Raw genomic sequence first — 72089 nt, forward strand, 5'->3', positions numbered from 1 at the left:
GAATACACGCAAAATGTGAAAAATTGACATGCCTCCTTTAATTGCAAAAATACGCCATAATGCCTTGATCAAAATGAAAAATTGTGGACACTATTTTTGTAGAAAATTGTTTCAGCTAAAACATATCAAATTTTGAAAGAAAATCGATCAATATTTACAGAGATACAATAAATTTTCCCAAAATTATGCTGACGTCATAATATGCAAATTAAAATGTTGAGTTTGGAGGCCATTATGATGACGTCATGAGTTAATTGAGGGTCAAATGAGACATGAAATCTTATCTCCGACTTATAATCTATCTAAATATGAAAAAATATTAAGAGTTTCTATCTATTCTGAAGAGTTACAAAGATTTTTGTATAGGCATGTTTTTGCTCATGTATTGTGGATAAAGATAACGCAGGTCCGCGCGCGCTGTCAACTTTGACGGACGCTCATTGCGTTATTAAAGGGTTAACAAGTTATCAAAATGCTTGGAAAAATGTACCAAATATGATGATAGAGAAATTTCGGCGATTCTATGTTGCAAAACGCTAGTACGCGCAAAAAACGCGCGCGCATGCGCGTGAGCATAATTTTTTGTCAAATGCTCCATATGACCTGAAACGTATGCAAAAAAAATTTGGGATGATTTAGAGCATTTTTAATTTTTGCGCGCGCGTAAACGCGCGGACGAACGCGCACGCGCGCATTTGCGCACGGTTATTGACTTGAAATTGACCGGACGGATATTGATCTTAATCGTGATAATTATGAATGAGAAATACTTTTCCGTTATGAAGATATGATCATTAGTTGATTTTCACAAAATGGCGCCTGGATGACGTCACGATAATTTTGAGTCTTTGAAAAGTCACGCAGTTCTAAGTTAGACTAAGATCTATCATCGTTGAAAAATTCATGACAATGGCTTTATTCAGTCTTGAGATATCCTGCGAACAAAATCGAGGAAGAATAATAGGAATAATAATAAAAATCTTGACGAAATCAAAAGGTGATACGTTGACTTCGTTACGTATCACCTAATAAAGAAAAATCTTGACGAAATCAAAAGGTGATACGTAGACTTCGTTACGTATCACCTAATAAAGAAAAATCTTGACGAAATCAAAAGGTGATACGTTGACTTCGTTACGTATCACCTAATAATAATAAAGAAAAATCTTGACGAAATCAAAAGGTGATACGTTGACTTCGTTACGTATCACCTAATAATAATAAAGAAAAATCTTGACGAAATCAAAAGGTGATACGTAGACTTCGTTACGTATCACCTAACTAGACTTTAATTCGTCACTTTGACGAATTAGGTGATACGTATGCTAATGATTTACATAATGAAGAATGCATTTTCGCGATGTCATATTGTTATATAAAATGCTTCTCTCATTATGATCTATCCATATGCCAAGTTTCTACTGTTTAGCCTTGATCGATATGGATGTATGGAAGATATATTGAGACAATTTGACCATTGACCCTAATTAACATAAGGCCTACACACACACATTACATATTCCGTGGTAAGAATGAAGTTAGCGAAGGAAAATGGAGGCAATGACAAACGAGAGCGACAGAGAGAGAGAGAGAGACAGAATATGGCCGGGTTCAAATTAAGTTTCCTTTAAATCAGACCCAGTACTGAGAAGCTTTTCATGTGCCATGTTTTCGTTATTTGATGGCTTTTGACGCTACATAGAAATGCCGTCTTTTGTCACCAAATATTGTTCAAATAGCATTGTAGAGAAGATGATCAACTACTAACGCAAAGTCGTTAGCCATGAGAATGTCAATTTCTATCTCGTTCTGCTAAATAATCCGAACAATAGAATCAACCAAGTAGAATCAAATGTTAATTGAATTTATCATGAGTTCTGAAATTTCAATTTGTTACTGCACGTCATAATAGTATTAAAAAGCAGCAATGGCGAACGATTGTCGCTAAAATCCAGAAATTGTTGCTTAGGTTGAATAAATTTCCATGAGACATCAAGCTACATAAAACTATGATCGACAAACATGATATTGTTTTGAAAACAGTCTGAAAACATTGGAGCTAGAATGAATAAGAAATAATGTGGTCATGTAAACAAGTGCATTATGTCCATGTTATTCCCCAGTTCCAAATCATGATTGTATTCCCTATTTATTTCTCCTATATAATTTATTTCAATTTAAAATAGAAATTCTAATGTTCCTTCTTTTGGCTTGATAATATTTCAGCAACGAATTGTCAGTTTTGGTAGACATATTGGATGTATCGTAGCAATAAATTCTTGGCACATGACGTATTGTGTATACGATAATAATGATGAGAAGAAGAAGCATACAAATAACTATAAGAATAATAACAATAACACATAATTACTATAGTAATGATTATAATTACGATATTTACTATAATAATTAATATAACAATGATAATAATAATTATTATGATACTGCTGCTATTACTACTACAACTACAACTACTATAAAGAGGTAAATGGAGAAGAAGGGGTAGGAGAAGAATCATTTCAGCGATATTAGTGAGTATATTCTCAATGACTGAGGCATACACATACATATTACATATTCCGTGGTAAGAATGAAGTAAGCGAGGGGAAATGAAGGCAATGACAAACGAGAGCGAGAGAGAGAGAGAGACAGACAGAATATGGCCGGGTTCAAATTAAGTGTTCTTTAAATTATTAGACCCAGTACTGAGGATCTTTTTATCTGCCATGTTTTTGTTATTTGATGGCCTTTGAAGCTACATAGAAATGCCGTCTTTTGTCACCAAATATTGTTCAAATAGCATTGTAGAGACGATGAACAACTACGAACGCAAAGTCGTTAGCCATGAGAATGTCAATTTCTATCAACCAAGTAGAATCAACTATTTTTTTCTTTTGTCACCAAATATTGTTCAAATAGCATTGTAGAGACGATAAACAACTACGAACGCAAAGTCGTTAGCCATGAGAATGTCAATTTCTATCTCGTTCTGCTAAATAATCCGAACAATAGAATCAACCAAGTAGAATCAAATGTTAATTGAATTTATCATGAGTTCTGAAATTTCAATTTGTTTCTGCACGTCATAATAGTATTAAAGAGCAGCAATGGCGAACGATTGTCGCTAAAATTTAAAAAATTGTTGCTTAGATTGATTAAATTACCATGAGACATCAAGCTACATAGAACTATGATCGACAAACATGATATTGTTTTGAAAACAGTCTGAAACATTGGAGGTAGAATGAATAAGAGATAATGTGGTCATGTAAACAAGTGCATTATGTCCATGTTAATCCCCTAGTTCCAAAATCATGATTGTATTCTCTATTTATTTCTCCTATATAATTTATTTCAATTTAAAATAGAAATTCTAATGTTCCTTCTTTTGGCTTGATAATATTTCAGCAACGAATTTACAGTTTTGGTAGACATCTTGGATGTATCGTAGCAATAAATTATTGGCACATGACGTATTGTGTATACGATAATAATGATGAGAAGAAGAAGCATACAAATAACTATAAGAATAATAACAATAACACATAATTACTATAATAATGATTATAATTACGATATTTACTATGATAATCAATATAACAATGATAATAATAATGATTATTATGATACTGCTGCTATTACTACTACTACTACAACTACTAAGAAGAAGTAAATGAAGAAAAAGCGGTAGGAGAAGAATCATTTCAGCGATATTAGTGAGTATATTCTCAATGATTGAGGCATACACGTGCATAAACATTACATATTCCGTGGTAAGAATGAAGTAAGCGAGGAAAATTAAGGCAATGACAAACGAGAGCGAGAGAGAGAGAGAGAATATGGCCGGGTTCAAATTAAGTTTTCTTTAGATCAGACCCAGTACTGAGGATCTTTTCATGTGCCATGTTTTTGTTATTTGATGGCCTTTGAAGCTACATAGAAATGCCGTCTTTTGTCACCAAATATTGTTCAAATAGCATTGTAGAGACGATGAACAACAACGAACGCAAAGTCGTTAGCCATGAAAATGTCAATTTCTATCTCGTTCTGCTAAATAATCCGTACAATAGAATCAACCAAGTAGAATCAACTGTTAAACGAATTTATCATGAGTTCTGAAATTTCAATTTGTTACTGCACGTCATAATAGTATTAAAGAGCAGCAATGGCGAACGATTGTCGCTAAAATTCAAAAATTGTTGCTTAGATTGATTAAATTACCATGAGACATCAAGCTACATAGAACTATGATCGACAAACATGATATTGTTTTGAAAACAGTCTGAAAACATTGGAGGTAGAATAAATAAGAGTTAATGTGGTCATGTAAGCAAGTGCATAATGTCCATGTTAATCCCCTAGTTCCAAAATCATGATTGTATTCTCTATTTATTTCAATTTAAAATAGAAGTTCTAATGTTCCTTCTTTTGGCTTGATAATATTTCACCAACGAATTGACATTTTTGGTAGACATCTTGGATGTATCATACACCCACAACAAAAAGTGAGTCATTTGACACATTTAAGCATAATTTTCGTGAGTCAGGTGTAAATTGACTCATTAGTAACAACCAATGAGTCTCTATTGACTCATTTATATTTCACCAGTGTGTCAATCATGAGCTGACGCATTTGCAAAATGCTTTGACTGACTCACATGGTCGTAAAAAATGATTCAAGATCGACATAAGAGCATTTTAGAAGAAAAAAGTGAGTCAACTTGAAAGTGAGGCTGTATGCATGCGCGCGCATGCTTTCGTGACGTCATCCAAAATGCGCATTCTCGAGCCATATTTGAATTCCCGATCGACGACGCGACGTCGCCATCTTATATCTTGGATTCAGAAGAGTTTTGACTCCAGCTAGTGAAAAATTGGTACGCATAATTATTCATATGGTTTTAAACGATGATTTTTATGACTGGATTCGTGGGCTGAATCTTCTGATTATTATACAAATGATGCATGCGTTCATTTTACGATATCCGCACTCGAGTTGATGAGGCTGTGTGTAACTTAACTATCACTATGAACATGACTGACAATGAGAGCGGACAAAATATACAGTTCCTCAGGTAGACAAAGGAACATCCCTTACTGCTATTATGTAAAAATGTGTAGAACAGGTGTCACATGCATATTCACCTTTTTACATAATAGCTGTGAAGGGATGTTCCTTTGTCTACCTGAGGAACTGTATATTTTGTCCGCTCTCATTGTCAGTCATGTTCATAGTGTATAGATTCTACTGTATCGCACGAAGCCGTGTCGAATGAAAACATGCATGATCTTGCATCATTGTTTTATACAACGAAACTCCTAGATCCTTGTTATTTGATGTAAAACGAATTAATTCAAGATTGTTTCGTGACAGTATGGGTGACAAATAAATCTCAAGTTAAGGCTTAATTTAGTGCGTACAAAGTAGATTTTTCAGATTCGGGTAGCGGGACCACCGATTGCATCGCTAAAATGTGATATTTTGGGATATATTTTCCATTGCAAATGTGGACAGTGACTCTGGCATGGTATGGTATGTGTGTGATGAGTAGGGGGGTCTATGTCATGATGCACCCACAACAAAAAGTGAGTCGCCCTTACTCAAATTGATGAGTCACTGGTTTGTCCGTACAGCGAAACACTTGAAGGATCATGTGAGTCACTATGACTCGATACAAATGAGTCTCTTAGATAAATAAGACTCATTTGTATCGAGTCATAGTGACTCACATGGTCCTTCAAGTGTTTCGCTGTACGGACAAACCAGTGACTCATCAATTTGAGTAAGGGTGACTCACTTTTTGTTGTGGGTGTTGCAATAAATTCTCGGCACATGACGTATTGTGTATACGATAATTATGATCAGAAGAAAAAGCATACAAATAACTATAAGAATGATAATAAAAAATAAGCTTTATAATAATGATTATAATTACGATATTTACTATAATTATAAATATAACAATGATTATTATGATACTGCTGCTATTACTACTCCAACTTCTACTACTAGGAAGTAGAAGATGAAGAAGAACGGGGAGGAGGAGAATTGTTTCAGCGAAATTAGTGGATATATTCTCTATATAATTATGATTGAGGCATACACTCAAATTTAAATTATAATCAAACAGGCATCTGAAGTTTTTAGATGCTTACTATTTGCTTCATGTTGTTGAGAATCGCCCCCGGCTGGATCGCACCCTGCTTCCCTGAATCAACAAACAAACTTTGAGAAAAGAGTTTGTCTCCCTTTAATTCAAAGTCGTTTGACAAACTTTTGACCATTGAATATTACCCGTATTCATTCAGGCTTATTGTTTATCGTGTATTTTGTAGAAAGATACAAACCCTCGGGTAATTTAAATAACGTTGGAAATGTGGAATTGAATTGGGGCCTTGAGCAAAGAATACACGTTAAGATGACCAAAAGTGCGAGGTAGTTTCCACTGCCCGTGGGATCATAAATATGTAATCTAAATCGTTTGCCTGTAGGTCTGGAGTATCAAAGGTCGATAAATTTAAGATCAGACCTGCGAAGGGTCATTTTATCCAATTTTGATCTGACAAATTTAAAGCATAAAAAAAATCAAAAGCAGTAAGAGAAAAGACATCTCCAAATCTCCAGCGGTAAGACAATTAATGACGAGCACAATTGAAGACCAATCTAAGACGCGTTTATATTGACGGCAGACTTCTGTGGGAAGTTTAAAATTGTACTGCGATCATTTGAGTTCGATCGTCATCACAAGTGCATGTAAAAACTGAAGTTTGATTTGGACTCGTCGTCTTTGACCACAAATTTCGTCATGATCCCGTCAACAAAATGGAAAATAAATGTCACAAGTAATTAAAAAAATTACCTCAGCAACAACACAATAAATTTTTTTGTGAAATTCGAATAAAGATGAACGATATATGGTCCAACGTGCATTGTCATTAATTACTTAATCAATTAAAATTAAAAGTTTTGACTTGAACGAGCAATATGATGATATCGGAAAACCCGATAAGCCAAAAAGATGTATGGAATAATATATACAACTCATACTTAATCCACTTATTAAAAGAAATTGGATTATCCGGGCACTTATAGAAATTATGACCTATTAAACATAGGCATGTTTTTGTTTTAAAAATGCAAATGTGCGCGCGCGCGTGTTGTTATCTTTGACGCCCGCTTATTCCATCATCATGTCTCAAAATTGACTGAAATTTACAGGTATTGTTGAGGAAAGTATCAGAAATCCAAAAAATGCAAAAAAAGGAATTTCTCTGTTCCACGTACGTTATGCGCGCAAATATGCGCGCACCGACCCGCACGCGCGGAAATTTTTGAAACGCTTAAAATTGTCTGAAACGTATAGAAAATTACTTGGTTTGGGGTTTTAAGCACTTTAAATGTTTATTTCTTATTGAAAAAATGAGGGTTGATTTAGATAGCATATAGTCTCAGCTACAACATACTCAAAAATCAACAAAATCCAAGCCGAAATAACGGCGATATTGCTTGCAAAAGACAGGAATACCAAAACATCTCCCATAGCGATAACACGTAAACGGGAAATGGAATTCTGAAGTCCTACTTTGCAAGTGAAATATGAGCATGATCCCGGCATATGATCGAAAAAATAAAGTGCACGCTGGAGATAGCCTTTTGTCTCAGCTACAACATACCCGAAGCTCAGCAAAAACAAAGCTAAAACAACGAAGATATTGCTCGCGAAAGAGGGAAATGTAGAATCCAGTTTTGAGAAATAGTCATGTGCCATAGACAATACACGCAAAATGTGAAAAATTGACATGCCTCCTTTAATCCCCAAAATACACCATGATACTTTTGTCAAAAATAAAAATTGTGAATACTGCATTTGTAGAAAATTGTTTCAGCTAGAACAAAATTTAAAAGAAAATTGATCGATATTTATAGAGATAAAATTAATGTTCCAAAAATATGCTGACGTCATAATATGCAAATTGAAATTTTGAGTTTGGAGGCCATTATGATGACGTCATGAGTTAATTGAGGATCAAATGAGACATGAAATCATATTTCCATTTCATAATATATCTAAATATGAACAAAGATTGGAATTTTTTATCTATTCTGAAGAGTAACAATGAATTTTATATAGGCATGTTTTTGCCCATGTATTGTGGATAAAGATAACGCAAATCCGCGCGTGCTGTCAACTTTGACGGACGCTCATTGCGTAAATAAAAGGTGAACAAGTTATCAAAATGCTTGGAAAAATGTGCCAAATATGATGATAGAGAAATTTCGGCGATTCTATGTTGCAAAACGCTAGTACGCTCAAAAAACGCGCGCGCATGTGCGTGAGCATAATTTTTTGTCAAATGCTCCATATGGCCTAAAACGTATGCAAAAAAAATTTGGGATGATTTAGAGCATTTTAATTTTTTGCGCGCGCGTAAACGCGCGGACCAACGCGCATGCACGCATTTGCGTACGTTAAATGACTTGAAATTGAGCGGACGGATATTAATCTTAATCGTGATAATTATGAATGAGAAATACTTTTCCGTTATGAAGATATGATCATAAGTTGATTTTCACAAAATGGCGCCTGGATGACGTCACGATGACTTTATTTCATTTCATCTGGAACCTTGCCAGTTTCTGAGTAAGTCAAGCTTAATATATATATATATATATATGACAGTGGATGTGACATACATGAAGCGCTATCTTTAATTAATTCCACTTGAATGTTATCGAGAGCACAAGCCTATTTGCCATCAGGTAACACAACTTGAATTTAATTTCAATTCCAGTTTATTGGCTTGTAAAATATAGATGGCTCTATATTCTACCCCCCCCCAAAAAAAAAAAAAAAAAAAAAAAAAAAAATGCTACATTTTCATTGGCAAATTAATTTGCTATATACTGTCCTATATTTACACAAAAGTCATTGTATTCATTAACAATATCATATGCAGATGTAAGCAGGACATTTTCTCCCCGAACCTTTGTAATATGTCTATCGGCCACCTAAGCACTATACTCGGTGATCTGTTTTTTTTCAGCTAACGATTCATTGATAACGGCTCATGTCGTAATAGTAATGACTTATTTGCATTTCTGAGTACAGTGGTCAGTACATTTCTGTACTTGTTGTGTTTATCAACAATATCTTGACGATGTTTTGATTTATTAACTTTTGAATACATTGTATATTTTACACAAATAAATGTCATGATCCCTCGAGATATCCGTGTTTTTGATAGCAGCTTTCTTCTTTCCCAACTGCTTAGTAACCAATAGTGCATGTTTATTATTAATGGTTATATGATTATTATAACTTATAGGTGGAAGACGAAAAGGGCATTTAACAAACCGGGAACTAGACTAACTAATTATTAGACTAAATGAACGAAAGAGAGCTATCCGTATTTGTACAGGATCACATTATTTGGCTCACACTGACCCCTTATTCTCTAAACTTAGAACACGAATTTTTTTTTAAAAATTTGAATACTATTCAAGTAGCAGTTATATTTTTCAAATATATTAATAAACAACTTCCACCATTCTTTGATAGCATGTTTAGTTTCAATTGTTCTGTTCATTCCTACCCCACTCGCATATCTAGAAATTTCCACCTGACTATAAACCCCAAATTATTAATAACGCACAAAGCCATTAGACATTGTGGTCCGGATATTTGGAATAATTTTCCAGACAACATCAAATCTTGTTCAACCCTCTATTCCTTGAAAGCCACTCTGAAAAGAAAAATAATACGATCATATGTGCCAAACGCTTTAAATTAGTATAATAGCTTTGTCTGAAACCATGATTTAATATTCCGTTTACTCAACTACCATCTGCTGCACTCACACCTGGAATTGCATTGCACCCCACTTGATCACTAGGTTTTACCAAGAGATTTTTGTTGCTAAATATATAAAAAAAAATTTCACGAGGCCGCCATCCATTTCCAGCCTAATCGCTCCCGATGGCGGTCTTCTGCGTTATGAAATGTATCTCTTTAGCTAAATGAAAAATATATACAAATATCTGTTATATTTGTTTGTATGCTTTGTATTATGGTTTGTTTATAATATTATTAGACATGATTTGCTATGTATATAATACTTATGTAAACATTTATAACCCTGTATTTGTTATTCGAACGCAGAAATAAAATCAATCAAACAAACAAACAACCAAACACACTATAGATCAAATAGGTAGCAGATTAATTAGACCAAATGGAAAAAAAATCACTATATAATTAGCCTAAATGGTCACTAGACCAAATGATAAGTAGACGAAATGATTATTAGACCATAGTAGACAAGCTGGGTGAAAACCATATGGGAAAAGACTAATTGGGTAGGGGACGAACTGTAATAGACCAAATGACTATAAACCACGTGTTATTATTTTCTCCTTCTTTATCTTCCTATAATGATTATTGGTATTATAATCATTATTTTGTATACCTATTCTTATCATTGTTGCTGTTGTTAATTGTATGATTATTGTTACTATTATCATATCAATATCGTAGTTACATTTATTTATATAATAATACTCAGTTTTTATATAGCGCAAATTACAATTAAGTGCTGTGGAAATAGAAAAAATTCAAGAAGTGAGTACAGAAGAAAGGAAATGATAAGAACATAATAGCATGATGAATATCCAAACTGAAACTACATGTACATGTAAAATACATTGTATTGTATAAAGAATGGTACACAATTACATTTGAAAAAGGTAAGACTTTAACAGAGGCTTGAATATATCAAGAGAAGAATATTCTTTGATATTAATAGGAAGTTTGTTCCATAGTTGAGGGACTGCATATTGAAATGCTCTATGCCCATATGATATTGTAGATACCGTAAGGGGGACAAACAACTGTCTTGAACTAGAACGAAGCTGCCTAATTCGATGATACTCATTGAGAAGCTGTTGTAAGTAGAGAGGAGCCAATTGATGCTGACATTTGAATTCTATTACAAGAAGTTTAAATATTAATCTATCTTTAACTGGAAGCCAATTTAAATTACGAAGTATGAGGGAAACTGATTCTCGTGAATGTGTTCTAGTAATGAGCCTGGCAGCAGAATTTTGTATTTGCTGCAGTCTACAATCAGTGTATCAGGCAGACCGTACAATAAACCATTACAGCTATCAATATGGCTAATTACAAAAGCGTGGACAAGTCTTTCTGTTGTATCCTGATCAAGGTAACGCCTTATTTTTCCTATCTTGTGTAGCCCATAAGCAGCATTACGGCATATTTTGCTTACGTGAATTGACATTGCTAATTGATTATCTATCACAACCCCAAGGTTTCGAGCACACTTTGCTGGCTGAAGTCTTATGTTATTGTTATTATTATGAATTATTATTATTATTATTAATATTATTTTCATCATCATCATCTTTTTTCTCTTTTCCTCATACGAGGCATTATATCACTTAATATTATTTTAACAATATTTCATATAATAGAGTTTGACTACAATATATAAACTAAATCAACAGACTGATAGAATAAAAAAGGGAAGACAAAAGAAAAGTGGACGAGAAAGACCAAGGCATCAATATAAATTCGTTAAAGGCTTTTTAAACTAAGAAAGATTCATCTTGATATTACTTATTACCTTTTCTCATCATCATCATCATTACTATCATGATCATTCCACATTTTATCCTTAATATCACCATTCTTACTGTAATTGATACTGTGACCATAAAGTAACATACTCTTACCTTCTGAATGACACTCCTTTAGATTCAATGCGATTAGCAACACCACCATGGCGATAGCCAGTATTTCTCTTGAGCGATGACCCGACATGGCGTCACAGATATGCTGCCTGCTATCCCGTAAATCGAAAGTAAAATTGTATAGTGTTGTCGGGCTCAGAAAATGAGATCACTTTCAAAGTTTCGAAGAAAGAAAGAAAATATCAATCAGTATTCACAGAGCGCACCAATATACGAAGGATGAGAGTTTCCAAATCAGTTATCGCAAGGCTTCACACTACTGTTTGTAATGAATATAATGTTCAAAGGTTTGATCAAAATCGAACAATATTTTTTGTATTTCTATTTTGATTTCTTCTTTTCATCTGTTACCGTGTGTCATAATTGAAGTTGAACAAAGTTAGAGGATGCACAGCTTCGAATGATACGTATGTAGATGTAAGAGCTACCGTAGGCTATAAGAGAATAATTTTGCTGGCTGGTGTGCTAATCATAGATCCTTGGGATCATCACCCTAGAATCGCGTTGTGTAATCCCAGTTGCACCCATCTTTCTTCCTCATTTATCCAACAAATAAAACTATGTAATAATTCTCGTTCCGAACCTCTTTTTACAGTGATAACGAGTAATTTATGATAGTACTTGCAGCCTTGATTTGGTCACGCTGTGCGAAGACTCCGTGAAAATCCGATACATACTTTTACTTGCAGACTGGCAGACCAAGTAAACTGCTGTCAAGTTGTGAAAGTTTGTCCACTAGAGAATTACAAGATTGCAAGTTAAGATGAATGGAATGTGCGAAAGGTTGTAAGCTTGATATCTGTGATTCACCTTCATACGGCCGTGTGTGGGAGAATGGGAGGGTCACGTCTCAATACGACGTCACGTTCAGGTAAGTACTCGGAATCGCATGCAGCACGTCCATGTATTTGTATAGTGCATTTTGGAAGAAAAAAAGAAGCAATGCCGCAGTTATGATTGATGAGGAAACTGAAGCGACTAACGCAGTTCAATTACAAACTACTTGTGTGCGACATTGCTTGCATGATTGAAGGAGGTACATGAGAAATATCACCGACTGGTTGTATGCAATGCTTTTTGAAGCAATAACCACATGAGAGGAAAAAAGGTTTGTGCATTCCCCCTAACAGCCCCCCGCCCCCCCCCCCCCCCACACCCGGAGATTTCTTTAAAAAGGGGGTGTTTTTGTTTTTCTCTCGATCGTCTCTTTAGACTCCTGAGAAATTATTCCGAATTTAGGGGGGTACATTGAGCATTTTTTCATGATTTAGGAGGGTCTCCAAGGCAGGAAAAGCCCGCGAAAGGGGGGTTCGGAAATGTTGGCAGTCCTCAGATAGGGGGGGGGGTGCTTTCAAAACGAGGGAACAAGCATATGCGTAACCTAAATAACACTGAGTGGGGGGGGGGCGGGGCAGCCCCTCGGGCCCCGTTGCATTAAACTTACCATTCATGGTACCTTTGCCATTAATGGTAACTTCCAGGGAAACCTTCATTTGAGTGGGTGTTGAGTGATATTGCTTTTTATAATTAATATTGAGGGAAATTTAACATCAGTGGTATGATAAATGCAACAGGGCCTGGTCTAGTAATAAAAAGGCCTGCATGAACGGGAAGAGCAACTGATAACTGTAAATTACCAAACCTAATGTATTGACTCTATATACGGTACAGTATATACATAAATATGTACCAGGGCTCACGTACCAGCTTGCGACACATACATCAGCAGACCGCTGTTCTCCTCACGCTTTGGTTTCGCGTACGCATATTGCTGCACGTATACTGAATATATTTCATAGCAATAGCGCGTCTTCTCAGCCTCAATCAAATGAAGTCAACCGCCAGCTGTACGATCCGACTACGAGTCGATTTTGGAAGGATTTGCAATATCATATGATGCAAACATTGAAACATGTACGATCTTAATGCCCGAAGATCTAAAAAAAATTATAAAAAAAAAATTAAAAAAAAAAAAAATCAGAATCAAAATTTTAAAGAGATTTCATGCTTCCTTGGAAAAGGAAAAGCTAAATCGGCTCAGAATCGTAGTGATATCAGAGCAGTAGTGCGATTGTCCACGATTTGAAGCCGCTTCAGCTTTTATTCTGATTTCAAAAGTTCAAAGCACGAAATTTCCGGACGTTACCCCCCCCCCCCCCACTCATTGTTATTTAGGGCACGCATATGCTCGTACCCTCTTTTTGAAAGCACCCCCTATCTGAGGACTGCCAACATTTCCGAACCCCCCTTTCGCGGACTTTTCGCGGGCTTTTCCTGCCTTGGAGACCCCCTTAATCAGGAAAAATGCTCAATTTCCCCCCCTAAATTCGGAATAATTTCTCAGGAGTCCAAAGAGATGAGAGAAAAAAAAGATAAACACCCCCTTTTTAAAGAAATCTCCGGGTGAAAAGTCAAATACCCCCCCTTTTTTTGTTTACAATTCTCGGGCCGGACTTTGCCGCATGAAAAGTACCCCTTTACCGGACATTTTGGCAACACGCATGCAGTCATTCCGACCTCTGAGTGGGGGGGGGGGGGGGGGGAACCGGGAAGTTACTATTCTTGTCATTACTTAGAAGCTAAATCAGGAAGATGATGTTTGTTATTAAAGATTCCCTTTGTAATTCAATTTCCATTTCTTCGAAATGTGGATGGCAGGACGATAGTGTATAGTGTGAGGTGGGTTTCAGTTGCATTACATCTGACTGAGAATATACACTCTATAAATTGGATTATTGTACCATGATATATATGTAGCAATTGTGTTTAATTTATGTGTAGATTGTAGACATTACATTGTTTCCTCGAGAAGGAAAATATGTTACAATTGTTGCAAGAACATTGCTTACAAGCTGTATTTCAGATCGTTCCTCGGTTTTATTCTGAGTATAAGATTAATTGCTCAAGAAGTTGGAGGGATGTCCTTTAGTAAACGCACCACCTCTTGTGGCACAGTATGAAACGCAGAAACTGGAGGAATGAACAACATTCATGAATTTAGATCCCATCCTCTTATTAATGCATATTATTTTCTACCACGCAAGTTCTACAGTAGATTTTCACTTTCAAACGTTTACTTTTCGTTGTACATTACAATAAATCTCATCGTTTAGACTTGTAAATGTACATAGCTTTGTCAATATGTCTATGATACGTATCTTGTATTTTAATGTTTCCCTTGAGTGAAATATAAACTGAACTGCACCAAATATGTTAAAGGTAATACAAAGTTTTGAGAAATTTTGAAAATCGAGTGGATAGTGATTCTTTACAATTTTGATATATTTGGATGCCCCTGTGGATGTATTATAAGCACTAGAAACTTTAGCTCCTGAAACACTTCTGCTTTTGACTAAAATTGAATATAAAAAATTACCGGTGCTCCCGGTAAATTTGATGAATTTCAAATAGCGCCTACGGCCGTACAATGGTAGCCATATTGCTCCGATTGTCTCATTTTCGCTCGCGTGAACATTGCCAGCACAAACCACTGACCTCTACCTCCTGAACGGATCATCGCAGAATGATCGCACATTCCCATTCACTAGACGTTACGTACTAAAAGGCTGTATTGTCTGACCGTTCATGAATATTCATGTTCTTGCTAAACTCGGCAAAATGTTTGCTTTTACTAAATGGAAAAATTACGGTGGGGGGTTGGATGAAATGGACAAAATGAAATAGGCAGAAGTGATCTATGATAATTCATGCGTTTTATGTTTCGTGTGCTCGACCTATAATCTTCAAATCGCTTGGTAAACTGAGTCCAAAGTTAGACTTGTTTCACATGTGTATTATAGGCAATGGCGAGCTTGCAACCTATTTTGAAAAATTACGGTGGGTGAACTTTCAAAAGTCAATGAGACATGAGGGCTCAAATGAAAGAGCTAGTGATAACGTACGTCGGGTGGATGTGCTTTTCGTTTAAACAAAAAATGAATTTTTAACGATTTTGAAGAAAAAAAACGTCCATAGGCTAACATGTTAGGCTGCTGACGCTGACCATGCTCTGACGATAGGGGGCGTCGTGAAATGAGACTAAACGGAGCCATATGTGCGACCATGAAAATCTCAGAATATGTAGTTGTGCTATATAGTTTCCAAACGGGAATGGCTAATTGGTCGATTTTAGTCAAGAAACATTATGTTTGATAGCTCAATTGATAGCTTGACCTTGAGAGGGAGCTATACAACATAAAGAGTGTATTGTTTACAATTGTATAACTTTAGACTCGATTTCAACCACGACAACGATCACTGAATATTGTAGGATCGCATATGCTTCCAATATGTTCATTTGAACCAAATTCATGACCCCATACCAAAACTTTGTATTACCTTTAACATCAGAACGAGCTTGCCCACGCACGCCCGTTCAGCTTGATGAAACCAATGGTCGTGGTCACGTGACCGACGACGACGGCATGCCGTTGACTTGACTTATTCATATCAGAGCACATGAATTGTTCCTTTGAACTTTGGAATGCCCGGTGTCACGTTCACGGTGGTAGCACGTGCATGAAAACAACTAAATTCAATAAGTCTTACCGGGTCTGGCAGCTACAATGGCAAAACAGAATAAAAGATAGGAAACAAGTTCAACAATAGTGTTGATTCACTGCACTAGTTGGCCAGGAGGGATTAGACCTAACTGCATGCTGCGAGGTCACAGATAGGATATTATGGACTTTTAGATTTACACGACGAGAACGTGGACCTCTACGTGTGGCATTCTTTTAAGGCAATGTGACGTCCTATTAAGGCACTGGCAGTGCCCGGTAGTGCCTTAAAAGGACGACACATTGCCTTTAAAGGATGTTACACGTAGAGGTCCACGTTTTCGTGTAAATCTAAAAATCCCTATTATCTCATCAAATCAGCTCTCAATTAACATAAAAAAGGGGACCATGGTGGACCAACGGTCACCGCTTAGGCTTTGTTTGCTATAAAGTAGCTATATGTAATACCTATTTTTGTATTCGTTAAACATTTTTTTCTTTTAATTTTTGGCTCGGTCGCAAAGGGCAATACAACATTTTTGTTAAGCCTTATCTTAAAGGGATCGTTTAACAATGTTAAATCTGAGATACACGGCTCTACGTGTTATCAGTGTCTGTGAGTTGGTGTAATATTGAAGCCCTAAAAAATCCCGCTTCAAAATGATCAAGAAGTGCCTCAAAAAAGTAAAAATCTTTGAGTGACCGGTTTTACCATACCCGTTTTTCCCAATAGACTGTAGTGTTATGAAAACCGTCAGGCGAACGGTTTTCAAAATTTGTAATTCCAATCATAAATATCTTGATAATCAGACAGGCGATCGGCTTGTAAAAGTCATGGAGTTCCTGACTGACCTAAAGGTTTATAATTATCATTGCATCATGAGCTAAATCCACAATTTTATTTCAGAATCTGAGACAAAGTTACCGGATCCCTTTAAAGTTGAGAAATCGTAGATTTATTATTGGGGCGGAATGGTCGAACCTGCCATTCCTGTCATTATTCAATTACTTTTATCCATTTTGTTTTTTTCAAAAAGATATATACTTTTGTAATATGCTAACAAATGGAGGAATATCTCACTTCAGTCCCTGTAAATCTGAACCTCGGCGTTTAACAAACCGCAATTATACTCGAAAGTTCGATGCCTGTTTGCGGACTCTTCCCACCGAGGTGAAAAAAGGTGTATTCATACACCATCCCATGAAGTATAAAGAGACACATTTCTGATTAAATGTGTTGTCAAGCACGAACCTGCTTTGTTCAAAATCGTTCGAAGCTGAGGCGCATAAAACGCCCGCTTTTGAGGTTTATAAAAAAAGACGAAACACGTTCAATTTATTTTTCTTCTAACGACTGTTCTCTTAAATCAGTGGCGGATCAGTGGCGCCCCCCCCCCCCTGGGAAAAAATGTGTATTTTTACTTTTTTTAACGTTAATTTGACCTTTTTTTGGAGATGCCCCTCCCCCCCCCCCCCCCCCCTGGCGCTCAAGGGGGGGGGTGCAATTTTTCCAATTTTCCAGGGCAAAAAAAAAAAAATATTAGTGCTTACACTAAATTTCAAATTGATTTCGAATTTGGGCCCCCACCCCTAAAAAATACTGGATCCGCGCCTGTCTGAACTAATATGATTTCATCCATGTTAGATAAACACAATTATTCCAAATATCATAGTCCTGCCATTTGTTAATATTAGATATACAAAATCCGTTCACGAAAGTCTCGGTCACAGCCATCAAAATAACTAATTATAAACATAATCAAATATGCTAATTAGTACTTTTATCGGTTGATGATGGGATATAGCACACGACAAACACCCATACTTCAAATCATGTCTAACCGTCTCCTTTAAAGGTACTATGTCCCATTTGCAAGCCAAAAAGATGAAAGGTTAAATTCCAACGGCATTTGAAAAATAATACTAATTTAGAACTTCCATATAACAAAAAAAAAAGGGGGGGGGGCTTGAACATGTCTTTAAGTGGAAAAATAACGACTATTAGTTGTCGAATCGACCTAAGAGCTATAGAGCCAGTAAGTAATAGTCTGACTTTTCAGACCATTGTATTGAATGGTCGTACGTTTTATGCTGCGCAAAGATTCAATCAGTTAAATTTTGGCCATTACAAGAAGTAGGTTATTGATGTAGACAAACCCTTTACAGCCAATTGTATGTATGTTACTACCAGAGGAAAAAAAAAGGCCAGTCAGTCACTCAATAGTGTCTGACAGTGAAGTCTAGCAAGTAAACAGGTTTCCTTGCATAACTTGAATATTAGGACACTGCTTACGTTTAAATTTCACAGATAGGACATATATGACATATTCATAATTCCTGCAAAGCTCTACAGAATTTGATGTTTGCTGCAAAAGGGACATAATATCTTTAAAACAACTTTTTAAACAGTAGTCAGAGTTTCCATGAGTTACTAGCGACGCGCACTCTGAAACAAAGAATCACAAAAGAGTCGATTTCTCGGCTTAACATATAATTGACAATGATCTTTTTGAATCTTTCTCTAATTTGTTTTATGTTCTAAAAGCTCTATCAATTATAAACAAAATCACATACAAAACGAAATACCGCTTATATGTTTAACTAGAAATGTAGAATAGTATGACAAACTTCTTATACAGGAAATTTTACATTTATAGTTCTTGGGTAAGTCCATAGGATAACTACAATGTTTTGATAACAGTGATCAAAATTTGAATGACCAAATTCCCCATTCTGGTAATTGTCAGTCAGAGACTTATTGATGTTCAAATAGCTGTGCTCACTCGCGCATGAATCGTGTGATTCCAGTTGCATATCTTCTTGAAGAGGTATCATATAATCTAGTATTAATATACCAATGTAAAACATAGTTAACATGATTAAACATTAAACCATTTCCCCCATTAATTCAATTCAAGCCTTCAACTTCCTCTGAACTTGCACAAACACTTTGGCAATACCGAGGGTCAATGTACAAAATAATATTTCAATATACTGAAAGGCATACAATCTAAATGTGTGTGGGCGGTTGAATATGGGCCTGTGGTATGTATGTGCGTGCGACCTGGAATGCATATAAAAACAATATTGGAATGCTTTGTATTTATTTGACCTACATTGGATGTAGCTAGAAGCCTAGAACAATTATTTGTATGGATTTAATTATTCGCCTCCATGAAACCATCACTGTACCAAAGACAGAATTGAAATGAGAATTTAATTGATCATTGAAACGGTTTAGCTGGACTGTCTTTAAATCTTAAGAACTGGAAGGCTATTAACATCTTTCAAGGAGAGTAAAATAAAATAAGTGGAAAATATAAACGTCTGGGAAGGAGACTAGCATCATAGAAATTGGACGATCTGATATTGTAGTAGACTTTGGAGATTAACGCTATATATTTAATACGCGACAAGGACAACAAAAATCCCATAGGGTTGTACGCAAACTATTGACATTCCTTTCCCATAGATATAACACGCATTTTTTTTTTTTACATTGTTTGTGATTTATTACATATGATATGTTACAATAGTCTAAGAAGGTGATAAAATCAAATATAAAAAGAAAGCAAAACAAAAAAAAATAAAAAGTCGACCCACCAGGATTCGAGCCTGCGTCACCGGAATGGGAGTCGAGCGGCTTTGACCAATATACCAAAGTATTTCCCGTAGATTTTACATACAAAGCTGACAAATGGAGAGTCGCAATTTCAACTTTCAAATGAAAATTTAGACATGATTCCAACACTTGATCAAAAAAAATAATAATGGCATGGTCTCATGGCCCATAGTCTCAGCTATAACATACCAAACATTGGGAGGAAATAGAGCAGAAAAAGGCGAAATACTGCTCAAAAAACAATGTCACGTATTTTCATGATTTCATGAACGAAATTCACATTCCATACGCATAACACGCAAATAAAGAAAATTCTGACATGTCGCCTTTATGAAAAAAAGTGTTCAATATTTAAAGAGATACAATCAATAACCCATAAATATGCTGACGTCACAACCTAGAAATTCGTATTTTTAGTTCCAAGCCATTGTGATGACGTCACGATGTACTTAATGGCCAAATAAGAAATGAAATCATATCTCTGACTCAATTTCTATCTAAATATGAAGAAAAAAGGTGGGGATCCCCGAGCATCCCAAAGAGCTATAATGGATTTTTTTTTATAGGCATGTTTATGCCCATATATTTGCTATGTACAGTATTACAAAAGCATAATTACCCTAAATCTAACTCAAATTGCGAATTCATCCTTATATCATTGAAGAAATAAAATCCACGGAGAACAAATTCGCAAGAGCACCTGTCGGACCACCGTCCACATCAATTGCATTTTACACACTTCTGCTCTACGTACTAAAGGATTGCAAATCCACGCTTTGAGGAATCATGATTAATATGATCACTTTGTTTTGAAGCGAGAACGCAGAACTTTTAAAATAGTGGAATCCGTCACTCTCACAAGAGTAATTTAAATCACTACTTCGGATTAGACGATAACAGTCCAGATTGAATTCTAACAATGTGATTCCTCATTTTTATTTGTAGCAGTCATCCCCTAAGTCGGAGAGGGCGTCCAAAAAAGAAACGATTGAAGAAAGAAAAAAAGTATTTTGAAAAAATATTTCAAGAAAACACTGAATTACCATGAATTTGGTGTCATATGAAAGACATTTAAATTACATATTGGTACCATCTTCAAAATTGGGATTTATTTACATCGCGTTTTAGGCGTGTTATATAGCTGATACATGTCCTCTCTCAAATAAAAATAAACTATAAGCAAAATTGGTAGAAAACATATATTTCCTTATAACAGTCAGAATACAGTTTATTGCATTTATATTTCTTTGTTTCATAAATATTTTTCCCTTGTATAAGGTTTGAATAACAATCTGTTTGAACCCACAATTGGTAGACTTGCATTTGGTCTTGGATGTCATCTCAAAGACAACAAATGTCATACTGGCTATTTGTCAAACTAGTTGGGGCGTGGCCTGGGTCACTCGTATTTCAAAAAGGTTAATTTTTCTGTGAGAAAATAATTATGAACACCTACAATTCTTACAGCATTGAGGGGGGGGCGTTTCCAAAACTGGTCTATACGTTTAAAACCCATTTTTAGATCTTTTCGGTTACAAAAAAAATCTATAATCTTAGTCATGTTCCACATGTAGACTTGTATATAAAATGAAATAGATATTATATTGACATGGGTGTGAGTGGGTGTGTGAGAGAGAAAAAACGAGAGAGAGAGAGAGAGAGAATGAGAGAGATAGAGGTAGAGAGAGTGTGTATGTGTGCCACTATACTTCCCGACTCTCCAAAAAGGAGGGAATAAAGGGCAGGTGGGAAAGGAAAACATGAAAAGAAGAAGCTGATGAACCCATGCATATATCAAGTAAGACCGGTTCCTTCCTCGCCATGATGCTACTGCATGACCTCACTGCGTTTGAATAGTCGTGTCTGGAATAAATCTATCTCACTATTTCACCTAACCGTTTGCTCCATTTGGCAGGCAGTCAAATATTTTTAAAAAAATATTTACAAAGTGGATATCCATGAATCCCCTATAAAGAGGCATTGTATTCTGTCATCCTTTGGTAAATAGTGCTGATCAAAGTGACATCTACTTGCATTGAATTAGAAGCATCAAGTTCAAACATGCAGATAATGCAATTAAAGCTATAATCTCTAAACTCGGATTACCGAAATTTCGTACATGCAGCGTAGTGTGAATTTGTTGAAGTAAATAAAATGAGCAAATGGACCTACACAAAAAACAATATTTGTGGAGTTCTTTAGTGGCATTTAATCGTACATTATGGTGTGGTCATGCAGGGGCAGATTCCAGATTCTCTCGTCGATGAAGCACAAAATAATCAACAAAACACAAAAGACCAACAACAAAAGAGAAGGAAGGGGGAAAAGCGGAAACAAATATTTTACAAATACATTTTTTGCAGGTGCCTGTTAATAAGGCACGTCAACGACCATTATGATGCGGTGCAACGTCAATCCAATGACACCTTATAAGCAACGGCCATTACTTAAAGGTGAAATTCAAAGAAGATAACAAATATGTCAACTAATGTATCACTGGAAACTTGTAAGCTAACAGATGGACATCGGACAAGTTTTAGGTCAACTACATATCGGGTGATTTATAAAAAATACAAATACAACCACCTCCATAGCAGCTGGGATATACGAGAGATTCGGACCAACACTGCCCAAGCAGACGACATCCCATAGAGAATGAACATAATTGCAAAGCTATTATTTCTCAAATTATAATGAGTTTAGTGTATATAAATGTAATGGCATGTCAAACCATTCAAAAGGGGATATGACCCGATTCTCATAACTAAAATCTTTTGCTTGTAAATACACAGGATAGGGGTTAATTAACAATCAAAGAAACCAGACTTTCAAATTGAAAATCCCCCGGAATGATATTAAGGACGGCATTTGTTCCCTCTTGAAACGCCGAACATGCCCCGGTGTGTGCAGCTGAATATATAATGGCGTCTTATTTGTTTACAAGCGACAGATTCCTTTATTTTTGTATCGCTGCATTTGTCATCAAAAAAAAACCATGCGCGGGGTTTAGAGTGAGGCAATAGATTATACATTTAGCCTGACGGTAGTGAAGTGAGAGAAAGAACTCAAGAGAAGATGAAAACACAGGCACTGAAAATGTGTGAGATGTACATCGTGTGCTTGTGCAAGTCATGTCCATACTGTGATCTCACACATCTCAGCAGCGTTCGGAGAGCTCTTCAGGTGCTATGCCGGGGCTGTATTTAAGCGTTTTGTAATTTATAATAATGATTACTTCGAATGTTTCCAAGCATTGAATTTTGATTACCTTGTCGAATCAAAGTTTCAACTTTGCAATAATGAAAATAAAATTAGTTTTTAAAATCAACGAATATCTACTTTTAACCACACAGCTTCGTTCTAAGATGCGATGTGCCTATGATTAGGGTGATCGCACTGTCTGTGCAAACAGTCTGCCCCGCGAACACACACACACAAAACAGCAGTCAGTTGGTAGAAATAGCAATTTTTGTAAATGTATTTAAAAAAAACTAAACTATATTTTAAAATTGTTATTTCACATATATTTCAAGCATATCTTTAACTACAATTCTGTATAGTTTCATTGTTATAGGCATGAGGAAAATATGATAATTATTTAATTAGAATATTGTCTTTTCAGCCATGTGTGACATTGACTCTCGCTGCTCATTCTGCGTGGTGAAAATGCACCTCAATGTATAAAACTCCCCTACAAAAATGCAATATCTTCATGTGTTTCACTCATGGAATCAATTTGTTATTTACACTCAAGGTAGCCAAAACTATATTGAGATCACCAAAATTTGTGTTACCTTGAAATTCAGTCTCTGTGGAATGTTATGGCCTGTTGAATGGTTTCTTGGAAAATCGTCATAAATCCTCAAATCTGACATTTTTTAAATAGGCAAATAAACTGTGATGTAGCTGAAAGTCTACAAATTCTTATCATATAATCTGTTTTTCTGAATAAATTGTGAAACATATGAGGAAATAGCTGTGACGGTAATCAAAGTAATTTCCATCGCCATATTTTATTGGCATTGCAAAAATATTTGGAATTTAAGGTTAATATTTGGTGTAAATATGATCTATGAATATATGATTTAAAAAATGTCCCAAAAATGAACAGTTTGACTTTCCTAATTTGCTAATGAGTGCATGAATATATAATTAGCTGAAATGACCTAATTTGCATATTCGATGAATATTCATGATTTTTTTAATTATTTCAAATGAAATATATTTCCATACCTGTCTGATTTACATAGTTTTCACTGATGTATCATGTTCGGTTTTGATTTGATTACATATGCGCATATTAATTAGGCGGACTTGGTTATTTTCACAACTTTTTTATATCTGCAGATTCGCAAAAATGGCAAAAATGACCTTTTTAGTTGGCTTCTGTTTTCAAAACGGTAATGGATATATGAATTTTCTTTTTTGTATTTTTTACCACAAAGAGGATATTTAGTGTCTGATAATTTAATATATTATTTGTGTCCAAGAAAGTAATGAATTAAGATGTCAACTTTGTCGAATTATGCCATTTTTGCCAATTTGACCATTTCTGGCAGGTTTTTCGGTAATTTTGCGATATCAAAACAATGGTATAAAATCACAACGCATTGACCGATTTCAATTCTGTTTTTTGTTTTTTGAAGCTGTCATAAAGCTTGATCATTTGCAACCATCAAATAACATGTGTTTGTTGTAATTATTTTTGGTGTGCTATACCTACTATAATTATTCCAGAAATCCCGTTTGATATGCCCGCCAAATGTATGTGTACTTAATGGTAATGTTTAAGAACTGGCCTTGCAAAAACAATGTGAAAGAATCAGTCTGGAAGAAAAATGGGAAAGGTTGATTTTGTAGGATGGACGAATCGTATTTAAGAGTTTTTGGAAGGATACACATGAGAAGAATGTGACTCAATCTGGCTGAAAATCACCTGAAATGCGCACAGATTTAAATTTTAGGGGCTACACATACATGAGGCATGGACGATCGTTCCAAACTGTTCTGTTAATTCTCATCACTTGAAGGGTATCCGTCGTCATGGTAAAATCTCTACTCTATGATTTTCATCACTTGAAGGGTATCCGTCGTCATGGTAAAATCTCTACTCTATGATTTTCTTCCAAACTGACATACAATGACTGAGACAAATTATTTATTTTATTGGTATAAAATTTGGTATTGGTATAAAATCATGGTAAAATCTCTACTCTATGATTTTCTTCCAAACTGACATACAATGACTGAGACAAATTATTTATTCCTTTTTACAAGAGCTCTACCTCTTTAAGTTAATTTCATTACATAGCGAAACGTGATGTGTTTGGCCGACGGAGGGGAACATTTGCCGACAAAACTATTGAGTGGGAGAATGTTACACCTCCTTCTGATTGATTGAGAGCGTATATAGCTCTAATTTATTTCTTCTAATATGTACACTTACAAAACAAACAAGTTAACAAATTGTCATGCATAATTTCATATTTACATCAAGATAACAGAGTAATACAAATAAATGAAAGAAAAGCGTGTCTCGAAAAAATCCTCAAGGGCTTGAAAGGAGGGGATCACCAGAGTAAAAACTAAACAAAAACAAAAAAGAATAGTTTATGCAAATGAATCATGCTATCGACAGCCGGAGGGGTGTGGCCGTTGCGACGCCACACTCCAACACTCTACAAAGCCGAGTGGCAAGGTAATTGACATTATTTAATTTGATCATTTAGAGAGAAGGAACCTTTTCAGTCGTTTAAAAAAAGTGCATTGAATTGTGGGTGTTGAATGTCAGATGGCAAGGAATTCCAGATAATGGGGCCATGGTAACGAACTGATTTTGGAAGGCGATGGAGAGAGCCAACGATTATTTACAGCATTTTAAAGTTGTTTTCGTAATATTAGTTTGGATTAAGGCATATGCTTACTAATGGCTACCGCAACAATTATTTTCACCTCTAAGGAGATCTGATTCAAAGGAAATGTGATTTACTATTTTAACAAAATTAAGTCAGAATTGTTGTTTTTATAATGTAAGTATGGCCTGCGAAACAAATGGGAGGGGGCATTCCGAAAAAAAAAACGTTGGCAAGCAAGAAAGCAAACAACAAACAAACATAAGAAAGCAGAAATAGAGAGAGAGAGAGAGAGAAAGCGTTATCCTAATTGCAGGTCCTTTTTGGGTCGAATTTCTTTTTATATTCCAAGTGGCTTTGAAGGAAGTCGTTGTGCCCCAACTCCCCCCCCCCCCCAAAAAAAAAGAGTCCCTAAGTTTAACTGCAGCTCACTTCAGAAGTAACATCCAGTATTTGGTATTAAATAGATAACGAGATTTTCCTTTAGGGAAACACCATGGCGATACTTCTTTAAAAAGAAAGCGGTAAATGTGGATGATCAGGACAGAACTGGATCGTGGGAATACATCTCTTTTATTTGAATGAGAGTTTAAAGGTGATGCATCAAGGAACGATTCAATTATGCATTATTATTCAAACAGGTATTTAATTGGTCCGTCTATACCAAAAATTTGATTGATGTCTCTTTCGCTTTTCCAACAACACTCTAGAAAATATCTAGATTCCTCTTTTGTTTTACCCTATACGTCATACATAGTATACACAGGTGCCATAATTACCTTCGACCAACAGTCTCCCCGCTTCGACCTTCGACCGCTCCTCCCCATTAGAGCAATCTATACACAGAGTTTGGCCAACCCGGTTCGAGTTGGACACAATATGGCGACTACTGCTTTGTTTGGCAAGGACAAAACAATAGAATATACGCCATGGTGTGACCATTGAAACCAAGTTTGCCAAACTCTGTATATAGGTGGCTCTGCTCCCCATGATATCAGTGCCCTCTCATTCGGTGGAGCTACTCTACGTCGCTAACTCTCTACATATTTAGTTCATGATTAAAAAACATTCAATAAACAACTATTATAATACCTTACAAAAGAATGCGACCACGGTGAATGGGAGAATTGGGTCGAACTCATTTAATCCATTTTCCTCTGAATAAAAAGGAAGTTGGTAAATCCAGACCATGACGAATGAAAATTGATCTATGTGACTCATTCAAAAATGCGATATTTTATATATTTGATGGCCTAAAAGTGCTCGAGACATGTCAGTACAGAATTGTTTTTGTATAATACTAAGTCTTCAGTAAGAGCACCCTTGGCAGTGTCGTGATATTTGTTGAATGCTCTTGCCACTCTCTTGCAAGGTTCTTGATTTTCCCTATTTATTTTCTTTAGTTTATTTTTAAATTCATCTTTTTCTTTATTTAATTATTTATCATTTATTTTTTTAATTATCCAGAAGGGCTTTATTCGTGATTTTGACAACGTTTTACAGAAAAGCCTAGTATCAAAGAGTTTAAAACAAGATGGGATGGTTTTTTTTACCAGAGTGAGTGGATAAGCTTCCTCTGCTTACCTAGCGTTCTGCCTTTCCATTTTTTCCCACTCATTTTGAAGAATCCACTGCCTGCTAGGTGTGTTACTGTATAGGTTAGCCGTTAGAGGCGCCCGCCCCGGGATGCGTTATTTTCTTCTGCGGCACAGATTGGGTTTTTTTTCAAAAGAGGTCTTGATTTAACCCTAACCCTAACCCTAACCCTAAACTTTCCCATAGGCTCAACACGCACGTAACCCCAATCTGTGCCTCCGAAAAAGAAAACGCCCCCGGGATAGGCTGAGACTGCAATGGTGTCATCATATGGGTCTCTGATCTATATGTGACGGGAATGGCGTAACTCCGCACTCCTGAGACTCCCGAGATTCTGATTTTCCTTCACCTCTCCACTTATTAGTCTTTTTTGTTTCACTTTGAATCATGGGTCAAAATGTGGCTAAACATGTATTATAAATAGCTTAGAATTAAAATGTAACGTCGACGCTGTCTCGAGGAGGAACCTCAGAAAACTCAGGAAAAGAGCAAACAAAACTTGATCAAACACAAAAATTGACAAAGAGAACTAACGAGACAAAAACATAAGAGTAAAACTTATGTTAACAAGATTTTGATCAAACTCACGTCTAGACATATTGTTGTTTGATCGGTGATTGTACTGTCGTAGACAATGTAAACAAGAGGTTTTCCCCCGTACTGTTTCCATCTACACATTGACACATGGATCAAAAACATTCAATAAACAACTATTATAATACCTTACAAAAGAATGCGACCACGGTGAATGGGAGAATTCGGTCGAACTCATTTAATCCATTTTCCTCTGAATAAAAAGGAAGTTGGTGAATCCAGACCATGACGAATGAAAATTGATCTATGTGACTCATTCAAAAATGCGATATTTTATATATTTGATGGCCTAAAAGTGCTCGAGACATGTCAGTACAGAATTGTTTTTGTATAATGCTAAGTCTTCAGTAAGAGCACCCTTGGCAGTGTCGTGATATTTGTTGAATGCTCTTGCCACTCTCTTGCAAGGTTCTTGATTTTCCCTATTTATTTTCTTTTGTTTATTTTTAAATTCATCTTTTTCTTTATTTAATTATTTATCATTTATTTGTTTATTTATCCAGAAGGGCTTTATTCGTGATTTTGACAACGTTTTACAGAAAAGCCTAGTATCAAAGAGTTTAAAACAAGATGGGATGGGTTTTTTTACCAGAGTGAGTAGATAAGCTTCCTCTGCTTACCTAGCGTTCTGTCTTTCCCCTTTTTTCCCACTCATTTCGAAGAATCCACTGCCTGCTAGATGTGTTACTGTATAGGTTAGCCGTTAGAGGCGCCCGCCTCGGGATGCGTTATTTTCTTCTGCGGCACAGATTGGGTTTTTTTCAAAAGAAGTCTTGATTTAACCCTAACCCTTACCCTAAACTTTCCCATAGGCTCAACACGCACGTAACCCCAATCTGTGCCTCCGAAAAAGAAAACGCCCCCGGGATAGGCTGAGACTGCAATGGTGTCATCATATGGGTCTCTGATCTATATGTGACGGGAATGGCGTAACTCCGCACTCCTGAGACTCCCGAGATTCTGATTTACCTTCACCTCTCCACTTATCAGCCGTTATTTTTTTCGCTTTGAATCATGGGTCAGAATGAGGCTAAACATGTATTATAAATAGCTTAGAATTAAAATGTAACTTCGGCGCTGTCTCGAGGAGGAACCTCAGAAAACTCAGGAAAAGAGCAAACAAAACTTGATCAAACACAAAAATTGACAAAGAGAACTAACGAGACAAAAACATAAGAGTAAAACTTATGTTAACAAGATTTTGATCAAACTCACATCTAGACATATTGTTGTTTGATCGGTGATTGTACTGTCGTAGACAATGTAAACAAGAGGTTTTCCCCCGCACTGTTTCCATCTACACATGGGCCTAACACATGCATGTGCATTAAACGGGTACCCGGTAATGTTAGGGTAATGATGATAATAATTTACTCGACGTTTCGGACAGGTTGACTGTCCGTCTTCACTCACTCACTCCTGAAGACGGACAGTCAACCTGTCCGAAACGTCGAGTCTACTCTTCTGCTCCTGCTCTGCAACTCTACTCAACTCTCCAACTCAATCCAGTCTTCTACTCAAACCTCTCATCCTATCTACAACTTTCTGGTTTACAGTCCTTTTCAGGACTATACTCACTTCCGAAAGATACTCTTCCTTCCAACCTCCACTTTCTCGCCTTTCTATTTCACTTCTATTTTCTATCCACTTTCCTTAGTCCTCCTAGGACTTTACACATGGTGTACCGTAAACCTCTACCGCGATTATTCATACCACCATGCAAACCTTCAAACAACACCCAAACTCTTCATTGTAGCTCACTGGACAGGCAATCTTGAAAACCTCTGTTATACACACTAATACGGACTGGGTCCATTTTTAGCCTACATTTTTTTAAAACCAAGATAATTATAACACTCTGCGTTACACTGCATGGATCTGGCCCATAGCGAAGCCAGCTTTTGGGGGTAATCATGTTAGTTTTTGTTTACGAATCCATCAATTTTTTCTTCGATATTACCCAAAGTTGTTTTTGTGGAATCACGGTCGGGACTGCGTTAAAACACTTGACTGATGTTTCATATTTCTATCGAACACAATCATGGTAGCTGACGAAAAAACACGATCTAAGGGAAAGAGGGTGTTTAAGCGTGTCGAACAATTTCCTTACCCTCCTGTCGCACAAAAGATTATTAATCGTAGGCTTGGCTATTCAAACAGAACCCCTTTGGGGGCGGGTAAGCTGTTGAATAACACCATGACTCACCTTCTTACCTTCATGATACCTCAGTCACACGGCCAAACCAGGACTCCAAAACAGGCAGATGCTTGGTCATTCGGGAAAGTAATATTCCCTGCCTGGTCCATTGTTGGTGTTGCAGGTGTATCTGGGGTATAATACAGTGCACCTGGAGAATAAAGAATCCGTGATGGCATAAAAAGAGCGTGATAATAAGTGTGTATGATTCGGTCAGTCAAGTATAGGGTGAGCGTGACAAATTAAGGTAGTTAGCACCAGGTAAACTCGCCAATTAAAACAATTTCCATCAATTGTTTATTGACAGAACCGCGTGACACCCTCAATTCGGTCGGGGGAGGGGGTCACAGTTATTTAGTGTACTTTCATAATCTTCCTGTTCATCAAGGGCTAACTTTAGAGTAGACTCTGCTTAATAAAGAAGTTAGGAGGACACTGATGAACTGATGTGTAACTCCCCGGGCGGGGGTCGTACTTTTTTACCTGAATATCTCACGAGGAACAAACCACACTATCAAACAATAAGATTATACTAGACTTTAATTCGTCACTTAGACGAATTAGGTGATACGTATGATAATGGTCTACATAACGAATAATGCATTAGACGATATATTATTTTGTAAAATGCTTCTCCCATTCATATGCTTCTCCCATTATGATCTTTTCATATGTCAAGATTAAATTGTGTCTCCTTGATCATCATGGATCTAGGGAAGATAGATTGAAACAATATATGACCTTTGACCCTTTGCAGTAACCAGTTACACATTTGACTCTAATTTACATCATGAAGAACACCTTTTGACGATTTTATCTTATTCAAAGAAATGAAAATGTAATTGATAAATGATTATCATCATTATGATAATGATGATCATGATGATCATGATCATGATCATGAGCGCGATCATGACATCTTATTGAAAAAATGAGGGTTGATTTAGATAGCATATAGTCTCAGCTACAACATACTCAAAAATCAACAAAATCCAAGCCGAAGTAACGGCGATATTGCTCGCAAAAGACAGGAATGTAGACTCCAGATTTTTAGAAAAAGTCATCTCCCATAGGGATTACACGCAAAAAGTAATGGATTAAGTGAAAATAGGGTAATAATAAAGTAAAAAGGGTTATTTATGACATTATTTGCGAATCTACGTGTTTAAAAAATCAAAAACGATGGTACAGTGAAGGTCAAAAGGAAAAAAAAGTGAAAAAAAAAAGTGTTGGAGACACCCGGACTCGAACCAGGGATCTCGAGGTTGGAAGTCAAGTGCGTTACCGATATACCAAAACATCTCCCATAGCGATTACACGTAAACGGGAAATGGAATTCAGAAATCCTACTTTGCAAGTGAAATATGAGCATGATCCCGGCATCTAATCGAAAAATAATAAACACACTTTTGATAGCTCATTGTCTCAGCTACAACATATTCAAAGCTCAGCGAAAACAAAGCTAAAACAACGGAGATTTTGCTCGCGAAAGACAGGAGTGTAGAATCCAGTTTTGAGAAAAAGTCATGTCCCATAGAGAATACACGCAAAATGCGAAAAATTGACATGCCTCCTTTAATCGCAGAAATATGCCATGATACCTTTGTCAAACTGGAAAATTGTGGATACTGCATTTGTAGAAAATTGTCTCAGCTAGAACATATCAAAATTTGAAAGAAAATTGATCCATATTTACAGAGATACAATCAATTTTCCAAAAATATGCTGACGTCATAATATGCAAATTACAATTTTGAGTTTGGAGGCCATTATGATGACGTCAAGAGTTAATTGAGGATAAAATGAGACATGAAATTTTATCTCCGACTCATAATCTATCCAAATATGGAAAAATATTAGGAGTTTCTATCTATTCTAAAGAGTTACAATGAATTTTATATAAGCATGTTTTTGCCCATGTATTGTGGATAAAGATAACGCAAATCCGCGCGTGCTGTCAACTTTGACGGACGCTCATTGCGTTAATAAAAGGTGAACAAGTTATCAAAATGCTTGGAAAAATGTACCAAATATGATGACAGAAAAAAAATCGGCGATTCTATGTTGCAAAATGCCAGTACGCGCGAAAACGCGCGCGCATGCGCGTCCGCGTAATTTTTTTATCAAATGCTCCATATGGCCTGAAACGGATGTAAAAAAAAATTGGGATGATTTGGAGCATTTTAATTTTTTTCGCGCGCGTAAACGCGCGGACATAAGCGTACGCGCATTTTTGCGCGCATTTATTGACTTGAAATTGACCGGACGGATATTGAGTTTAATCATGATAAATATGAATGAAAAATGGCTTTCCTTTATGAAGATATGATCATAAGTTGATTTTCACAAAATGGCGCCTGGATGACGTCACGATGACCTTGACTGTCTGAAAAGTCACACAGTTCTAAGTTAGACTAAGATCTATCATCATTGAAAGTTTCATGATAATGGCTTTATTCAGTCTTGAGATATCCTGCGAACAAATTCGAGGAAGAATAATAAAAATAAACTAGACTTTAATTCGTCACTTAGACGAATTAGGTGATACGTATGATAATGGTCTATATAACGAATAATGCATTACACGATATATTATTTTGTAAAATGCTTCTCCCATTCATATGCTTCTCCCATTATGATCTATTCATATGTCAAAATTAAATTGTGTCTCCTTGATCATCATGGATCTAGGGAAGATAGATTGAAACAATATATGACCTTTGACCCTGTGCAGTAACCAGTTACACATTTGACTCTAATTTACATCATGAAGAACACCTTTCGACGATTTTTATCTTATTCAAAGAAATGAAAATGTAATTGATAAATGATTATCATCATTATGATAATGATGATCATGATGATCATGATCATGAGCGCGATCATGACATCTTATTGAAAAAATGAGGGTTGATTTAGATAGTATATAGTCTCAGCTACAACATACTCAAAAATCAACAAAATCCAAGCCGAAATAACGGCGATATTGCTCGCAAAAGACAGGAATGTAGACTCCAGATTTTAGAAAAAGTCATCTCCCATAGGGATTACACGCAAAAAGTAATGGATTAAGTGAAAATAGGGTAATAATGAAGTAAAAAGGGTTATTTATGACATTATTTGCGAATCTACGTGTTTAAATAATCAAAGGAGATGGTACAGTGAAGGTCAAAAGGAAAAAAAAAAGTGTGGAAAAAAAGTGTTGGAGACACCCGGACTCGAACCAGGGATCTCGAGGTTGGAAGTCAAGTGCGTTACCGATATACCAAAACATCTCCCATAGCGATTACACGTAAAGGGGAAATGGAATTCAGAAATCCTACTTTGCAAGTGAAATATGAGCATGATCCCGGCATCTAATCAAAAAATAAAAGACACACTTTTGTTAGCTCATTGTCTCAGCTACAACATATCCAAAGCTCAGCGAAAACTAAGCTAAGACAACGGAGATTTTGCTCGCAAAAGACAGGAGTGTAGTATCCAGTTTTGAGAAAAAGTCATGTCCCATAGAGAATACACGCAAAATGCGAAAAATTGACATGCCTCCTTTAATCGCAAAAATACACCCTGATACTTTTGTCAAAAATAAAAATTGTGAATATTACATTTGTAGAAAATTGTCTCAGCTAGAACATATCAAAATTAAAAAGAAAATTAATCCATATTTACAGAGATACAATCAATTTTCCAAAAATATGCTGACGTCATAATATGCAAATTAAAATTTTGAGTTTGGAGGCCATTATGATGACGTCATGAGTTAATTGAGGATCAAATGAGACATGAAATCATATCTCCGACTCATAATCTATCCAAATATGACAAAATATTAGGAGTTTCTATCTATTCTAAAGAGTTACAATGAATTTTATATAGGCATGTTTTTGCCCATGTATTGTGGATAAAGATAACGCAAATCCGCGCGTGCTGTCAACTTTGACGGACGCTCATTGCGTTAATAAAAGGTGAACAAATTATCAAAATGCTTGGAAAAATGTACCGAATATGATGACAGAAAAAAATCGGCGATTCTATGTTGCAAAATGCCAGTACGCGCGAAAACGCGCGCGCATGCGCGTGTGCGTAATTTTTTTATCAAATGCTCCATATGGCCTGAAACGTATGCAAAAAAAATTTGGGATGATTTAGAGCATTTTTAATTTTTGCGCGCGCGTAAACGCGCGGACGAGCGCGCACGCGCGCATTTACGCACGTTTATTGACCTCAACTTGACCGGACGGAAATTGATCTTAATCATGATAAATATGAATGAAGAATTATTATTCGTTATAAAGATATGATCATTAGTTGATTTTCACAAAATGGCGCCTGGATGACGTCACGATGACTTTGAGTCTTTGAAAAGTCACGCAGTTCTAAGTTAGACTAAGATCTATCATCATTGAAAGATTCATAACAATGGCTTTATTCAGTCTTGAGATATCCTGCGAACAAATTCGAGGAAGAATAATAATAAATAAATAATAATAAAAATCTTGACGAAATCAAAAGGTGATACGTCTACGTACGTATCACCTAATAATAATAATAAAGAAAAATCTTGACGAAATCAAAAGGTGATACGTTGACTTCGTTACGTATCACCTAATAATTAATATCAACGACTCAATATAGATGATCAACACAAATATCAAGGGTCGCATATTCGTTCGAGGTGTACACACAAAATATACACAATAATAAAATGTCGCGCGAGTGAACTCCCTCACCGGCATATAATTTACATAAAAATAACAATGATTATAGTAAACGGAATCGTCCCGAGGGCGTACCCCGGAGATTTTAATCTCCGTCATATTAAACAATGTAGTAGACTCTAAAAAAATATAATCAATCATAAACAAACAAAGAATGTCAATCATCAGATATCAAGTACAAAAAGGATATATACAGTAGGCTTGCGGATGCACTATGTGTGAGAAAGAGGGGGAGGATTAACGAGTCCTGAAAAGGACTCTCGGTAATCTTTCTTGAGGGTGTGTAGTCCTGAAAAGGAGTGTTGGTGTAGTCTTTATAAAGACCGTTGGTTATCTTTCTTAGCTTACTAGTTCTAAGGAGCAGAGGCGGCCCTCCCGGGGGGGGGGTGGGGGGGCAGGGGGGGCACAGTGCCCCCTACTTTTTCAGATACCCCCAAAATGCCCCTTTTTACATAGGAAAAGTGCCCCTTTTATTTTGTAAGAAGTGCCCCTTTTACATAGAAAAGGTGCCCCTATTACTTAGTAAAAGTGCCCCTTTCCCCTTTTCACCTCTGACGAGTGCCCTTTTTATTTTTGACACGTGCCCCTTTTCCTTCGACATGTTCCCATTTTCATTTGCAATAAATGTTCATTTTCCATTCTCATGAATCTTGAAATTATCTTGAATAAGTCCCCTTTTTAATCTCTAGTAAGTGCCTCTTTTCAGGTACGAGAAGTGCCCCTTTTCACTTTTAATAAGTGCCCCCTTCACCTCTGATGATTGCCCTATTAAAAAATGAGAGGTGCTCTTTTTACTTTGACAACTTCTCCTTTTTTCCTTTGTAAGAAGTGCCCCTTCTCCTTTTAATAACTACCCCCTTTTTTAAACTCGGATGAGCGCACCTTTCATTTTAACATGTGCCCCTCTTATTTTCTAATAAGTGCCCCTTTTCCTTATGATAAGTGCCCCCATTAAAAAGAGAGAGCTCCTTCCCCTTCTCATAACTTCCCCTTTCCCTTTCTAATAAGTGCCCCTTTTCCTTATGATAAGTTCCCCATTAAAAAGAGAGAGCTCCTTCCCCTTCTCATAACTTCCCCTTCCCCTTCTCATAACTGCCCCTTTTAAACATCTGAACGGTGCCCCCTTTTCCTTCAACAAATGCACATTTTCCTTTATTATAAGTGCCCCTTTTACATTTTCATAAGTGCCCCTTTTCATATCTGGTCAGTGCCCCTTTGCAACTCTGATAATTCCCCTTTTAATAATGATACGTGCCCCTTTTCTTTTCTAATAAGGGACCTATCCCCTTTTCACTTCTTGTTAATGACCCTATTAAAATCTGATGGGTGCCCCTTTTCCGTCAACTAATGCCTATTTCCTATTACGTAAACGCCTCCTTTTCATCACTGGTGAGTGCCTCTTTTCAAGTGAAAAAATGCCTTATTTTCACCTCTTATAATTATCCTTTGTACTTATACACGTGCTCATTTTCTTTTCTCATAAGTGTCTTATCCCTTTCGATAATTGTCCCCTTTTCATGTAATCATTAAACGTGCCCCTTATTTAAAGCGACTAAGAGCAGTTTCCCCCAAAGTTCGCTCGTTGCGCTCGCTCGCATTTAAAGATTATATAATTATGTTACTTATCAAAGGTCTTTTCAGTCTTCCGTTATGAGAATGTGCTTATAACCCCATCACGATTGGCTTTTTCCCTCTTTATAAGATGTAATTTTTCGCACTGCGACCTCACATATCTTTAAAAATTTTCTCGCTCGCTTCGCTCGCTCGTAAATGCATATTCAGACATCACACCCAACTGTAAAGTTTGATGCTTAAGCGATATCTTGTATGATGTATAAAGAGAAACAAATATTGAAATCATCCCTGATAATGTAATCACAATGTAGGGGTATATACCAATGTCTAAAAATTGTATATTTTCGCTTTGAAATTTCCCACTGTAGGTGCCCTTTTTTTTCCAGAAAGTGCCCTTTTTTGCTGGTGCCCCCCCCCCCCCACTTTGAAAGTCGCTCGGCTGCCCCTGCTAGGGAGAACTATAGCGCCGATTAGAGAGGATGGGTGCCGGGAGTGGCTAGAAGGATATATCGTTAATCAGTTCAGCAAAGCGTTCAAGAATAAGAAATTACAATCAAATAAAATCAGCATTGACGAGGTCAGGCAATGACGATGCTGACGTGGCGACGAAACGATGATGAAGAAGACGGACAGCAATGATGGCGAAGACAGCCGCAATGACGGATACGAAGATGAAGACGACGATGATGACAGAGACGATGAGGAAGACGAAGACGATAGTCTTGTTGATGTTGGTGACCAGACAATCAATAGATGAATGTGATGATGGCTATGCAGCTAATGTCAATGATGTGGTGTTGCATGACGATGATCAACGATAATCAGCGAGTCAGCACAGTACAACGGATATTGGTGAGGTGATGACGATGATGAACGTGTCAACACAATGGATGGTGGTGATCGAAAAGACAGAAGTCGATAATAGGGACTTTTAGATTTGCGTGGACTGATATGTGTGACGTCCATTCAAGGCAGTGCATTAAAAGGACCTCGATCGTAGCAATCCACATTGTCTTCGTGCAAATCTAAAAGTCCCTTGTCAGTCGATGATGGTGAGCTGATGACGAAGAGGACAACCAACGTGTCTTCTTCTTCTTTTTCTGATTAAGTCTGCCTCCTTCAATTGACTGAGGTTTCTTGCGAACTATGTGCGAGCAATTTACGTCCACTCGAGTGCTATTTACATTATAATACGGTTTGTTTACAAATATGTACAAGCTCATGTGTAGGATGGAGGAAGACTAATCACTGTCACTAACCGTCTGCAGTCGATTACGGAAGGCTCCAACAGATGGCGCTACAACAATTTCTGAGGGCAGGGAATTCCAACTCCTTAGTGTTCTCGGAAAGAATAAATGCCGATGCGATTCAGCTCTTGGGTATGGCATCTCATAGGAATGTTTTTGAGTGCATGGCTCTCGTCGATTGGGTGACGTGTGTGATAGTCCTGAACCGGAAGATGAGCGAGATTGTTGTGTATTTTATTCGTCATGGTTAGTCTGTCATTTTCTATGCGCTCTTGTAGAGTGGTTCAAATAAGTTCTTTCAGCATACTGCTGACACTTGAGGTATAACCGATTCAGAATGAATCTTGCAGCTCTTCTTTGCACCATTTCAACTTTATGAATATGGTTGTTGGAAGCTTGGTCCCAAACATATCGGTCGAACCAACGTTTTTTAGGCAGTAGCTTTGAGGTCAGAAGATTTAATATGTAGATTGCGTCTTAGAAAGGCAATGAAGTTTTTGGCTTCGTTGACAGTATGATTGATATGTTGGGTTCACTTGAGATTACAAATGATGATATCAACCAAGTACTTCGCAGAGTCAACGGTTTCAAGGGGGGTGTTGTTCAGATGATACACATGTTGTACCTTGCATTTGTCTGTGTTAAAAAACCATCATCCATTTTTCGGCCTAGTCTCCAATCCTGTTGAGGTCTTGTTGAAGATTGTGTGCATGATGTTGGTTGTAGATGGTCATGTAGAAATCGTATCATTGGCAAATAAGCGAACTTTAGATGCTAGACGATTTGGCAAGTCATTCATGTAGAATAGAAAGAGACAAGTTCCAAGAACCGACCCTTGTGGCACTCCATATTCTACTGCTATTGATGATGAGTTCTTGCTATCCAAAAGGACTCTCTGACTTCTTTCATGTAGAAAGCTTTGGATCCATCCAAGATTCTTCCCTCTGATACCATAGAAGTTCATTTTGTTCAAGTTGATTCCCAACCTTGTCGAATGTTTTCGAAAAATTCACGATTATAGCATCCGATTGACGTCCTTCATCCAAGTTCTTGTGCAGGTCGCTTGTGAATCCTAATAACTGTTGTTCACATGACATATTCTTGCGAAAGTCATATTGAAGGGAGAAGATGATGCTATTTCTGTCCCCATGCTTCATGATATTGCTGGTTAGAACGTGTTCTATTAGTTTGCAGCAAATGCATGTTAGTGAGATGGGACGATAGTTCACTGGAGCTGAGATATTACGTTTCTTGTTGATTGGTACAACATTCGCTTCACGCCATAGTCCTCTGGTATTACACTCGTTACATATGACAAGCGGAATATATCACAAAGAAGAGGAGCCAGAGTTGTTGCCAATTGCTTCAAGACTCGTGGAGTATACCGTCCGGTCCAGCAGATGTGTATCTTCACGCCAAAGAGCAGCTTTACTACACCCTTTGATGTGAACACAATATCCTCCATTTATTGTGTTGTCAGACCTGTAGTATGTTTGATAAACCTCCAAAATCTCTTTATACTATCATATTTCGTGTTATATCTTCATCGGTAGAAGACCCGGATCCCATGTAATTCCAATACGCCCTCCTTAGCGCTTGTTGTAGGGACTAGGGAGTGCGTATTGGAATTACGTAGAATCCCTGTTTTCTACCGATGAAGATAACACGACACAACACAACACAGCAGATGATAGCGAGGTGATGACGATCGATGACGATAATAATCGTGTCAACACAACGAAGAGCAAGTCCATCGGCCGGGAGAGGTCGTGAGTCCATGTTGGACAAAAATTCGACCGGTACGATAGACAAAAACACAGTAACGACCTGTGTGTACCAATGAAAATAATCCCTCTAATTTCCACATAGAAAATCAGAGGGAAGCCCAGTCGCTGATTTAGCGTGGTTAGTTGAAACACGCGCACAAAATTAATATGCACGTACACGCGCTATATGTAACAATACAAAATCTACATAACAATATAATATATTAACGAACCAGACAGAACCGGTTGGGACATGTATGCAAGGCCAGACAGCGGATCGCCGACCACGCATGGAAATTAACTCTACAATCACCATTTTGAGAATAGGAAAGCTATACGTATTATCTAAACACGTACAAATCAATGCATGAAACGTTATTCATGCAAACGTTAAAAATCGTGACATTTGGTCACTACAGATGTATAAACTAAATCTTACCATGTCCCAGATAATCAAAATATCTTTGTAATTTCACTTATTTCCACAACTGGGAATTTTCACAACTGTAATTTTCACATGATCAGATCAACGCGAACGAAAAAGTAGATTGACCAAATATAAGATACAGCGCAATCAATTACAGTTTTCGTGTTCGCTTTCCATGTAAATGAAGGCACCAGCAAACGCAACGGTACTGTGAAATTGCTCAATTGCTTACTTCAGTTTATCGGTGAAAACGTTGCAGAGACGAAATCCCATAGACCATACAGAATTCTTCTCCCGCGGAACCATTCCTTTATACATACTGAAGGTATCGCTAATTTTACTATTCTACAACTCAATTTGAAGAGTGTACATTTGCCACCTGATACCAATAATCGAGTCAGCAAAGTACCGTAGCGGATTACCCAATGTGGTCGGTTAATATCAGAGCAGAATATAATCTGATAACCTAGGTGATATAGTTGCAATAGTCATGTACTGGAACTATATTGTCACCTAGAATATACTGATGACCCAGTAAGATACTGAGGAAACAAGTCTTCCAGCGCGCGCGCGCTACTCAGCTTCTGTAGATCGTCGCCTTTAGATTATATTCTGTAACAGTAAGTTGCTGGGAATGCTTGTGCGGAATACGCGTGCGTATTATCAGGGAGTACGAGTGCAGCCTATGCGAAATACATCACCATGTTCGACCCGCTGTAAGCGGCGAATCCAAGAGTTTTTTTTTTAAAGGAGGGGCATGAAGTGTTAAATCGGCGTGGGGTCCGGGGCCAAAGGGCCCCGGAAAAAAATTGAACTATAAGATGCTTTATGGTACATTCTGAGGCATTTCTGAATGCGTAAACTGAACATTTATTTGAAAATTCTTTGCTTTTTTTGGAAGGAAAAGGGGGCATTAAAACCCCGACGCTCCCCATGGGTCCGGCCTAGCTGGCAGGGCTAGCTAGCCCGACCCGGCAAGGCTAGCTCTCTGCAGTACGCCCAGGACTGGCGTCGACCGCCGGCGTCCCCGCTAGACCCGCAGAGCTCGCATACCTGCGGCTAGCATCAGATACAGTTTCAGCTGGTCGGCGCAGCTAGCCTTGCCCTGCTGGTGGTTCCTTGTCTTCACTCCAAAAATATCTACAATGTATACCGTAAGTTTTAAATATATAGATCTAGATATTCATCTTAGTCAGAGGAATAATCGATAGAGTCTAATTATAAGGACTAATATTGTTTGAAAACCATTTGCCTTTGTATTTCATGAGACCTATCTAGATCTAGTCCCAAATATAAACTTTTCTGTGTGTGATTCTATCGTTATTTGTGTGTGTGTGTTGGCAATTTTTCTACGAAAAAGTGTTGTACAATCAAAATTCATCCAACTTGAGCATACCAAATTCCACTTCACACTCCTATAATTTCAATGCATAAGGTCTAGCCATTAATTAACCGGTAATCGACGTCATAAAACTCATTGGATTTCCTATTACTTTTCCACACATGCATGTAGATCTATGTAGATTTCTAGGTCTACAAAACAAATACCGGTAGCCTAGATCTAGATCTAGGTGTCTAGATCTAGGCCTACTAAATTATAAATAGGAGAAAATGTAAATTATTGTTCAATTGAATATTGAATATAGATCTAAATCATTATGATGCTTCAAAATCATACTGCAGTTTAAATAACCTTAAAAAATCAGTTCTCTTATTTAATTTCATCTGATTCACACTCACAGTCACAGCTCAAAATCGCGTTGAAAAACTGCAAAAAATGCCCCTTGAAAGCTTGATTTTATTCCATTGCACTTTGTTTCACTAGCGTTTGCGCATCGATAGACTTTATGATAGACTCTGTCTAGATCTAGATCAACAGAAAATTCAATGAAATTTTGGGCAAACCTTGATAATACTGCGGCTATTTGTGCTGCTCACTCTCCTCATTTGGCATGTTTGGCGCTATATAGCCAATGTACTATGTAGGTATTTCATTTTAAATAATTATTTTATAGTCAAGATGACCATATTGTCTACAAATTCTTGACATGCTTGTGAAATATTCCACCACTCATTCAAGGACTCTGCAAAGTATAGCCTAACGGTTCATTGTGCGCTATGCTTGCACATGTCTGTAGATTATATAGGCCTACACGATAAAAAACAACAACAATGGTTTATTCACAAAATCAGTAGGGGTGCTGGTACGTGAATAAGCATCGTCCGCATAAACGACAATACCCTCGTAAACGCAGACCATTCGCATCCAGAAAAATAAGGATCATCCACATTTTTGTGAAGGATCCGGATTCCTGATCCGCGCGTTGGTGATGCGAAAAACGAATTCCGCGATGATGCTCCATAATGCATTTTACACTTACGCAGAGACTTTCACTTTTATGAACAATAAATCCTAGGGAAGACGGACAACCCATAGAAAGTAGACGGTGAACTGGGGGTATTTTATTACGCGGAATCCGTTTTTTCGCATTAATTGCCAGCACGCGGATCAGGAACCCTGTACCCGCAGAGCACCGAAGAAGAAAAAACATCTGTGAAAATTGCAGACTATCCTTATTTTTTTAGGTCGAGACTTGTCCGCGTTTACCAGGATATTCTTGTTTATGCGGACAATCTTCATTCTCAGACCAGTGCCCCTACTGAAAATGGCAATATTCCTCACATCAATTCCACTCTTAGAGAAATAACTTGGCACAAAGTACCCTGCAGGAAGTCAAGCTAGGGCCATGCAAGGACAAGTAAAAGAGCCACATCCATAATTGTAATTTGCAATTATTATTTTTCTTTTTCATAAAGATAGAGAATGATAGGAATAACTCATTGTTAGAAATACACATCACAAGATTTGAAAAAAAAAAAAAAAAAAATCTATTTTTGTATTTGGGACCATTAAATGGCAAAATGGAATGATGATGCATTATGGAGCAGACAGCATGTTATTGGCCATTAACACATAATAACCAGGATTTTTCACTGAATATTTTGTAGGTGGAGTATATTAATTGTTCTTTATGTTATAATTTCATTATATTTTAATCAATCAGATTTTATATGTTTTCATTGAAATGAGTTATCAATGTAATTTTTTTTTGGTAAAATTGTTTCTTAGGATCATACACTGGCCCAACTCTATTTTTGAAGAAAAAAATGATATTGTTTTGGTAATTACTGTTGTAATCTAACAATACGAACAAGCAAAGGGCATATACAGTAGTACACAATAAGCACTGACTTGAACAATTCAGGGAAAGCTATTTATAGTGGAGGGAGGGGGGGGGGGTAATGATCCTATGCACCTAATTCTGCATCGGTGTAGTACGTGTTGTTATAGGGTTCTATAGACTATTACCCCCCCCCCCCCGGACAATCACCCCTGACAATTACCGCAAAAGGACATTTTACCCCCCCCCCCCCCTCTGAAAACTTAGCCCCCCCCCCCCCCCTAAGCCTCAATTGAAGCTGTTATTCAACCCTTACACTGACAGCAGTGATCAAGGTTGACCTCTCAGTCATGAATATAAGCCATAAGGGGGAGGGGGGGGGTTATACTTTGCACCATACAAGTAGGGTGGTCCTATACACCCAATTCAGCATCCAGTGGTTCCTATCATTTGTGATTTTTCCAAACATTATTTAAGTCAATTTTATAAATTTGCTTGCATCTTCAAATTGGAGTGATCGAATGCCGTTTGAGCAATTTTTTAATTTTATTTTCATATTGCATCTTTTTAATACAAACAGAAAACCTAACATGCTTGAAGATGTAGAAGATCCTCGCTATCCATCCACCTTCGCAGCTTCTTTTGCCTCACAATTACCTCTGTCACAAGCCCTATCAAACACCGTGCCTGATTATGGTGCAGCTGACAGCACTGGGGACACTTTGCCTCAATTGAAGATGTTATTCAACCCTTAGACACAACCACTTGCCTGTTAATTACCTGCTATGAAAGAAATTACATATTGTGGTAAGTACATCGAAGCAGCAATGGATGTGGGGCTGTCTCACTAACAGCAGTGATCATGGTTGACGTACTCTCAGTCGTATAATCATCATGGGCGGGGGTCATACGTTGATGCTATACAAGTAGCATGATCCTATACACCTAATGCTACATCCAGTGTTCCCATCATTTGTGATTTTCCCAGAGATTAAGTCAATTTTATAAATTTCCTTGCATCTTCACATTTGAGTGAATTTTGTTTTAGCATGGGGCATGGGGGGGGGGGGGTGGTCATGCTTTGATGTCATACAAGTAGCATGATTCTGTACACCCTATTCTGTTTTAAGTTACGTTTATAAATTTGATTACATCTTCACATTGATTTGAATGCTAGCTGTCATAAAATTAGTGTAATTTAATGTTAATATTGCATCTATTATGAACAGAAACCAAACATGCTTGAAGATGTAGGAGATCCTTGCTATCCATCCACCTTCGCAGCTTCTTTTGCCTCACAATTACCTCTGTAACAAGTCCTATTAAACACCGTGCCTGATTATGGTGCAGCTGACAGCACTGGGGACACTTTGCCTCAATTGAAGCTGTTATTCAACCCTTAGACACAACCACTTGCCTGCTAATTACCTGCTATGAAAGAAATTACATATTGGGGTAAGTACATCGAAGCAGCAATGGGTGTGGGGCTGTCTCATTAACAGCAGTGATCATGGTTGACGCACTCTCAGTCGTATAATCATCATGGGCGGGGGTCATACGTTGATGCTATACAAGTAGCATGATCCTATACACCTAATGCTACATCCAGTGTTCCCATCATTTGTGATTTTCCCAGAGATTAAGTCAATTTTATAAATTTCCTTGCATCTTCACATTTGAGTGAATTTTGTTTTAGCATGGGGCATGGGGGGGGGCATACTTTGATGTCATACAAGTAGCATGATTCTGTACACCCAATTCTGTTTTAAGTTTCGTTTATAGATCTGATTGCATTTGACATTCTTGATCATGTACGATATCCTCGCTATCCTTCCACCTTCACAGCTTCTTTTGCCTCACAATTACTTCTGTCACATACAAGTCCTAACACCATGCCTGCTTTTGGTGCAGGGAGCCTAAAGGGCATTTCCAATTTCCTTTGGTTGTTGCCACTTTTTTTTTTAATGAATGCGTTTTAAGCCTTGTAATTGCGATATCTTAGTAATCATTTGAGGTATGAACTTCAAACCTGCTAATAGTACATGTATGTATCACTTTAGGAAGACAATCTGATTATATTTTGGGGTAAGTAGGTCAAAGGTCACATAAGGATTTCTCTTTATGCCAATAGAAAAAACTCTCACATTGTTTAATACAGATAACATTATAGAATTTACACAATGGAGGGATTTTATTTTTTATTTTTTAATCTCTGAAACCCCAAACTGTACAAAATCCAGGAATGAAAATTTAATCTAATGATACTTTGATCTCAAGATATATGTTTTGGCGGACCCGCCTCCCACTAGCATAGAGTGTTGAAATAGTCACGCACTTTTTACAGCAAACGTTATTGTTGAGGCATAACATAAACTGTTTTGCGAGAACGTGCAGTTTTCTTCATGTTGGACTGTTTTCAAGATATGTAATTTTCGATCTTTACCAATTAGTATTGCATCTGTTGGATCATTTAGAAGAAACACCTACTTATGATATTCATATTAATGTTTAAATGTGCCACATTAATCTGTACAAAGTAAAAAGGGTATTTATTCAAGATTAAAATGATAGTGTTTAAGCCTATATTATACACTATTTATTAAAAAAAAATCAGTAATGTGAAGATAAGTTGAGGCCAGCAGTCTGCAATACTTTGAAACAGATAAAGTCCTGCAAAGGAAACAAAATAGAGCCTCAAGCACGTAAGGAAATTTGTGTCGAAGTGTTGAAATGAGAAATTATCTTACAGTAGTCTGATTGGTGTCCCTTTTTTTATCTCCTTTGCAGCTTTGCTCAAGCTCAGCATCCGTTATTACATTATTCCTTCACTTTTTATCAAAATTTAATGATTTTTTTCTTTTCTGTTTTGTTTCTTTTATTTGATAGAGCTACTAGCAAAGGAACAACTTCAACACTGCATCAAATGGCTCGACCAAAGTTATCAGTGGAGCAATATTCACCTGGTTTCCCCAAAACAAAACAGCACATCCCAAAGAATGGTGAACTCCAGTTGAAAAGACATGCGATTTTGAAATAACCATGGTCATTTCAGACATCTTGCGGGAGAATTAAAAGGGGCAAGAACAGTCAGTGATTTAGATACATTTTACCATCAGGAGCATTCACTGCATTGCACAGTATGTAACTGAATAGTTGGAGAGAAACTGGACTCTGTGTAACTATACTAGACATGACAAGTACAGAAGTACTAGCTAGTAATGGACAAGGAATTTTACTCACGTGAGCAGTTCAAAACCAAATCCAAGTAAGTTTTCCTCAAGTGTATCCAACCAGCCCTTCAAATGCTGCACCTAGACCACAAGGCCATCCAAAACTGCACCACTCCGACAATTCTGGGAGTTACAGTCAGATCTCAAATGGAATTTCCAAGTGTTTGATATGATATCAAGTGCCGGCAAGCGACTATACATTTACGACATCTCAGAGTATCATGTGAAGATCTAGCAGACATCTTCTCGACATATATCCGATCTTCGCTAGAATACGCTTCTCCAGTTTGGTCCACATCAATTTCCCGAACAGTTATCTTGCAGTCTGAAGAAAGTGCAGAAACGTGTCTGCTGTATTATCCTTGGATAAGAACAGTTGTATGAAACCACTCGTTTCTCTCCAGAGTCTAACTTCTTGCCGTCTTGCCCTTCTTGAATCCTTTTCTCTCAAACTGTTTAAGTCATCACCAGATCGAATTATGTTCTATCGCCAACTCGTCGCCAAACCTCTTGCCATGAACTATGAAACTCTCTACACAAATAACTATACCCTATTGTAGAACTGAGAGACACCGCACTTCAATTATTCCCTATATCGTACAACTCCTTAACAACCAACTGTGATTTTAATTATCTTTGTCATGTTTGTATTTATTTATTTTTGCTTACCATATTATTGTTTTTCATTCTTCTCTTTTCCATTCTTCATTATTTTATCCTCCCCTCTCATGTACTTTTTCTCCTTCTCTCTAAATCAGCAATTAAAGTACTTACATGCATTATGATTATTATTACAATTTTGATTAATTACAAAAGAGTCATCTCAGAATGAAGTATCTTTTTAATCAATCTTTTTATTCATTATGTTTAGCTTGTATTTAGGTTTTTCACACCAATTAACCAATGTATCGGTTATTACAGAATTTTGAAATCACAATTATAGGCATGTATTTTCTGAGGAGAGGGTGGTGTTGACTTTTTGTGACTGCTTTTATTTGTGTTTGCGATGGGATTTCATTTCTTTCATTAACCATTGTCGGTTTAATTCAAAACTGTATGAGTTTTAGAGCTCAATAAGTAATAAGTCTTATTTAGGTATCAACAAAAGCTTATACTCTGAACATAATTGTTTAAATATAAGGTTATACTATTTACAATTGCTATACAATTTCTTTTTGGAGCATTTTTGGGGTACTAAAGTTCTTGCTAGATGTTAACCCAATTAAGCCATGCGTAAACAATTTTCAATATTATTATTCTACTCAAAGAAAAGAACGGGGTGATTTTTTTCCTATTTGTATACCTTTTTTCCTGTGTTTGGTACTAAATTTGTCATTACAGGAAATATATATTTTTGAAGTCATTGCCAATTTTCATGAGTTCGGCTCATGGTCAATTTTAGTTGAATTGCCCACATTCAAATGTATACAATTCTTTAAAATCATATTGATTTTATTTTGGCATGTATTCTTGGGTAGCAAAAATACACCCATCACATTAGGTAATTAAGCTAAGGGTAATTGCTGGTAAATTTTCGAATTCTCTGGTGTGCAAGTTTTATATAATCTCTCTATCTTTTATGAGGGAAAAGGTTAAACAAATACCTACAGTCTTCTCAGAAAATACATAGTGCATGTACAGTGTAAGTTTAACTTAAATAATTGATATTCCTGTTATAGGCAGTTTAAGACTTGTCAACTGATATCTTGTCATGATCTTGGTTTTTTGATAATTAATCGGTAGTGTTAATAGTTTAGCATGGGTTGAGTTACTGAGAGGGCACTGATGTCATGGGGGGGGGGGCTGCTGCTCTTATTAATTGAATTAATTGTTTAGACAGATAACTGGAATCTCAAGTTGGAGCATATGTGGGAGGGGTCGATCATGTTGCATTCCTTTACTTTTCTTTTCACTCCTTGATGGGATGTCACATATCATTTCAGATACCCCTCCCCCCCCCCTATAGGTATTCCTCTCAAGCAAATCAATCGATAGAGGAATGTGTAATTGGGTTAGTTCAGCAATTACATAATGATGCCTTTTGTCTCAAATTTTCAGACTTGTTGGATTGGATAGGAAAGGATCTTAAAGTAGTGTAGTTATTTTGGCTCTATGTTCTCCAGTTTCGCTCTGATGAGTGCGAGGTTATGTCTTTTGTATGTCTTTTTTGAGAGGCATGTGCATTAGTCTTTTCTCTCTTTCATAGTATCAACTTGTATTGACATCTTTATATTAATTGCAATCATGAGATGTGTAATAACGAGTACATTTGTAGGTTCTATTATAATTTGTTTTTTTCTTTGGTGATGGATCCTTTCTCTGAATGCAATTTGTACTTTATTTGCCTGTATAAACATCTATGTGTTTTTACATTTGTTGTTGTTCAGCTACCCTAAATACCCGACGTTATATTATTACCAAGAATGTGTTTCTTCTAACAATATTGACAGAAGAATTATATCTTTAATAAACGATTTTATCAGTATTGTACTACATGTACTTCAAACTGGATGAGATTTATTCTTTTGCAATTTCATGTCTTTGAATTGTTCGTTTGTGCCATTAAGTCAGTGTAGACAGACGCGGATCCACGTGGCGATTTTTCCGGCCCTGCTCCCCCCCCCCCCACCCTCTAGTCTAAAAAAAATGTTTAAAAAAATAGAATAATAACGTAAATTTAACCTTTTTTTAAACAAAAACAAAAGCGGCGCCCAAATTTTTTTTTTTAAATTTCGCCCACACCAAAACAAAATATTACACCCCCCCCCCCCTGCGTATTTACCGACTGGATGAATCGCTGCTAAATATTTTCTCACGAAGTGGGCCCAATATATTAAAAAAATATATATGTGCTCTTACCCCCCCCCCCCCCCCCCCCCCCCCGCTTATTCACAGCCGGCTGAGTCGGCGCTAAATTTTTCCTCTAAAACTGTACCCAAAAAAAAAAATGTGCTTCTACACCCAGCCCCCCCCCCCCCGCGTTTTCTCATTTTTCACCGGCCGGCTTAGTCGGCGCTAAATTGTTTTCTCAAGATTTGCCCCCCCCCCCTCTTTTCGCCGGCTGGATCCGCCCCTGAGTGTAGACGCCACATACTTTAAGTATAATGGCTGCCAGCTGTGCCTTGGTGTGATTAAGAGAGACTTGATGTGAAATGGGTTGTTGAGATTTGGAGAGGGGAGTCCTGGTCCATCATATTACGAGAAACCGGTAGGACGCCGCTAAAGTAAAGTAAAAATATTTGGACTAAGGGCTGTGAGATTCCGAGAAAAGTAAAACATCTGCTCAGAGCTAGATTATATTCTGGATCTCCACAGAAACATGATAGCTGTTCAAAACACATCGGTGTTCTCTACTCTATGTCGCAAATTGGGAACTAGAAGGGCATTGATATAACCCTGTGATTTCACTGCATGTCATGAAAACCCTCTTATGTAACAACAAAATCAAAAAACTATATTCTAGGGCCAAAATTGTCAAGCTTTTCATTACAATGCTGCCCCTCATCACTCATACAATGTACATTTTATAAACTGATGCACAATATTTTGTCAAATACTATTTTTCACATTTTCCTGCAATGCCCCGGCCGTTAAAATTAAAATTACATCTATGATTTAAGACATTCAATATATCTTACTAAGGCAATTCTACTGAATGTATGGGCATGGCTAAATTTTATTTTCAATAATCTATAATCATTTTTTGTAATTCTCATTGATAAATTTCCTAAATTGTTACACGGTTTTAATATAGTTTGTAGATAATCCGTCTTATATTTAAAAGGGGGCAGTGGCTACAATTAGAAGCCTCCATTGACAAAACATGGCACACATATTAAGAACAATGCGCTATTTAAGCACATTTTCCGTTTAGGGACAAACATTTGAATCCAATCAGTTGTAAGACCAATTTGAAAGAAGGTTGGATGCACACGAAAGGAATCTAGCTGAAAGAAACCTCTATATTGACCAGAAAAAAAGCTGACATAAAAGTAAAGTGCAATATTATTAGGTACGTCGATACGAGGATAAAAGCGAGGGCGCTCTTCAAAATAGATTAGGTTAATTAATTTTTAAAATATGTTTTTAATGTAACCGTGTTTCAAAAATTGATTCTAAAAATATGTAATGGCATGAACTATCACTCTACAAAGTTTGAATCATCAATTTAAAGCGCAAGACAAAAAGTTGAACAAAGTACCTAAACAAGACAATAACACCATCTCGAACTGTAAACCTTCGTACATACACATTTTTCCATTCAGGATGGATCCCATTCGTGACAGATTGTGTGGAAATCGATTTACACGTCGTGTATTTTACATGCAGGAAAGGGTGTATCACGCCGTTTAATTACGTTTAATTAAAGGTAGAATTTGCGTAGCAATTAGACGAATTCAGATTTTTTTTTCCTGCCATTTATTTATTATGCAGTTCATATGCAAAGTTGAACCTAATACGTTCTTATGTCTTTCCATAATAATTAGTGTAAAACTAACAAAATTATACACATTATGTGGTGAATATTCTAACACAAGAAATCTATAGAAGATTATAGCTGCAATATGTGACAAATAGATGTAAGAGCTGTTGTGTGTGTAGGGTTTGCCACTGCTTAGTGTGTATAATAATAATATGAAACTATTTAAGTTGTATGATTATTGGATATCACGATATTAACAATGTTTATGTATACCCATTTCATGTTAAATAAATCATTCGCATAATAGGAATTTATTTAATCCTGCAGTCGTTTTAGAACAATCAAACCTTGGTATTCATCTATATGGTATAGATTTGGGCTTTTTTGGTTTACCTTGCATATGTTATTATTCATTATCTCCATATGTTTTCTTTTAATGCACCCCCTCAATAAACTTTATTTTCAGCACAATTAACTTTGAGGTATATATGCTATTATGTTTCTTGTAAATTGATCCTCAGCATGAGTGTTCAAGCGGTATTAAATCTGGGGCGATGAATTGTAGTTCCGCTATTCAATTTTGTTTTTAAATACATACAAAGTTTTAATTTGAAAAATATATATTCAATGTCTGATCTGGCGAGAGCATAATTTAACCAAAACTGTCAAATGGTGCGAACTGAATTGACTCAGTGACATAAAAGCTCCAAGCCTCAAGCATATGGTTTATTATCATTATTGTAAGTTTTTATTGTTGTTATTATTATCATTATTATTACTATTATTATTATTATCGTCATCATCATATATTCATTATCAGTGTTTCTCTAGCTATATACTGACCTTAGTTTCACAGTATAGTCTAATTGAGCTGTACCTCTGCACCATCTAACATTCTTCTGAATTCGACTTAATTGGCTTATGAAGATAATTGTTTCCCTTTGAAACAGAACTTTAACAAACAAAACTGCCTACAACTTAAATGACAACGTGATCGACACAAATTAGCAGTCATTGACAATTGCGGATCTTTTCTTTAAGAACAGCCTACCAAGGGGTAGCGACTGAATAGTCTTGTTCAAGACTCAAATGCACCAGAAGTCTTACGAGACTCGAATATATCCGCAGCATTGAACTCAGAATCAAATAAATATAACAAATTTGTTATTTATAACACATCTAATTAAGAATTCAATCTGCGATAGAAGTAAAAATCCGTTTCATAAAACAAATAACAAGTTTATATAGTCAATAATATGTATTGATAGTTCGCGAACGAGTCTAATTGCACTGTCGCGCTCGCTCTAGCGCGCGCCTATATCCAACTAAAACGTAAACAACGACCTTATCTGTACACATACAGTAACAGCTAGGCAACTTCGGTGCTGGACACGGTTTTCTGTAGAAATCCTGTAAGTACATGTCATATTTATTCCGTAATTTCGTATTCATAAGGTGATATTTATGTATTTTTTGATATTTGAATACTTTCCGGAGGTTAAACAAAGATTGATCCTGAGAGTTAGAGCTCGTGTGCCGGGGCGAGTGCATGAGTAGGCCTAAGTAAGTTAGACGGATCTATTCTAACTTTAATTAGATCTAATTAAATTGCCCAATTTCAGGCGCGACCTGAGAGCGGAAGCTGCATGTAGTGCCCGCCCTAGAACTCCCGGGCATTTTCGCAACAGACCCTACGGCCTACTGTCTACTGAACACATAGTCTAGCTGCATAATAATAATAAATAATATTTAATTTTTATATAGGTCTAGTCTAGATCTAAGAAGGGAGATCCCGGGTTCGACCCGAACCCAGGCGGATGACTGAAGTGTGTTAACGTTCCCCTTCCCTTGTTCATAGGCGCAGGTTATGTCAAGTGGAAAACAGGATAGGACGTTAAATGGAGGACCCGTGTACAGGAGAGTCACCACCCTTGCAAAGATCCATTTCATTGCACTATTCGTAGCTATAAATTATAGCTAGAGGTCTAGTAAGTAGTGAAATCTAGACCCTAGTGTAATGGTCCACATGCACACCCCAATCAGGCCTAGTACTAAAGTAGGCCTATAGGCCTATGGCAATGGTATAGATTCTAGGGCAGGCTTCTTGAAGAATCTTCAGTATTGAAGGAGGCCGGAGGCAGATTATCTTGAAGAAGAAGGATAGTAGATCTCATAATATTTAGGGTCTATATACTTGTTGTAAAGCGCTTAGGCCTAAAGTAAAGGCGCTATTAAGCGCTATTCTAGACGTGACCTAGATCTATATCTCCATGTTTGCTTCGACAGGCAGACGCTTTACTAACTGAGCAAACTCGCCTCCTGCGTCCTGGCTGTGTATTAAAAGCTGTGCTATTGATTCTCAACATTTCACACAGCACTGTACAAAACTCAGCTGATTTCACTCAAAATGTGTACTTTACTTAGATCTAGTGACAATTGATGACACCTAGAGGTCTACTACTACTAGATCTAGGCTAGTACTAGTCTAGAAAAAATGAATATTCATCATCTAAAAACCAGGTGGCTGACAACGAATCATGTTGACTACAAGACTTTCTCGGATTAATCATTATCCCCTAGCAACGAAGTCGGAGGGGATATAGAAACACTGCCGTCCGCCCTTCCGTGCGTCCGTGCGTGCGTCCGTAACAATTTTGGATTCCGATCAATAACTTCGGTAATGTTTGACGGATTTTAATGAAATTTGATATGAAGGTACATGATATCAAAATACAGGCTAAGTTTAATTTCCGAGTATGTAGGTGAAAGGTGAAAGGTCATATATGTGAAAATGTGGTTAACTTCCTTGCCTAGTAATATAATAGTATAGTCCAATGGAGTTAACTTGTTCTGATGTACATGTATATAGGCCATTTGTACCCTGCGAGGGGATGCTACGCTTTGCGTTGACTTGTTAATGTAGGATCTAAATGAGCAAGCTATCGTAAGTCAAAGTAGATATTTCTTTGTTATTTTTTATTTGTTAATATAGTCAAATGTAATTTTACAGCCAAAGTGAATATATGAGGATGTAAAGAGTAAAAATCTTGTTGCATATCTCATTCATCGCGGTCCTGCCGAACCAAACCATTTGTTCCACTCAGTCACCATAGGACGTACTTCAGTCTATGTATAGAGGCGGTCAGATGAGCCAGATGCAATTTCAGCAGAACAACCGTCGATATCAGAGACTGAAGCTTTCGGTCTATATCAGTCTATACTTTGCTGGAGTGGTATACTGTAGTAGTAGATCTACTGTCATCCGTTGCTGTTATCCGGACTTGGCTGTCGGATTTAATAAATTTAGAATTGAAAATTCCATTTTTATTTCAAGGGCAGGCTAAGCTGTAAGCAGCCAAAACAACAACTCCTGCAATAAACTGCAAACCCCCAAACAGTGTTTAGATTTCACTTACTCCATGCTATACATGTACATGCTTCAGAGAACTCCGCCTACGGCCTCCGAAGGGCTTCGGTGACGGAGCTCCCTGGAGTAAAGATTTCACTAGACTTTAGTTAAGTTAGAATTAAAATAGAAATGTAAATAATCTAGAGTCTAGTCGGTAGACAGTAGGAGGACTAGGAGGCAAATTGGCTCAGTCGGTAAAGCGTCTGCCTGTCGGCCCAAAGATCTTGGGTTCGAATCGCACCCAGGCGGATGACTAAAGCAAGCGTTGTGTGTTAACGTGCCCCTCCCCTTGTTGTTTCATAGACGCAGGCTATGTTACATGGAAAACAATCCGTCTCGGATAGGATGTTAAAAGGAGACCCCGTGTACAGGATAATCACTACCCTTGCACGTTAAGAACCCACGGCACTATTCGTATAAGAATAGGGGAAAAACCTGATGTAGTGGTCTACCTGCACACCCCACTCAGGCCGAATATATATATATATACATGAATATACGGCATCTGCAAGAATCTTCAGTACCGGTATTGAAGGATAGGAGGCAGATTATCTTCAAGAAGGAGAAGAAGTATACTGCACTCTGCAGTGAAGTGTAGTCTAGTGCCTAGTCATGCTAGTGGTTTCTAAATTTACTCTAGAGTATTGATCTTTTTTTGGCGCAGTCTTGACTCTATGTCTCTTAGTTTACGTCAAGACTCTGTCTCTACTCTCAGTCTTTAGACTGCAAACATTGTAGCAGTGACTGTTGTTTTCAGTCACTGAGTCTGAATGTGAACCTAGCTATTTTAAGAATAAATTTTCCCCCTCTCTTTTACAGGAAATATACAGAGTGTATTACCATATGCTTGCTTCTTTGAGTATGTGCCTGAAACAAGAATGTCCTGGAGAAAACGGACCACAACAAGAAAAGGTAATTTTTTTTTAATTTTTTTTTTAACTTGGACTTTTTAAAACTTCACCTGTTTAGTTAGTCAAGTAAAAGGAAATTTTTAAATGGGTGAGGGCATTAAATAAGGCCAAGTTGGAGGGGTATGCAAAGGGCTGGTATGAGAAGTATCGATTCAGGGGTGGCTACATGGTATGTGTGCAACAAGATGTCTACTAACAAGTTGCTGTAGTGTTTATTTATAGTGTATTTTAACTTCCAATATATATTTTTTTTATAATTAACATTTGAAGGCCTTGAAGAAGGGATGGGGGGAGGGGGGGGGGAGTCCTATAGGGCCATTCCATGAGAAGAAGGACATGACATCAAAAAAAGAAATGTACCTCTTATGTTAATTCTTTGATTTATCACTAACCTTATGCCATGGATGTTCATAAAACATTAGGGCCTTTCAAATTCAATACAATTTATTTTTCCTTTTTCGTTGATTTCCTAAGATCTCAAACCATCATCAAAAACGTACATGTGGGACTGTAGATGAAAAAAAACCAATTTATTGCAGATTACACAGGATTCTTGTAATATTTTTTCCTGAAAATTTCGCTAAATTGAAAAAGATGAATATATTTCCATATTCTAAGCCTTTTCTAAGGGGTCCTGGGATATTTAATCTATTACATAGGGGTGAAAATGGCCTCCGGACAAAATGTAACGCGAGTTACCGACATATTTGCTTCCTGCATTTTACTAGTCCATTGTTTCTTATCTTTAATATTGTGATCTTATACCCCATTCACAGTGGTTTTGAAATTTGTAGCGGCGTTGTAGCGGAGCGGCGACACCGCCATAACACCGCTACAAATGCATTCACAGTAGAAAAGTTATCCCGCTGCAGCAGCGGGATAAATATCATGTACCCATTCACGCTGCAGCGGGTGATTTTTATTACCTCCGTAACAAACACGTGTATGCATGGCTTATGACCCGCGAGTGACCCCGATATGACCGGAAATACTTGCTTGAAATTGCGCGGTAAACATGTCAAGTTGCTTTTTGTATCCTCGATCATATTACTTTTTAAAAAACTAGCATTTTTATTGCTTCCAGTCAGAATATTTTAATTTTTTGAAGTGTGAAATATTTTTATTTGGATAATTATAATACCTACATAATAATAAAATCAATTTGAATCCACTGGTTACTTTATTTCTATTTCACTTTATGTTCCCCATTGCTGTAGAAAAGAAGTCAGTGATAGGTAAGTAAACAAATCACACGTGTTTGTCGCGGTGTTATAGCGGAGAGCCTTCACACTGAGTAAACACCGCGACAGCAGCGGGACTGTCCCGCTGCTGTAGCTAGGCGTCCCTAGCGATAGTTTGTGTCGGCGTTCTCGCTAGGCGGTGTTATCCCGCGATAGTTTATAACGGGTCCGAGCCTTCACACTGAAGACAACACCGCGACAGCAGCGGGACAGTCCCGCTGCTGTCGCGGTGTTTGAGGCCACTGTGAATGGGGTATGATACTAGTAAGTCTCAACCTACTATCAACGTAGGAAAGATTTTGTCAAGATTGTCTAGTATGAGGAGACTTTGCCAAAAGAGGGTCTCATAGAATTGACCATGTCCTTTTTTTGTAACGCGAGTTACCAAAATTCAATAATCCAAGAATCTAAAAATGTTTGTTCTTCAATTTTCTTTTTTGTTTCATTCAGTTGTTCTATATCTACCCTGTCCATGTTTGAAAAAAGTATCTTGCAGATCCTAGCAGTTCTAAAGATATAGGCACATTATCGTGTCAATGTACCCATTAGGTGTAACGCGAGTTACCATGGAATGGCCCTATACACGAAACAGAATGACAAGCAAAAAGAAAATAATTGACCTTCATATTTTGCTGAAAAAGAAAGTAAACATTGAAGACAATTGAAGAAAAAAAAATAATGCAATTTTTGTGTATTCTTACATATTTGGTTAATATTTATTGAATATTTTTATAATTCGGTTCCAGAGATGGAGAGGAAGGGCTTGCTGTTGAGAGATCATGGGGTGCCTTGAGGTTCCACTTCCAGTCTTGATGTTCTGCCCCTTACCTCTAAGCGATGGCCTCTTGTGCCTGGCAATATATGAGCGAAGCACAATGGACTGGTAATTCATAATGCATATTACAATGTTTTTTTAACAAATCAGGGAAAGAAACAGAGATAAATTCATAGCATATGAGTCTGTCATGGCATTTTTAGTAACTCAACATTTGCTCCTGCAACGACTACTCTAGGCTTTATTTTGTCAAAGGTGTAGGGTTAGACTGAGGGTTGGAATTGTGATTAAGGTGGTTTAGGTTTAGGGTTAGGCCTAGGGATGAAGTTTAATAGTGTAGAAAAATTATGTGAAGCAATTGTCTCAGGAGAAGGTGTTCTACAACTTGATTTTCCAGGTGCTGGTGGAGCTGCATGTATCTTTTACTCATCAATGGTAGTTTTAAAATCTTCCTCTGTATTGTGAAAGCAGAAACATGATGTAGAGTGGAAGAGAAAAAAGTATGTAACACAGTATCATTTAAAATAGATTTTATAAAGTAAAAACACACTGGCCTGCAGTTTGTGAAACATGTAGCACTGTATTACCAATTAAAAGAATTCAGCGATTTTTACAACGTGCTCTATAGGCATTTATGTACTGGTTATGTTGTAACACAAAATGAATTCTTAACTTTAATCCTGGATCCATTGCTAAACATAATGTCAACCCTAAATGTATTAAACATTGCCAGACCCAATTTCGGGCTACCCTAAATCCCTTTCTACATACCAGTATTGTTCAAAGTTTATATTTATTACACCCTTACTGCGAGTTCTAGAAATTCTGCAAGAACCCTACCCTGCTGTTCACTTTATAATTAGTACTTCACATTGCTTTCATGAACATGCCGTAAAAGTGAATTTATTTTATGTCTCTATACAAACAGGTGCCTGTACATGTAATGTATTTCATGCAAATGAAGGGTAGAATGAGAAGCTCACAATGATATGGTAGACAAGGACCTTGCTGTCTAAAGCTCGGAGGCCAGATGACAGTGTCTGAAGTAAGTCGCCCCATAGAAGAGCGAGAACTTTCTGTTGCAATTGTTAACATGCAACACATCCTTACCACATGCAACCCATCCCACTTTCACAATATATTTTCTTAACAACAGTAACCCAAGTTCAACGTTTGGATTGGTGATTTTAAACATAAAAACAATGGTCTGAATGTTTAATTAGATCTTTTACGCAAACGTAGTATATTAGTAATGAAAAGCATGTTTGGTAATACAGTAATTTCATTTCAGACCATGAAGACCATGTATTATTATAATTATCTGGGATCTGTCGTTGGGCTGATAAGCATGGAAAATAAGGAATGTACTCCTGTCGAACGAACAATATGTTTTTATAAAACGAATAACTCTTTGAAGATTACTTACTAGAAGAAGTAGAACAAGAAGAAAAAGAAGAAGAAATACACTGATGATGTCAGCTTGACTTCCTAAAGTTGTATACTATTTGAAAATAGTTTATATTTTATTCATGAACAGCCGGCGTGTCGGAATTGCGTACAAGGATGCCATTGGACTTTTCTGTACTAGTAGCTGAAGGGGGGAGCAGTCACCAGAAGGAGCATGCAACTCCAAAACAATGTGGATACTTCTACCGAGTTCATCTCAAGAATCAAGATGTGACAGTGGATGTACATGTAGAGGGGTTTGTGACCCTCCTGACTGTGGACTACATGCAATACACATCAATGGATTGTAGAGGAGTAATGGTGGGTCCGGTGAGCTCAACTCTGGAGGTTAAGTTCGCAAAATTAATAAATTTCCTTTTAATATGGGTGTATATGGTTCCAGGGATTAATTTGACGCAATGCCTCGTAGTGACACGCCCTATTAAGGGGCAACACACGTGTCAGAAGGTATAAAATGGGAAGCAGTTCCTGAATTTGTTTCATACCTCATTTCCTTTGCCGCCATGAGGTGCTAAAGTTTTAGCAGAGTTGGGGGCTTCCAGCCCATAGATGTGACTTTTCATGATTATATGTAATAAATTGTAATAAAGTTACTATCCACTTCAACACTTGACTCTTGTCGAGAATTTTATTTCTTTGTGTGGACTTTGTTCTTCTCTGGAACGCGATTTGGGCAGTGTGATAGGCGGCCACCGGCCACTCAGTTGCCGGGGCTGTTTCATATATAAAGAATGTGTGAAGACAAGCGACTGCATTATAAGCTCAGCATGATCAGTAACATTGATTCCTTTTATGAGGAAATTTTAATTTTTGTTCCTCCCAACCATGAGTTGTACATATTCTTTGATTCGGGGAGAGGTTGGTGAAGAGGGATAGGTGCCCCATATTTTGTATTGTAACAGGTTTTGTTTTCTACATAAGGAGACAAGGATAATATAGTAATATATCACCTATATCAACACGATGAGCAAGACGGCGAATGAGGCGATAGAATGAGTTTAGAGAGGGTGGGGAAGGAGGATCGAGAGAATAGAAGGGGACGAGGTGAGAAGGAGACTGAGTGTGGAAAACAGAATTGGAGGGGTAAAGGAGGGCGGGAGCAGGAGGTAGAAGAGAGAGGTATATAGAGTAGAATAGGGAAGAAGGGAGGAGATGGATTGAGTGAGGAAAAAGAGGATGAAATGGGGAAGGAAATGGAGGAAGGGCTAGAAATGAGTGGGACGATAATAATGATATATGCCCGATATATGATGTTAGGCTGAAAGAGGAGGAAGACCAAGAAATGGGAGGTGATATAGACTCTGAAAGCAGGGGGAAAAAGAGGAATTAATGGGGGGGGGGGGGGTTAAAGGGAGAACAGAAAGTAGAGGAAACAGAGAGGAATGGTGGAGCTGAGAGAGCGAGGTGAGAGAGGGGCAGTGGCGGATCCGGGGGGGGGGGGGGGCCGTCCCTTCAAAAATAAAACGTGTAAAAACACGTCGATTTAACCTTTTGGGGGAGATGCCCCGCCCCCCCCCCCTTGAGCACCAAGGGGGGGGGGAATTAAGAGGGCCCCCCCCCCAAAAAAAAAATGTGCTCACTACCCCACTAAGGGGAGGTTAAAGGGGGAACAAAAAGTAGAGGAAAGCGAGAGGAACGGTGGAGCTGAGAGAGCGAGGTAAGAGAGGGGCAGTGGCGGATCTGGGTGGGGGGGGGGGCCCCCTTCGAAAATGAAAATGTAAAAACACGTTAATTTTACCCCACGCCCCCCCCCCCTGCCGCTCAAGGGGGGGGGGGCAAAATTTAGAGGCCCCCCCCCCAAAAAAAAAATGTGCTCACTACCCCACTAAGGTGAGGTTAAAGGGGGAACAATAAGTAGAGGAAAGCGAGAGGAACGGTGGAGCTGAGAGAGCGAGGTAAGAGAGGGGCAGTGGCGGATCTGGGTGGGGGGGGGGGGCCCCTTCGAAAATAAAAATGTAAAAACACGTTAATTTTACCCTACCCCCCCCCCCCCTGACGCTCAAGGGGGGGGGGGGCAAAATTTAGAGTGCCCCCCCCCCCCCAAAAAAAAAAAATGTGCTCACTACCCCACTAAGGGGAGGTTAAAGGGTGAACAATAAGTAGAGGAAAGCGAGAGGAACGGTGGAGCTGAGAGAGCGAGGTAAGAGAGGGGCAGTGGCGGATCTGGGTGGGGGGGGGGCCCCCTTCGAAAATAAAAATGTAAAAACAAGTAATTTTACCCTACCCCACCCCCCCCCCACGCCCCCCCCCCCCTGCCGCTCAAGGGGGGGGGCAAAATTTAGAGGGCCCTCCCCCCCAAAAAAAATGTGCTCACTACCCCACTAACGGGAGGTTAAAGGGGGAACAAAAAGTAGAGGAAACAGAGAGGAACGGTGGAGCTGAGAGAGCGATGTAAGAGAGGGGCAGTGGCGGATCGGGGGGGGGGGCCGTCCCCCCCCCCCCTTCAAAAATAAAACGTGTAAAAACACGTTAATTTTACCTTTTTGGGGAGATTCCCCCCCCCCCTGGCGCTCAAGGGGGAGGGGGGGGGGATGCAAATTTTAGAGGGCTTCCCCCCAAAAAAATGTGCTCACTACTACCCGCCACCCCCCCCCCCCCCCAACCCCCCACTGAGCGCATTTTCGGCTGGCGCGATTTTCAAATTTCCGGGAGCAAAAAGAAAAAAAATTGGGCCCCCACCCCTAAGAAATCCTGGATCCGCGCCTTGAGAGGGGAAGCAGGGAGAAAGGGGGATCGAGAGAGGGACCAACATTAATAAGACGTGGAGAAAAGGGAGCGGAGGTGGGGAGGAGGCGAAAGGGGGCATTCTTTTGGATTTAAGAGGGCGGCCGGCCGGGTAAGGGAATAAGGGCGTATACTCCGTGGAGCGTTTAGGAAATGAGGGGAAATAAGAAGAGCTAGCGCAGGATAGTGAAGGGAAAGAGAGAGGGAGAAAGAGCGCGTGCGGGGTGGAGGGAAGGAAGATTGAGGAGGGGGGGGGTGGCGGAATAAGCAGGCCGACTGGAGAATGAGTTGAAGGTTTGGGAAAAGGGAGTGAAGGAACTAGGGGAAAGGATTGGATAAACTGGGATTAACGGATAAGAGCGAATTAAAGGTAGAAGACGAAAGTTGGAGGAGAATGAGGAAGGAGAGAATGAAAGGGGAGAGAAAAAAGAAGGAGAGAGTGGTAAACAGAGAGCTAGAGAAGGGAAGCGGTAAGGCAAGGGGAGGAGGGGAGGGATGAGCAAGCAAACCGGCGGAAGAACGAGTTTAGAGAGGATGGGGGAAAGATGATTGGGTTTACGGCGAAGAGAGGGAAATGGCTGAAGGGGTGCATGGGGGGTGGGGGGGGGGCAGGGGAAAATCAAAGGAGAATGGGGATGAGGGATCGAGAGAATAGAAGGGGACGAGGAAAGAAGGAGAGACACTATAATACTCAGGTGATAAAGAGGAACAGTGCGTTACTGTGGCTACCGTAATCTGGATAACATTTAAGTAAGAGGTAATAGTCTACTCACAAGACGATTTTATGTTAATCGAGGGTCTATAAATAGGGGTAATATCAATGTATAGCTCTTTTAAAATGTTATACAATCGGCCTATGAACAAATGAAACTCCTAACTTCACTACAACCTTTGTTTTGGTGATCAATTGGTACTCTTTACCGCTAGGTTCTTTTAAAGCTATGATCTTGCTTAATTCGTTGTTTATGCATGCATGAAGCATTGCCCCTACCCCCCTAAAAATATTTAAAAAAGTGAATTAAAAAAAGTTATGTCAGTGCCAACAAAATCTAAATCAATAAGTGAACATTAAACAACATGAACAACTTACACAGAGGAGCATGCACGCGTTTTATTTTATATCATTTATATTTTCATTGCCCATGCGATTAAAAATAGGTAAAGTCTGGAGTAAAGAAAACTCATCAGACCAGTGTACTATCAGGGCGCACAAATTACTCAATCCTACAGTTCACTACTGTTCTATAAATCTAACCTAGGTGACAATAGTTCCAGTTCATTACCAGAGCAACTTTGTCACCTGGGTTTCAGATTACATATTCTGCTCTGATATTACTGAGCAACTTTGGGTAATCTGCTTTGATACTTTACTGTAACTGTATTGGTATCGGGTGCATTTGCTGTACAGCGCAGGTACCGATATTTGTTGCCATCCTCTTTCATGAACTATTTTGAGCTTTTTATATTTCATTTCGAGATTTCAAACAACTTATTAAAAACAACCCAGCCTTTCTGCAGTCATACCGAAATACACGTGCCAATTTAGCCCGAGGCGTGCAAAACCCTAAATGTTTTTAAATTTCAGAGGATTTCTTTACTCAAATTATATAATAAATGAATACAGACTAGTGCACAGAATAGAAAAGAGGATACCTACAATGTACATGTAGACTAATCTGTATTTAAAAGAAATTAAGCTATTTCCAAAGCTCTTTGGAAGCGCATATAGACTTTATATCAAAATGGGTTATGCGCTATACAAGAACGGACTATTATATATTATTATCACGATGTAATACGAAGGATATGTTTCAGTTTTCGTTTACATAAGTAAGTACATCTGAACAAGGAAATACTATGGTTACAAGTGAAGATACAGAACAAAGGCCATTCACATTTAAAGAAAGAAGAAGGTTATGGAATTTTAAAATTTCTCATTATTTCATGAAACAGTGTTATGTATCACATAGGCTGTATTTAAATTAGAAAGTTGGTGATGTCATCCTCTCACTATCCCCCATATATTTAGTTTCATGAATTTGCAAGTTTCTTTTGTTTTGACACACATGCACAATTTGTTCCTTTATACATGATAAGTTGCAATAATGGTAATTTTGCACATATTCCATGAGGTTTCAAGCCATGTTTTCATTCCCAGAGCACAGGAGTGATATTTTTGTCAGATTCTATGTACAAACGGTTAGAGAAAATTGAGAGGATGACATCATCAACTCGCTAATTCGCAAACAGCTTATGTAATACATATCAATGTTTCATGAAATTATGCGAAACTTATTCCGTAATTTTTTAATTTTTCACCCGACTTTGATGAAATTTTGTTGTTCTGTTTGTTTATTTGTTCTTTATTTATTTAAGTCAACTTTCAAACGGACCGGACTTGCCCTTTAAATGATCTCTTTATCACCCTTCGCGTTTATTCAAAACAAGGTACACGTTATGAACTTCATGCGGCCTAAGTCCGAATCCATTTCAAAGCAAAGTAAAATATTGCGTGACCTGACATGAACTGCATATTTGTTTGGAAGAAAAAGAGAACAAAGTCAAGATTAAAGACTAGGTGATAATGAAAGAGATGATATAATATGATACGCCCAACACTCGTTTAATGCCGCTGGTGGAAATGATCTACAACACTTTAGCATGGGGGCTGCCTCTATATATCATCCGAAAGCCCGTCTCCCCCTCCCCTATTCCCCGTTTCAGAAGGATGTTATCCCATGTTGAGAAAATCTAGATATATTATAATATAATACGCCCAACACTCGTTTAATGCCGCTGGTGGAAAATGATCTACACCACTTTAGCACGGGGGCTGCCCCGATATATCATCCGAAAGCCCGTCTCCTCCCTCCCCTATTCCCCATTTCAGGAGGATGCCATCCCATGTTGAGAAAATCTAGATATATTAGCGCTCCCCTCCTTAAAACAAAAACAAAAAGGATGTGGAGGCACATATTGCTCCGGTTGTCTCATTTTCGCTCTCTGGATTAATGCCAGCACAAACGTAGCTAGTTCGACGTCACTACCAAACTAGAATGTTCCACTATGTTTCAGGGTGTATGCCATTGGGTATGATTTGTGAACCGGGTGTGCGGAAATGGTTTGTTGGGGAGGGGAAGTGAGAGTGTTCGTGTGTGTAGTAATTGTTTGTGTGGCAGATGGCTAATCATAAATCTACAATGACGAGTAAACTGTCTACATCACAGTCCACAGATAAATATGTGCCTTGCACGTATATAGCAGACGGCAATCGGCGGAGCAGACGACACTTGAAAGTGATTTTGTATGTGAGATTGCTTTGCTAAATATAAAAAACAAGAGCCTTTTCCATATTTTTAAACTATCATTGATATCTGATAATTAAACAGTTAGTAAAATAAACCTACCAAACTACATAATACAATGAAATACTTGACTAAAAGTAGGGGAGTCTAATATGGTGCACAATTGCACCCCTCTGTTAATAATCGAATAGTCCATGGTGTTCATGAATATTCATGTGGAAATGGAAACATTACGGTGGGGGGTTGGCTGAAATGGACATAATGAACAAACCAGAACTGATCTATGATGATTCATGCTTGTTATCCTTCGTGTGCTTGACTTATAACCTTAAAATCGCGTGGTAAATTGCGTCCAAAGTTCGACTTGTTGCACATGTGTTATATATGCAATGGCGAGCTGGCGACCTATTTTGACCGAATTACGGTGGGTAAACTTTCAAAAGTCAATGAGGGTTCCAATGAAAGAGCTAGTGATAACATACGTCGGGTGGATGTGCTTTTCGTTTAAACAAAAATGAATTTGCAACCATTTTTGGGGTAAACGTCCATAGGCTAAGATGTTAGGCTGCTGGACTCTGACAATAGGGGGCGTTGTCAAATGAGACTTATCGGAGCTACATGACAGGTCCGGCTACAGTTCTCGAGACCGATAGCGCACGAGACCGACATCCCACGAACCCTTTGGTGTGCCTTCCGAAATTCTTTTGAAGGTGGACTGTCGGTCTCGTTGGCTTTCGGTCTACTTGGTTGTTCCAATTTTATAGTCCACCCACACGCCAGTAAAACAAAGTAATGTTTGCAGGTTTACATCGTTTATCTTGCACTTACTTTCTCTAAACGATCACTTTCTCAAGGCCCGTCAAATGCCGTGCCAGTCAGTGACACAGACACAGTCCTACGTCAGTCAAATAACACATCGTGTGCGCCGGGCAAAACGTAGTTCGGAATCTGGCCTATCTAATTTTGATATCCACCACACCAACGCTACCTCTCTCTACTTACTTGCTACCAGCCGATGATGGCGTGATCAATAAATTAAGACGCCCGGCGAAAATCTGGTGAGCATAATTATGAGTTTGTTGATAACGCCATCTTCGACGGCTTGAAAGTGTGTAGGGAATTATAAAGGACCGGGCAGATTCTGGACTAAGCAAAACGTTGCTACAAATTTACAAACGTGTTAATCAAACTTGCATATCATCAAGGCTTTCAATCGTAGTGTATAATGTTGTTACTTGATATTTTGATTCAACAATTGGCCCAATTTGAATATCAAGAGGAATGATGAGCTTTACTTGGTCAATAATAGACGCAAAGTAGAAAGTTTGGCTAATTTCAAACCATCTAGTAAAGTGGTGAAAAGTCGTGGGAAAAGTTACCGTGTTTCTTTAAATAGTGTCTTACTTTCATTCAATGTGGTATTTCATGTGGTATTTTCCACTTTTCATGTATGCTTGCCATATTGTATAATATTGTATTTATGTTTAGCATAGGCTAGGTTTAGATCATTCCTATTTATCGTTATACTTTTATATTGTTGTTTTGTTGTATTCTGTATTCTTTGTATTATTAAGCTATGTTTGTATTCTTTATTATGTATCATTATCATGACATGTACATGTGTTGTACTCTCATACCCCAGAAGGGGGTCGAATGAGTCAATAAATTCTATTCTATTCTATTCTATTCTATTCTAATACTTTCATTCAATTTGTTGTTTTGTACATTCATGTTCATTTTCGTCGTTCCGCTTTTAAATGCATTCATAACATTCCAGCTCAGAGACAAAACAAATAATGGATATGTTTTATTTTGCTTTTGTTTAAATGATTCCAGCTTCTTAATTTCTGTACCGATAGATGAAAGGAATGGACTGTCATAAGTGTCTGGTCTTGAAATGTAATTAGTGAAGTGGAAGTGGGCATGATGCACAATACTATGCTAGTAAAATAATATGAGTCCGATATTAATGATAATGATATGGAAACTATGATCTGTATTAATTCTTTGACCCAAAAAATACATTTTCTTAATTCAGGGTAGGCCTATTAAAGGGCCCATGATATCAAAATACAAGCGTATTCCTGTTGGTGTGTAGTCCTGCATACATCTCATATTTTGATATGTAAAATTCTGAATTTGTTTCACAGATTTTTAAGTATTTTTTGAAATATTTGTTTTTCAAACTTGCTAAGCTCCACCCGAAAAAACCTCTAGATCTCATTCCCCTTGTGACATCATCTGTCAGTCATCAATGAGCTAACTTGAGAAAGTGGCATGTAACTTTGCCAAAGTTGACCACCTGTTACAATACCACAAACAATAGCAACATATAAGCTGCTATGTCAGACATGGCAGACTAAACTAATATTCTAGAGTAGACAATGGTATGTAATTTCCCCCAGCTTAGCACACGTTCATAATAGAATTGCATGCTTCCATACATATGTGCAATACATCAACACCATTGCCTTTGTCTTCCTGGTGATGCTACAGCATATCTGACATAGCTACTTGCTCCCTCTAGGGTAGGTGCAGGGAATTGGAGACCCTTAAGCACATTTACATGAACATGAAAAATGTTACACATACATAAAGTTTTATATTCTCTTCAGTATCTTCTTCTCTTTATTTGGTAAGAAAAGTGTGGGCATGATGTAACTGATTAATATGATAACAATGATTAATGACGTCAGCACCAAAGGTCACTTATTACCTACATGTGCAGGTAATAAGGGACAGTTACAAATCAAGACATTTTAAATACAATTTGAATGATATTGGGATTGTTATGGTTAGTTCGACCACTTTTTGAAAGAGATATGTGCAGCCAATGAACTTACTGTAATTTTGAAACGATTTTAAAACAATGTGGCCCAAAATATTTCTGTACATGGACAATTAACTAACCAGCATCGGGTCATTGACTGTCCTCGGCATACTCGACATTCACAACAAACGACCCCCATCTCTCTCTCTCCCTATTTTCTCTCTTTAAACTTTTCTCCTTCTTTTTTTCTTTTAACCTTCCCTTTTCTCTCTTCTAGCAAGTATGATGATTATTGTTGTCTCGCCGAAATCTGATTCTCTTAATTTTTATTAATGTATTGCATGTAATTAGGAATAATATGTTTATATAATTATTATCATTCCATTCCCTGCTCTCTCTCTCTCTCTCTCTTCCTTTCTCTCCTTGTACCTCCCCTTTTCTTCCATCCTCTCTCTGTCTCTCTCTCTCTCTACTCCATTCGCTTAAAGATGAAGTTGAGTTCTGGTCATGCGATTGCATTGTGAAAGTAACGGTGTGGAACCGACCAGAAAAGGTTGATCATCTAGCATGTGTGTATTGCAAGGTTAATGATAAGAAATTTAGCCAAGTCTTGGTAAAGTTACAAACACTTGGACAGAAAGATGTATATGGGACTACACGAACACGTGGCGTAAAAAGCCGGCCCCCCGATTTTTACGATGTTACATGCATATTTAGAATATGAAGGCATTTGAAGAGCCATGCTTTTCAGGGAACATGTCTTAACTGATGTTCTTCCACACTTGCATAATAAGAATGAGTAATGCTCACAAATTATTTTTCACCTCTTCCCAGAACTCAACCTTCTCTTTAATCACTCTCACTTTCATGAGCCATATACCTTCCCCTGCTCAATCTTCTGCTAGTACATCCTTTCACGTAATGTACATAAACGAACACAATAAAACTCTGCTGTATTGTCATTATGTTACAGATTTATTTACTATGTTTCGTAATACTATTGTACATGTATATAATTTACATCACTATACCTTTATAACTTGACCCTTGTGCTACTAATCGATCATTATGTACCAATAAATGAATAATAATAATAATAACTAGATTTGTAATACTTGTTTGGAACAAGTATAGGTGGGCTGATCCAACAAAAAATTGAGACAAAATGACGGGTACATTTGAGATAGCTTTTTGTCTCAGCTACAACATACTCGAATTTCAGCGTAAATGAAGCTAAAACGACGTAGATATTGCTCGCGAAAGACGGGAATGTAGAATCAAGTTTTGAGAAAAAGCCATGTCCCATAGAAAATACACGCAAAATGTGAAAAATTGACATGCCTCCTTTAATCGCAAAAATACGCCATGATGCCTTTATCAAAATGAAGATCGTGACGTTTTTGTTTGTATAGAATTGTCTCAGCTAGAACATATCAAAATTTGGAAGAAAATCAATCAACATTTACAGAGATACAATCAATTTTCCATAAATATGCTGACGTCATAATATGCAAATTGGAATTTTGAGTTCAGAGGCCATTATGATGACGTTATGAGTTAATTGAAGGTCACATGTGACATGAAACAATATCTCAGAATCATACTCTATCAAAATATGAAAAAAATTGGGGTCACCTTGCATCCTAAAGAGCTACTATGGATTTTGCATAGGCATGTTTTTGCCCATATATGCTATGAAAAAGTCATGTCCCATAGAGAATACACGCAAAATCTGAAAAATTGACATGCCTCCTTAAATTGAAAAAAATACGCCATGATGCCTTTGTCAAAATGAAAAATCGTGGTGACTAGATTTGTAGAAAATTGTCTCAGCTAGAACATATCAAAATTTTGAAGAAAATCGATCAATTTTTACAAAGATACAATCAATTTTCCATAAATATGCTGACGTCATAATATGCAAATTGAAATTTTGAGTTCGGAGGTCATTATGATGACGTCATGAGTTAATTGAGGGTCAAATGAGACATGAAATCATATCTCCGATTCATACTCAATGAAAATATGAAAAAAATTGGGGTCACCTTGCATCCTAAAGGGCTACAATGGATTTTGCATAGGCATATTTTTGCCCATATATGCTATGTATTACAAGAGCTCGCGCGCACGGAAATTTATGTTTAACGGTCGATCATTCTGTCATCAATAGTCATAAAGAGATAAACATGCTATCAATTTGTTTGCTAAAATATATGGAATATTATGAAAGAAAAAAAATGGCGATTTCATGTTGTGCAATAGTTTTACGCGCGAAAACGCGCACATTTTATAAAATGCTTAGAATGGCCTAAAAAGTATGCAAAATTTTTTTGAGACGATTTTGAGCATTTCAAAATTTTACGCGCGCATTGACGCGCGGACGTACGCGCACGTGCGCGTTTTGTTGACCTACCATTGACCGGACGGATATTGACCTTGATTATGAAAAATATAAATGAGAAATATCTTTTGGTTATAAAGATATGATCATGAGTTTATTTTCGTAAAATTTTACAAAATGGCGCCTAGATGACGTCATCAGTCAAGGTCAAGGTTGAAATAATTTCTGTGCTTTGTTCATATGCCTATACATATGTGTGTCAAATTTCAAGGCATTTCATCAAGCCATTTTCAAGTTATCTTGTTCACAAAAAAGTTGTTAGAAATAAGAAAAATATACTAGATTTGTAATACTTGTTTGGAACAAGTATGATTCCATGACATTTGCTCCGGCGACAATTGCTCCGCTGTAAATTTCATACACTAATCGAATGGCTAACTTCAACCCTGGATATTACACTTTACCCTACCCTAAACCTAACCCTAAACCTAACATAAAACCCTTTTGAAACCCTAACCCTAACCCTACATCTTCGACGAAATAAAGCCCGGAGCAATTGTCGCAGGAGCAAATGTCGTGTCACCGCAAGGATAGATGGGCTGATCCAACAAAAAATTGAGACAAAATGAAGGGTACATCTGAGATAGCTTTTTGTCTCAGCTACAACATACTCGAAGTTCAGCGTAAATGAAGCTAAAACGAAGTAGATATTGCTCGCGAAAGACGAGAATGTAGAATCAAGTTTTGAGAAAAAGTCATGTCCCATAGAGAATACACGCAAAATGTGAAAAATTGACATGCCTCCTTTAATTGCAAAAATACGCCATGATGCCTTTGTCAAAATGAAAAATCATGGCCACTGGATTTGTTGAGAATTGTCTCAGCTAGAACATATCAAAATTTTAAAGAAAATCGATCATATTTTACAAAGATACAATCAATTTTCCAAAAATCTGCTGACGTCATAATATGCAAATTGAAATTTTGAGTTCGGAGGCCATTATGATGACGTCATGAGTTAATTGAGGGTCAAATGAGACATGAAATCATATCTCCGATTCATACTCAATCAAAATATGAAAAAAATTGGGGTCACCTTGCATCCTAAAGAGCCACAATGGATTTTGCAGAGGCATGTTTTTGCCCATATATGCTATGTATTACAAGAGCTCGCGCGCACGGAAATTTATGTTTAACGGTCGATCATTCCGTCATTAATAGTCATAAAGAGATAAACATGCTATCAATTTGTTTGTAAAAATATTTGGAATATAATGAAAGAAAAAAATGCCGATTCTATGTTGTGTAATAGTTTGATGCGCGAAAACGCGCTCGCATGCCCGTGTGCGCGATTTTTTATAAAATGCCTAAAATGGCCTAAAACGTATGGAAAATTATTTTGAGACGATTTTGAGCATTTTAAATTTTTGCGCGCGCATTGACGCGCGGACGTACGCGCACGCGCGCGTTTCATGACCTGAAATTGACCGGACGGATATTGACTTTGATCATGATAAATATGAATGAGAAATAGCTTTTGGTTATGAAGATATGATCATGAGATGATTTCCATAACATTTTACAAAATGGCGCCTAGATGACGTCATTAGTAAAGGTCAATATTGAAAACGTTATTGTGCTTTGTAAATATGCCAATACATATGTGTGCCAAATTTCAAGGCATTTGATTGAGCCACTTTCAAGTTATCTTGTCCACAAAAAAGTGGTTAGAAATAAGAAAAATAAAGAATAAATAAATAATAAAGGCAATTCTAACGAAATTATAAGGTGGTCTGTACGTTATACAGCCCACCTGATAATAAAGGCAATTCTAACGAAATTATAAGGTGGTCTGTACGTTATACAGCCCACCTGATAAATACATAAATAAAGGCAATTCTAACGAAATTATAAGGTGGTCTGTACGTTATAAAGCCCACCTGATAATAAATAAATAATAAATAAAGGCAATTCTAAATTTTGCCAATTTTCTCGGAGAAAGAGCACATTGTATTCTTAAAAATGTATTGGATATATGCAGTAGGGTTGTTAAAGGCCACAAATGGCGCTATAGCAATATAAGAGCCAACCCGGACAGACAGTGATGGGTTCAAGCTTGGTGGTCTCCAATTCCCTGCGGCCTCCAATTCCCTGCACCTACCCTATATAGAAAACTTCCCCAATCGGTGCCTGTTGGTCCCCCATGATCCTCTTGTTTGTATGTTAGTTGAGAGCTGGGTTAATGAGATAGCCACCTGTCAGTGACCTCGCCGTATGGTCTCATCCCTTCTGGCTCAGTAGTGTTGACGGTCTTTAAGATATGCACAACATTATAACTATGATATACCAAATTATATTCCACATACTAAGAACCTTGCTCTACGATTGGACGAAAGTAAATCACGTGATGAAAGATAGTTCGCCCGTCATTGCTGGGAGAAGCAAAAAGTT

The 72089-nt window shown here is 37.5% G+C and overlaps 2 long non-coding RNA genes across 5 annotated transcripts; both read left to right on the plus strand.

The window, feature by feature from the left end:
• Window positions 1–40598: 40598 nt before the first annotated feature.
• Window positions 40599–48803, plus strand: LOC115919848. The gene is made up of 4 exons (XR_004062040.1): window positions 40599–41014; window positions 43623–43849; window positions 44272–44497; window positions 45929–48803. It is a non-coding gene; the product is annotated as an uncharacterized LOC115919848 (long non-coding RNA).
• A 3079-nt stretch (window positions 48804–51882) lies between these two features.
• On the plus strand, window positions 51883–59106 carry LOC115919920. 4 transcript variants are annotated; one of them, XR_004062056.1, is made up of 5 exons: window positions 51883–52107; window positions 54924–55016; window positions 57003–57139; window positions 57429–58076; window positions 58569–59106. It is a non-coding gene; the product is annotated as an uncharacterized LOC115919920 (long non-coding RNA). The 4 variants fall into 4 exon arrangements; XR_004062058.1 differs by having other exon boundaries at window positions 51888–52107; window positions 57003–57531; window positions 57960–58076; XR_004062057.1 differs by having other exon boundaries at window positions 51977–52107; window positions 57960–58076; window positions 58547–59106.
• Window positions 59107–72089: the final 12983 nt, after the last annotated feature.

The sequence above is a fragment of the Strongylocentrotus purpuratus genome, unplaced genomic scaffold (genome assembly GCF_000002235.5).
Source record: "Strongylocentrotus purpuratus isolate Spur 01 unplaced genomic scaffold, Spur_5.0 spur5_scaffold_7, whole genome shotgun sequence".
NCBI lineage: Eukaryota > Metazoa > Echinodermata > Echinoidea > Camarodonta > Strongylocentrotidae > Strongylocentrotus > Strongylocentrotus purpuratus.